We start from the raw sequence: 60,948 nt of genomic DNA, 5'->3' as shown, positions 1-60,948 counted from the left end.
GAGGCTCTGTCTCAAAAAATAAATAAATAAAATAAAAACAGTATCATTCTTATTTTCAGTGACTATGCAACATCAGTGACTGACTTGAGAATCAGATTTTTCTGTTCATCATTCATAAATAGTCTTCCCTCGGTATCCAAGGGCGATTGGCTCCAGGATCCCCTGAGGATACAAAATCCACAGATGCTAAAGTATCTGGTACAAAATGGTGTAGTATTTGCAGATAACCTATGCACATCCTCTTGTATACATTAACAAATTAACTGCCGTGTGAGTTGTATTTAACTCACACTAGTTTTGAGCCCGGGGCCTGGTGAAACATATGTAACTCATGTCTCTTCCCCTTGGGAGCCGTGAGAACTATTTTTCAAGTTACATATAACACACACATAGAGAACAATAGAAAATAACAAATTTTTCATTAAATTAGGAAGGGTATTTTGTTTTCAAAGTTTTTATTCTATTTTCGTAATAAAACACCATGGCCCCAAGCAAAAAATTTTTCTCTAGCGTGGCAGTCAATGTGTTAAATCATCTCTCGATTACTTCTAATACCTAATACAATGTAAATGCTATGTAAATAGTTGTCATGTATTGTCTTTTTATTTGTATTATTTTTTATTGTTTTTTTTCCCCACATATTTCCTAGCCATCATTGGTTGCATTAACAGATGCAAAGATCAGCAGATACAGAGGCCTGACTCTATTCAAATTACCTAAACCTCTATTTTTTTTTCCTATGAGGTGGATCCTTGCTCTGTCACCCAGGCTAGAGTGCAGTGATGAAGATGTCCTCCGGCCTCAGGCTCCTGAGTCGCTGGGGCTACAGGTAACCCACCACCACACCTGGCTATCTCTAGTTTTTTTCAAAACCCCCCCCCTTTTTAATGCAGCAAGTTAAACAAGAGAAATACATTTGTCACTGAGAGCTCTAATGCTCACAAACATTTGTTTGTAACTCAAGAGTCTATATAATATTTTAGTATAAGGAGCTCTAAGTTCAGACTGCAAACAACTGCATGAGCTCGGCTGAGTTTATGATTTCACAGGTGGGGAAAACTGACCCTGCTTCAGAGACAGCCAATCAATGTGTTCAATCAACATTTGAGCATCTCCAAGGCTGGAGACCTCCGTGTGATTTGAAAGAGTTCATTTTTCAGTAGTTGGGGTGCTAGAAAGTTCTTTATTATTTCACAACTGTACCCTTTGTAACTTGGATCTAATGATGTGTTTTTTTCTATAAGCTATTTACTCAACAATACCTTAACTATTTCAGCTTCTATGCCTAAATGTTTTAAGCCAATAACAAAAAAATAATAAGTCACCACAATAGCTACTGTTTATTAAGGGTCTCCCACAGGTCGGATACTGCAGTATCTCCTTGTACATACATTATCGGGATGTCTGGTATATGTTATCTGCCGGATGTGTAAGGGGCCTTTAGGAATGAAGATAATAATAGCTAATATTTTTTGAGTATTTACAGTGGGCCAGGTTCTGTTTTAGCACTTTAACTATATTTAAATTTCACAATTCCTAGATGTAGAGACCATGATTGTCCTCATTTTCCGGATGAAGCCAGTGAGCCAGCACCGTTGCTCCAGGTCACACAGCTAGTAAGTGACAGCTTTGACTCGTAACCACTGCACGAAGTGCCTCCGAGAAAATCCCAGGGAGATAAAAAGAGCACAGTGCTTGCCCTCCTGGGGCTTCCAGCCCGCAGCAGCAAGGGAGGCAGAGATCCACATCCTCACTGTGAGGTGAAGGAGTATGCAAAGCGATCGGGCAGCACGGGGGACAGGCTGTTCCCACCCAAGAACAGAGCCAACACCCACTTGGAAGAATCAGTAGGAGAAGATGAGTAACATTTAGGAGAGGGTGGGCGGGGAGAAGGGCACGCTGGACAAAGGGCAGGGTGTGACCAAAGGAACAGAGATGAGAGGCAGCGGAGTGTGCACAGAAAGAGTAGCAGTCTGGGATGCTAGAAGATGCTCTGAAGCAAACTGGCTGCAGGAAGTACAACCGAGTCCCAGCCACCCCCAGGTGCAGATGTGTTCCGGCAGCGTAAACAAGGTTTAGCACACATTGCATCACATTTTAAATGGAAACATGGAGGTTACTATTTAAAGAAAGCCTTTCTGGAAGAATATAATATTCACACCGTGAGAAATTCATATTGACACATTTTATGTTTTCTTAAAGTAGGTGAGCACCGTTACCATGGTCCTTCGTCACATCATTTCCTTGTCAGGGTATGTGTTTTAATCCCCGTGTGGATGTGTGTGCCTACTTGTCCTACTGCAATAACTTCCTTCCATGGAAGGGTTCAGCACCCGCGCACGGAGATCGCTTTCCAAGTCCAGCAAATGCATTAACAGATGCATAACCTACCCAGACGATCATCTTTGCTTATCTTTCATCCAAATGTTTTATAACTTGGATTCATCATCATTCTTGGGCAAAAACCAAATATTGCTGCTTATTTTTTAAACCCAGCGATATACAGCAGACAATCTAACCAGAGAACATCTAGCTTTATCTAGCTGGAAATGTTAATCTGCATAACTAAAGGAAGCCAGGTGGTCAGCGGCCCCCACATCCACACTGACATTTTACTCAACAATAACAAGTTGTATGTTAATTGGTTTCCATGGTTTGTTCATCTTGGCCGCTTTGCAGGTGGCAGAGGAGATGCAGCTTGTCTCCCTGCCTGTTAAGAAGTGAGCGATGTTACATTCACCCCCAACACGTTATACACTAGTACTTCATAAATATATGGCTCCTTGTCAAGAAAGGAAGTGTATCCTGGCAGGTTAAGAGACAATGATGGGCCCGACTTTACTATTTTGCCTGCTCTCTGTCCAACTACCCTTTGTTTTTCCTGCAAGAAACATTTCTCTCAAGTGCATGCAAGATACTGATGAATTCCTTTCTGATCTGAATTCAGTGAAGCCCAAAGAATACGCTCTAAGAAGTAAGTAGGTTTTTCCCTGGCCCACTGCGCAGGTGAACACAGGGCAGTCTGAGGTTGGTGCTGGGAGCATTCTAGACAAACTCTTGAGAATTAAAAACACAGAACCAAAGAGAGAAGATGAGCCTTAATTTACAAGTTGCGCCAGGAATCAAGGAGGGAGGAAGAGTTTTTATTGCAGAAGGCTCTGTCTCCTGTCTAGCCAGCAGGAATAGCAAGACGACCAGCCCCTTGATGGGAATTGTTTATACATTGCATGGTGCCGTTTTACTATTATTGACGTTGATAACATTTCACTGTTGTAGGAGATAGCTTGGCTTGTTTCTTTTTCTAGACATTTAGTCTGCATTTGATAATGTGTTGTTTCCTTATTCAGGGAAAAAGTCTTGCCTATTATGGGTTTGTTAGTAAATTCTAAGGAGTGTGTTGATAAATGTATCGGGTCAAGCTGGAAGAAGTGAGATTGTAGCCAAGCCTTTTTGCATGAGATATGGATGGACTTCAGATGGCTGTAATTTGCTTTCTGTGAATTTCCCCAAAATTATTCTCACCAGTAAAGGGACACATACCTTCCTGTCGGTAAGGGGCAGTAAATCAGATTGTTTTCCTTGAGGTAACCTCTCCCCTTCAAGAAAATGACTCATTGTTGATGTTGATAGAAACCACTAACAAGGAAAAATGTAAAAACTTACTCTTTCCAGAGCTAGATAAGCTAACATGGCAATTTCCACTCACATTTTGAATGCATGACTAATCTACTTTGTATTGGAAAACACTTAGTAGTAGCATAATATACATCATAATGATGAACAAAAGCTTTGATCTAATATTTTGTAATTCAAAATAGTGTAGGAGCTGAAGCAGTTGCCATTCTACACTGGATTAGTGTCCTGGTATTGAAAGAAATGGTGGGAAAACATAAATCCAATTAATTCAATAGCCATCTTCTTCAAGTCCCATTTTGAAACCAATTATGTTTTGCTACAACACTTGGTGACATTGATAGGGAACATTCTGACAAAACCAAGCCAAATGCACTGGCCAAGAAACTCCAGAAGGTGCAATGGCTGGCTCAGATTTCTAGTGGTGAGGTGGTGGCACATATTGTCATCATTAGTCACAGCCATGTTAACGCTGTATTTGCCTTACAAGTTGCTCTAATCATACACCAATCATGCTCCATCTGTAGGAGCTTAAAAATTGAAAATCGTTTTTAGTTAAAAAAAAAATTTTTCCCAAGATAATAGTTCAAGAAAAAATTGAATGGTTTTCATAAATGGGACACATGACTGTTACTTTATTGTAATAGTTTTAACTGATTTTCATTCTAATGTACCAAAAAATACTTGGCATTGCTGCTTTGACATTTTCCCTGAGATTTTTGAGCACAGCATGTGGTTCTGACCTTAGTTCTCAGCGTGGTTTTCCTGGCAGCCGTGCGGATGGGAAAATGATGAGAGTCCGTGGTTAGTGAGCACTTTTATGAGACAGGCGCCCTTCTGAGGCCTGGGCAGGAGCTGCCTCATTTAATCCTAACTCCCGCCCTATGAGGAGAGAGGAGTGTCATTATCATTTCTGTTTTATTAATGAGGAAACCAAACCACAGCCATGCAAAGTATCTCGCCTGAAGTATGTGGTAGAAATAGGATTTGAGCCCGTATCATCTGATTCCCGGAGTCTGCACTTTCAGTCATGGCCTAAAATAGGCAACAAGAGCAACAAGAAAAAACAAAAGCAGAACCCAGATGCAGACAGGAATGAAACACAGCTACATGTACCAATGTGGAGGAATCGTACAGAGATATCTTCTACAGCGCATGAGTTTACACCAATGCAAATTAAGGCTCCACATCGCTCTATATGGCTCCATGCATGTCGTACAAATGCTAAAGAGCACATAACGAAAACTCTGCATTCACTCCTGGGTTGCCTTGGAGGGGGTGGTGAGGGATGCAACTGGGGACACATTAGATTTCAAGTGACGGTCAAGTTTTATTTTTTAAGCTGGTGATGAGAACAGAGGCATTTGTTTTATTCTTTATGCTTTTTAACATATGAACTATTGCATAACAACATTTTTACACGCCACCCCCAATCCCAAGTGCAGAGATGGTAACAGGCGTGGGCTGTATAGAAGGAGCTCGGAGAGTGGGTGGGGGACAGGGAGTAAGGTAGAGAGAGGGTCGTTGAAATTCGTGCCCAGATGTTTGGTCTTGAAGAAGGGAATAGAAGCCATGGCTGTTGCAGATTCAGACTCAGTCTGGCAGGGGGTAGGATGGATTAAAGGGGGCAGACATCACAGGAAAGACTACAGTGATCTACGTCTGAAACGAGGCTCCGTTCCTCTCTTTCCACCATCCTTCCCCTTTGCTTTCTAGCAGTCCCACACCCAGCATCTTAATGGGAACAAAATCCGCCAGACACTTTTGTGTGCTTTGATTTTGCCACCCTCTTGGGTTCTCAGGTCTCATTTTATGCCCGTTTGCACTGCTGAAGTCCTCAGGTGAGTCTACTGGTCTCTGTGCACCTGGTTTTGTTGTCTTAAGCTTCATAATTCACAGAAACCTACATTCAATCACGTACAAAAACTGTATCCTACAAGATCACTGGCATCCTGCCGCCTGATTCATCATTTTTTTCTCGATTTTCTTTCTCTTTGAGTATATGGGATTCGCTGCCTTCGTCTTTCTTAACACTCGTCTATATCCAGTTCAAGAATGGTCCTGTCTGGGATGTCCTTTTATGTGGATGATTGGTCTTCCTTCTCCTTACCTGATCCCCTGGACTTTCCCCCAGGCACTCTGTCCCTTTCCTCATCGTCCTTTTCTTGTAAACGAATCAAGTTTTAGAGCCAGGACATGGACGTCATTCTAGGCTGGCAATCCTAAGGCCTGGGGTCTCCTGCTGGTTAGGCCAATAAGCAGCAGTGTGGCCTCACCGAGCCACATCACCTTGCCCAACAAGTTTCCTCGCCTGTGAAATGGCTCAATTCTGAAAATGAGCTTTAAAGAATTCTGATTCCTAGGCCCAGCAGTGGGCTATAGCCTGTCTACGCTGGCCTGCGAGAGCCAATTGTCCAATTGTCAAGCCAGTTGTTAAACAGTGTCACACAAATTTACAACTAAATATATTAAAAATAAAACTAATATTCAACATTCACCACTTCCTATTTTACTGTATTTTGCTATTATCTGCGCTCTGGAAGCTATTTTCATCTCCTGTATCTGTGTGGTGGAAGTTACTGTTTTGCTGCTGCACACGCCTTCTAACTTCAGGCTCAGGGCCAGCACCTTGGGAGCTAGAAGTCAGCCACGTGGGAGCATCTTCCCCAAGAAGTCAGCAATTGCTAACAGTTAGGGCTTTAGTCTTTTGACTACCTAGTCTAGACTTAAGAAATTGATGGACAAAATGGTAAGAGTACAAATTAAACTTAAAAGTATATAATGTCTATAAGTATTACATTATGAATAGCACAAAATGAGGAGGATATATTCTTCGGTACTCAAACTACCATCTGATTTGGCAAGAAAGCTGCACATATCATGGACCAACGAGTGCAGTTCTGACGTACATCTTTGTTTCACATCTGTATTACCATTAAGGCGGACAAGAAAAAAAAAATTCAACATTCACATCAGGACTATACTTGTTGGTCAACTGAAATCACAAATTGGCTACAGATATAGGAGTTTGGAACCAATGAATGGCAGCGTCCTGTGAGAATCAGCTGGGCACATGTGGAATTGATACCAAGGACTACTGTTCATTTCATTATTTTTGGTAAATTTGTGTATGTTATGGGCTGAACTGTGTTCCCCTCAAATTTATGTGTTGAAGTCCTAATTTTAGTATCTCAGAATGTGATTGTATTTGGAGACAGGGTCTTCAAAGAGATAATTAAGCTAAAATGAGATGAGTAAGGAGGGCCCTAAACCGATGACTGGGGTTCTTATAAGAGATGAGGACACAGACGTGCACAGAGGGAAGATCACATGAGAACAAATCCAGGAGGCATCTGGAAGAACAGAGGCCTCAGAAGAAACCAAGCCTGGAAGCACCTTGATTTCAGACATAGAGCCCCCAGACCCGTGAGAAAACGAATTCCTGCCATGCACCCATGCACCCAATCTGCTACTCCGTTATGCAGCCTAGCAAATGAACACAGCGTGCCGCGTGTTCTTTAAATCATATGATTTATCACAGTACCCACTTGGAGAGTGCTGTGAGTTGAATTGTGGTTCTCAAAAAAATATGTTGAAACCATAATCCCCTGTTTTCTGTGGATGTGATCTTATGTGGAAATAGGGTCTCTGCAGATATATTAAGATAAGCTGATACTAGATTGGGGTGGCTCCTAATCCTATGACTGGTGTCCTTCTAAGAGGGAAATCTGGACATGGAGACACACCGGGGAGACTGGAGTGACGTGCTTTCTGGCCAAAGAATGCCAAGGATCGCTGGCACCCTCAGAAGCCAGGGGAGAGGCACGGAACAGATGTCCACAGAGCCTCCGGAAGGAGCCGACTCTGCCAACCCCTTGGTTTTGAACTTCTAGTCTCCAGAACCGAGAGAGAATAAATTTCTGTTGTTTTAAGCCACCCGGTTTGTGGAAATTTCAGACAGCACTAGGAAACTAGAACAAAGAGCAATGGCCTAACACATTCACTAGAACAAAAAGCATACATTTATCATCTAGAATGGAAAAGAAAAGCCAACTGGCCTCAGGTCCTGGGACACGCTTGCCTTGAGAGGTAGCAGACCCGCCCAGCGCAACGCCGTGTGCAGCAGCAGCCGGTGGCTGAAGCTGTGACGTGGGACCATCACCGCCGGCACCTCGGCTTCTGCGTTTCCCTGCACTTTGTCCCTCTGGGACAGCATGTGGGGAGGGAGGGGAGGTCCCTGGTTCCCCAGCAGCCTGCAGGGCTTTCATTTCCTGTTTTCTCTATTCTCATCACATCTTTGAAATCTTCCCCGAGGAGCTACTTTTGCTCTCATTCTTAACACTTTCAGCTCCTTCTCCCTGGTTCCTACACCAAGTCCCCCAGCCGCCCTGGTGGCCCAGATGCTGAGCTTCCTACTCCCTTTGGCTTCACTGTCTGTCTCCTGCAATGGTTATTTCCCGTCTCCTGTCTGTGTGCCTCATTTTCCCTCCTGGAAGCCGGGCCAGGCTGAGGCTCCCGCCGGAGGAGGCAGACACTCAGCGGACTAGCACCAGTCGCTGGCCCTGGCCGAGCCTTTGTTTTCTGTTGCCAGTGGGGGACTGATCATCACTGGATTTCCAGTCTCTGAATGTTGCCTCTTTTCCCACCTGTCGGTCTAGAGGACATTTTACTCAAGGCCAGAACTGCTACTGGTGCTAGAGCTAGGGACAGCAAAGATGCTGACACTAAGGAAACTTTTTTAATAGAGAAGGTGATACAGTGGGCTCCGGTGACATTCTGGATTCACTGGTTATAAAATATCTGTGTTGTAGTAGATTAAAACACGCCCCCCTCCCCAAAAGATATCCATACCGCAATTCCTGGAACCCGTGAATGTTACCTTGAATGGAAACAGGGTCTCTGCAGACGTGATTAAATTAGGCTCTTAACATGTGGAGAGTATCCTGGATTATCTGGGTGGGCCCTATATGCACCACACGCATCCTTAGACAGGTCAGACAGACGCAGATGTGATGCATGTGTGCACACAGTGTGATGTGGCTACAAACAGAGGGGAGCCGCAGCCACCAAAAAGCTGTAAGAGGCACAGGACAGACTCTATCTACAGCCCCCAGAAGGCACACAGCACTGCCGCACCTGGACTTCAGCCAGGTGATACTGATTTTGGGCTTCTGGCCTCCAGCACAGAGAGAAAACAAATTTCTGTTGTTTTAAGCCACCAAATTTGTGGTGATCTGTTACGTAATCATGAGAAACAAATACACATGCTATTCTTGTTCTTTAAGTCTAAGATTAACAGACTGTTGACCAGACACAAGGGGGACTGCCAGGAGGCGTTTGCAGTGAGCCTGCTCAGGAGTTGGGATATGAAATCGACAGCACATTCATCTTTTTCCCACCACACGGAAATCTCTGGCACCAGATGGTTAGCTTGTGACGTGTGTGCTCTGTGTCTTCAACTATACGGCAAGGACTATTCTAGTTTTTAAAAATCTCCAGTGTAACACAGCAATCTGGTAGGTGCTTAATAAATATTTGCTGTTACTACTCATGATGATCATTTCAGGATTTGTTTCTGGCCCCGCATTCCAGAAGCTTCTGTTGCCTTCAACTTCATGGTGTAACTACATCATATTTTAAAATTTAAGGCCATAGACCAAGGTCTTTTTTCTTTTATTCCAACCCAGAAATTAACCGACTGTACATTTTAATATGCACATTTGATTGTCACTATGTGAGAAAGAAAATTTGTCTGCCAATTAGCACAGAATTGAGATGAGCTGTTTTTAATCTCTTGAAAATGAAAACCTGGAACAACCGCCGTGTGATCTGAAGTGGCAGGTGTGATTAATCCCTGGTTTATTCTACTCCTCCCTCCCAGGACAATCACAATGTATCTTGATTTGGACGGTGCCCATGTCCCAGCATCGCCTAGGTTTTTAACAGAAATTCATTAAGGGTGAGATTGGAAAAGGGCAACTGTCCGTTTGAGTTCATAAACAGAAAGGAAGCAAATGCAATTTAAAAATTAATGTAGTACACAAAATATGCCCAGCTAGACCAACCACAAATGCAATCAGTTTATAAAGCAAAATGCCAATTGGAAAAAAAACTAGAATTTAATCTTCTCAAATGAAGAATCAGGTATCCTTCTACATGTGCCCTTCAGGGTTTTACCTAAGGGATAGACAGTATCAGTACTGACATCTCTCTTGTTTCTGTCTCCTTCCATGCTTACAGTTCCAGACCTTTAAACTTTAGGCTACAGAGTTTGGGATACCCAGTCAGTGATGAGGAAGGGAATTTGAAAATCATTTAGTCTATTATAATAAATGCATCCAGTTTTTAAAATTATTACTGGTTTTTCTGACACAGAGGACCTCAAAATATCTTTTTGGGCATCTGAACTTACGTTTTTCAAAGTGTAATTCAATTCAGCAAATGTTCGTCGAGCTCTTTCTCTGAGATAGACATTAATGAATTAAGCCACGGCACGTTTCCCCCGCCCCAACACGGGAGACAGACAGGTACACAAGGACATACCTTTTAGTGTGTTACATTAAGCAAGAGTCTGGAACGATTCCTGGGGGAGACCATCCTTCAGCCTGGACTTCAAGGGTGACTCAGTATTCGCCAGGCAGTTGGGAAGGAGCATTTTCTAGGCAGAAAGAGAGGCGAACGCTGGCCCGGCCTGGTGCACGCTCTAGAATGGAGCAGAGAAAACAAGTGCAGGCTGGGAGGATGAGGCCAGAGGGGCGAGTTCTCTCGTGGAGGGCCTTTTAAACCATGCTCAGGAGTCTGGAATTAATCCTAAAGGTCAGAGCAGTCAAGCCTGGCTGGACATGAGAATCACCTGGGACATTATGAAAAACAATTCATGCCCAAGCCCCCCAGCCCTGACCGATTAAGTCATCCTTTGTAAGGGTAAAACCAGGGCTTCAGTATTTTTAAAAACACGTCCCAGGTGATGTGAATGCCCACCAGAGCTGAGAATCATAGCTCTAAAAAAGAGATCTGCAAAGTGTTTCTCAAAAGGGCCAGATAGTGAGTATTTTCAGCTTCGTGGGCCAACGGCCTCTCTTGCAACTACTCAACCCTGCTGTTTTGTGCGAAAGCAACACTGACGATACGTAAACGAGTGAGCGTGGCTGTATTCCAACAAAACTTTTCTGAAAAGATAGGCAGAGCCCTACCCTAGATGATGGGATGCCATTGAAGAATTTAAGGAATGATTTAAACTTTTTGTTTTGTTTATATGTGATTACATAAGTGATATATGAATCCATCTACATTGTAAAGAAATCTAAATAATAAGACAAAGCTCAAGGCCTTTTTTTTTTTTTTTAATTATTTATTTATTTTTTTGAGACAGAGTCTCGCTCTGTTGTCCCAGCTGGAGTGCAGTGGTGTAATCATAGCTCACAGCAACCTCAAACTCCTGGGCTCAATCCTCCTGCCTCAGCTTCCCGAGTAGCTGGGATTACAGGTGTGCCCCACCACACCCGGCTAACTTTTTCTATCTGTAGTAGAGATGGGGGTCTCACTGTTGCTCAAGCTGGTCTCAAACTCCTGAGTTCAAGCAATCCTCCCGCCTCGGCTTCCCAGAGTGCTAGGATTATAGACGTGAGCCACCGTGCCCGGCTCAAGGCCTTTTTATTCCCTTATTCAAATATCAGTCCTTTTCCTGCATAATAACTGTTAACAATGGGATATGCATTTTTCTGGAACTTTCTCCTTGCTTTTTTTATATATACATCTACTAGAAAGATATTCTTTTGTTTTGTAAATTAAAAATATATACTTATTGTTTTTAAACTTGCTTTTTCCCACATTATAATATGTTTTAGAGCATTTTCCACAGTAACAAATATATATCTATCTCTTTTTAGTTTTGGGATAGCGTTATGAAATATGAAAGCCCCATTGCTCATTTAGCTATTTCCTGAGAGAGGCTGAACTATTTGAAATTGCAATATTATACTGCTTTTTCCTATACAATGGCATTTTCAAATGGGTCAACCTTATAGTCTATGTCCAGTTGTTTTGCCATTGTAACCATGACTGCTACAAGCTTCTGGCACTGTGTGCTCCTGTGTGTTTTCCTGGGGCAGTTTCTGAGACATAGAATTGCTGGGTCCCTGGGCATATCAGTTAGGAAGGAGTCCTTTGGTTAAACCACAGACACTAACTCTGGCAAACTTCAGCATTAAGGGGAATTATTGGCAGACTACAGGGCAGCTCACCGGATGGAGAGGAAGGCCGAAGACCTGGTCCCTGGGAATTGGTGGAGCCCAAGCTTGGCTTTGAACCTTGTCTCAATTATAATACATCTAACATAATTATAGTGCAATATTTTTTAAAAAGGAAACTGATATTTATATAATACAATGCGTGTATAGTTCTGTCATTATAGCACACATGTAGATTTATGTAAGCTACACTCCAAGCAAGATACAGAACTAGTCCATGACCACAAAGATCTCCCTTGTGTTCCTTCTCTACAGCCATACACAACCCTCTTCCCCCACCATCACTAAGCCCTGGCAACCAGCAATAATTATACTTGTTCCAGGAAATAAATAAGTATGAAAGCTGCCCAATTTACTTTGTAAATTTGATTATAACTTTGATCCCAAAACTAGAAAAGGGGGGAAAAAAAGTAGCATAAAGATGAGAGCAGAAGGAATAAAACTGTCAAACTAAGAATGAGCACAGCAAGTTCAGCAAATTTGGCAGATACCAGAACAAATTATAAAAATCAATAGCATTTTTCCACACCAGCAGCAATCAAAATTAGAAAATATAATTGAAAATAAAATACCATGGAAAATAGCCAACTATACACTATTTAGGAATTGTCTTATGTATCTGCTTTAAGTTTACCAAGGGAAAAAATGTAAAATTATAAGTAGGGATACAAAAAAAAATTTGCATAAATTGCATGTTCTCCAATGATGGCTTAGTATAAAAATGACTTCAGGCCCCCCCCCATATAATCTATAAATCCAAAGCAATTTTTGTCAATGATCTAACTGGATGTTTTGGGTAACTCAATAAGCTTTTTCTGAAATTTGTATACATGATTAATAGTTGACAAATAACTAGCTCAACTTTGAAAAAAAAAAAAGACTAAAGGCAGAATACTTGATACACGACAAATCCATAATAATAAAAACCAGATGGTTCTGGGGCGAGAACCAGGGCCGGCTGCATGGGTATGCCACCCGTGTAGTCACACCAGGCTCTGCTCTTAAAGGAGCTTCATGCTTGGTTGAAGTGTGATTTGCTGTCATCATCTTAAAATTCTTAATAGTTTTTAAACAAGAGGATCTGCATTTTCATTTCACACTGGCCCTTCAGGTTATGTAGCTAGTCTCGTCTAGAACAAACAAAACAAAATAGAGAACTTAGAGGCAGATCTATGTATATACAAGACCTTGATATAAAAAGAAACTTGCTCCACAAACCCATGACGAAAGGCAGAGCTATTCAGAGATAGTTTTGGGATATTTGGCCCACTTTTTGGAGGAAAAAAAACTCAGATGAATGACTCGTGACTCAGATGAATTAAAGATCTAAATATGAAAGGTGAAACTATAAAGATAGAAGATAATGTTAGAAAATCTCTGTGACCTGTAAATGAGGAAAACACCAAAGCACAATCATAAATATTGCTGGATCTGATTACACCAAAAACATGGATTTCTGTTCATTGGAAGACACCTTAGATGAACTGACAGCTAACTGAGAGTAGCTATTTTCAGTGACTCAGACAGACAGGATCAATATGTATACACAATAATAAGGAGCTCTTGCGAATCAAAAAGAGAAAAATCCATGAAAAATGGGCAAAGGACACAAACAGTTTCAGAAGAGAAAACTTAAGGTGATGACTAACTAAAATATTCTGGCTCGTTTGTAAGTTAAAGAAATGGAAATTAAATCAACAATTAGATACCATTTTATATCCATGAACTGCTTCAAATTAGCAAGCTGGACAGTACGAAGGAGTGGTAGGAACCAGCATCCCCGGGGAACACAGACTGAGGCCGTCACTCTGGCGAGTGATCTGGTCGGGTTTATGCAGATGAAGCATTTGTGTGCCTTATGCTCCAGCAATTTCCCTCCCAGGTATGTATCTGAGCTCAATCGTCACGTTGCTCTGCACAGGGACACGTATGAGGGGTTGATCACAGTGTGTTTGTGTGGGTTGGAGTCGTCTATGTGTCGGTCACCCGGGGAAGAGCTAAATCAAAGGTGGTGATGGGTTATTATACTGTGGTGAGAAGCCCTGGACTAGGTGTGCACCTTACGGTCATAAAATAGTAACAACGTTGCACTGAGTGACGTATGTAGAAACACGATATTGGAAGCACAAAACCATTCATACAAATGACAAATACACACATACAAGACGAGAACACTCACAAATGAGAGGACTCACACAAACATATCGGGGAAGAATTTGGGAAAGGGAAAGGGAGAGATGAGTGATGATGCAAGGAAACAAACTTTGAAAGTGAAGGAGAAAGGACATAGACAAGCACAAACGATGGAGGGGCTTTGCAGGAGCAGAGCTGAGAGTGCCGTCAACTTCATCAGGCCACCTGTCTGTTCTAAGGTTAAAAAAAAAATTAACTCTCTCCAAAGTAACGTCTCACAAAACCAGATACAATTTTTTTCAAGACATGAGTATTTTCTCCTGGATGTGCGTGGGGGTGGGGGGAGAAAAGAAAAGCTACCAAATTTTATTACCTTTTTTCACTCTTCAGAAAGCATTGGGGTTTTTTTTTTGTTGTTTGTTTGTTTTTTGAGATAGAATCTGGCTCTGTCACCCGGGCTAGAGGGCTAGAGTGTGGTGGCGTCCGCCTAGCTCACAGCAACCTCAAACTCCTGGGCTCAAGCAATCCTCCTGCCTCAGCCTCCTGAGTAGCTGGGACTTGTAGTCTGGATAATTTTTCTATTTTTAGTAGAGATGGGGTCTCACTCTTGCTCAGGCTGGTGGTTTTTTTTTTTTTTTTTTTTTGAAAGAAACCAAACTCTCCATCTTTTTCAGCAAGTTGACAGACCATGTAATAGCACAGAAAGGCATAACACATCATTGTTCCCCCCTGCCACCATGACAGGGGCTGTGAGTGCAAGATGCAGGCGCAAGGAGTGGCACATAACTAGATCTGTCTCTCTTCCTTTTCCAGTCATATAAGTTTGAAAGGTTAAGAAGGTGGAGCCAAGTACCTATAAATTCATTTAAATGTGACACAAGGAAGTTAATTTTGCAAACTTCTTTTGCTTTGAAACGCAGTGTATGACTCCGCGGGGAAGCTTGGGAGCAATGTTCTTAACGGAAACATAGACAGGCTGGGATCTTACAGCGAGTGCCTCTCCGCCCACGCGCCCCAGGGGGGCTTCCGAGGGCAGTACTGCAAGCTTCGTGTACTGCAGGTGAGCATGGGGGACCCACACGCTTGCTCTTGAAGGATAAATGAATGGCATGACTTGGAACAATATTCAACTCCATGGATGGCTTTTCTTGATTAAAAAATCCAAAGAACTATAACCATGTTTTGCAAAAAGTTAAAACTAACTTTTAAATAGCTGGCAGAAACCTGCTGAGCATCTTCCGAGTGTGGGGCATTATAAGAGGCACTTGTGCACAAACTGCATAGGCCTTGAGTTACTCCTCCTACCACAGTGTATGGGGCAGGACCTCTGGGTGACCTTGGGGAATCCAAGGTCAAACCCTGGCCAGCAACTTCAACAGCAAATCCTACACTTGCTTTTTGAGTTCATCGGTAGCTCTCTTCTGTCCTCATCAGGCTCAAGTGCTGCTGGAGTCCAGCAGGACACTTCTGTCCCTGGGGTTTCTAGGGCACTCACCGTTCTCCCAGATCAAATCCTTACTCTGCATCCTTACTGTCGAGGAACCACATCATTGTACGGCAGAGTGTGGGTCACACCAAGGAGCTTAAAATGCAGTTCCTGAACACTATCACCATTAGTATTTTTTTTTTCCACTGGGGGGGCGGGGGCCGGGGGTAGGGGGAGGAAAAAGAAGACACCATCAGTTTTCGGAATACCAGAGGGAGGAAGTCCACACATTATCCTTAACCCCTTTTCCAGAAACAGAGCTCCAAACACAAGTTTGAGGTAATCCTAGCAGATGGGCCGTGACTTTTATGAAAATATTACTAAATCAGATGACCAAGGTTGCAGGGATCACTATCTTCAAAACATGTTAATCCTTTTACTGCTCAGGGAGGAAAAAAAACAACTAGGAATGGCACAGCTTCTTGTTAAACACAAAGATAGATTTTATGTGTGTCACACAACACTAAAAGAAAAAGACATTACTAGTTGGCTAATAAACAATTGTATAAAATAACAAGAAGAAACCCCAGCTCTCTGATAAGAATGCTCTGAATGATCTTACCATGGTTAACTGTGGAGATGGGGAGATTATCACCTAGCTCCATTTGTCCTGCTGAGGGATGGGGTAGTGATTGTTTGAGGGTTTAATCAGTGTGTACAAACGTCATTTTCAAAGCAGATTAACAGTTTTGATATCAAAGCAAAAGGTCAGGCCTACCCAATCCTGCAAGTTAATGTGTTTAGAAGAACCATCCCAGAAAATTTCATTTATAATTTGATGTTGTCTTTATTGGGACAGGCATTCTAATTATTGGCCTGATTCATTAATGAAATCTTTACTTGATTCACTGTGCCTTGCTACCATGAAATGGCAACTTGGAAATTGTATTGAAAATTGTAGGAGAGTCAACTCTTGATGTCTAATATGGAAGAGAGAGGCACTGGGCAGATTATCCAAAACCGGTGGCTGCTTTTTAAATAATCAGCTACATTAAGCCTTGGATATATTTTAAATTAAATGTGGGTGCATTTCATGCACCTGGCAATTCGCTTGAGCTACTCTGTAATGGAAAAGCCATCTCTTGAGACATTAGAAAGTGTTTCTTCTTGCAACACTCTGCTCTTCCCTCTCCGAGTCTGCTTAATTACCAGCGGCCTTACCTAGAAATGATCATGCCACACGCTGTGAACGCCGAAATGAAAGGACACTGTGGCATTGTGTTTCCCAGGATGGAGCCGACTACAGTGTGGGCGTGTGTGTCCCCGATTCTTGTGCTGAAGAGGACGTGACTGTGATGTCTCAGCTGGGTAGGTACAGACAGAACACCTGCTGGAACTATCGTCTCCGCACAAAGTTTGAAAAACCCCAGTTCCTTAGAACCAAGAAAGGCAATTCCTTCAGGGTTGAACCCACCTTTCATCTTGATCAAACCAATAAACTGAGGATAGGGGAGTTCGGGGGAGCTTGGGACGTGCTGGAATCGTAATGCAGTAGGCAGGAAGGAAGAGAAAGATAATGAGGAGGAGGTAGGAGCTGAATTTTATGGAATAAAAGTTGAAAGTTTAACAATCTTCTCACACTCACAGCTGCCTGGTTAGGCCTGCAGGAAGGATGGGGGTGGTATCTGGTTTCCATAGCGTGAGTGTTCTGTGCTCTGGCCCACATGTGGCAATCTGTCACCTGCCAAGCCTGCAAGGCCATTCTGAGCTAGGATCGTGTGAGGTCAGTGTGTTGTGAGGGATTAGCGTTAAGAGCCCAGCATTTGATCCTGGTTGACACCTCCCAGCTGTGTGATCCTGGGCCAATCACTTAATCACCCCAAGCTTCAGTCTCCTCCTCCGTCCAGTGAAGGATGGGCCCAGCCTGGCTCGATCACTCTGTGGCCTGGCCTTATAATCCCTCTGTCCTTACGTATGCAGAAGGAATACATTTTAGTCTCCATGGAAACTGGTTTGACTTCCTCTGAGTCTTTCAAAATTTTCCAAGCAAGAGCTTTAAAGCCTAAACTTTTGGCCACCAGTGTCCTTTTATTCTGGGCATCCAAATGAGAACGAATATGACACATTATTAAGAGTTCTCCTTTAAAGTGTTGATATTGCAGCTAGTTTCAATAACCTTAAACTGTCTTCCGAATTTGTGATGATCTTACAGCTTAGAGTACATTATCTAGCTAGTCAAGGATTTCATGGATTGCAAAAAAAAAACCCCAACAAATTGTTATAAATTAAATTCAAATTTCAATTCTTGTTGGACACACCATAAATATCCTAGAAACAAAGATAAATTTACAGTTATTATTAAATTAGCATTTTAAGAGAGTAGGTGACTTCCTAAGTCTAATGAGTTATAATTAATGGTCTTTATTATTTAAGAGATTGATCAATTAGCCTAGTTTTCAGACCCACGCTAAGCTTACTAGCAAGAGTTGGCATTAGGATAAAATAGAACATTAGAAATAATTACTGATAAAAAGATGCTTTGTGAAAGAAGACTTTGGAGAAGAACAAGGTGAAGCTTCTCTTTGAGGAAGCGGAAGCCTGGTTGGTGTGAGCTGAGCTGATGTGGGTGGGATGTCTTAGTGGAATTTCGTCTTCGCTGCCAAGCCGTTTCTCCAGCTTCAGTGCAGAGGCAGCGGGTAGAAATCGGAGGTCCTTGCCCAGGGGGAAGAGGTCCCCATCTGGAAAGGATTCGTCAGCTATTCCTTAAAACTTTTTGATGGAGTTGCCAATATATCCAATACGGATGTGGGAACAGCCAGCTCAGCGATGCCAGGCGGAAGCTGTTTGCACAGACCATACTCATCCCGAGCAGGGGAGAGGGGAGACCCCGCAGGAGACAGGCCAAGCAAAAACGACCGCAGTATTGCAGGGGAGGGAGAGGCACGGGCAGGTCCGAACATATTGCTTTTGGCCAAAGGGCAAAGTACGGCACAGTTGTTGCCATAGAATGTTGTAAAACTTCACCCAACAGACTTTACACAAATTCCTGAGAATAAAAATTGTAACACTAGAATGTTCAGAGTCGAGATGGAACTTGGGTGTGATGTTTATGAAACCCAGTTATAGGCTATTTCCCTGAAGGTCCAGATCCATGCATTTTGGTGTCACTTTTAATACATTCATTTCCCAGGGCTGCTGTAACAAATGACCACCACCTGGGTGACTTGAAACAACAGAAATTTTTTCTGTTCTGGAAATGGGCTGTGACTTTCATTAAAACATTACTAAATCGGTTCTGGAAACTAAAAGTCTAAAGTGAAGGTGTTGAAGAGATTGGTTCCTTCCGGAGGCCCTGAGGGAAGAGTCTGTCCCATGCCTCTCTCCTAGGTGGCGGTGGTTGCAGAAGTTCTCGGCACTCTTTGGCTCACAGACACATCATTCCAATCAATCTCTACCTCCGCCAACACGTGGTGTTCTTCCCTGTGTCTCTCTGTGTTCAAATTTCCCTCTTATAAGGACACCAATCAAACCGTATTTAGGGCCCACCCCAACCTCATATAACCTCATCTTAAATTGCTTCTATCTACAAAGACCCAATTTCCAAATAAGTTCACATTTACAGGTACCACGGGTTAGGACTTGAACCTTTTTAGAGGGACACATTCAACCCAGAACACCACCTAATACCTGCTTTCTAGTCTGGCTAGATTATCTGAGTTCCCTTAAACACAACAAGAAGTTGGGAGGATGGTGACTCCCAGCCACCTAGCCCAGGACTCAGAGTGTGCTTGACAAACGTCAGGCAAATCCCACTGAAGTTTGATTGTGAGGCAGGTGACCCACCTGATAAAAGGAACTGCACCAAGAGCTGAAACAGAAGGGGCTTGTTTTAAGGGTCTGATTAAAACTGAGTTGGCAAATTTTCTTCAGACACAACACTGAAGGGTGACATATTTCCATTCTCAGGGACTCGCTCGAAGCCTGTCCCATCAGAAACTTTATAGTATTTTATGATGATCACACTGTCCCGGTTTGCAGTGGCCAAAAGCAATGAGTTCTGAGCTGCTTAGAATCAGTATTTAACAGTCCTCGATAATAAGCTGTAAACCGTCTCTTTCCTGTGCTGTGTTAGGCTAATTTCACCTTGCTTTGCCCGTCAGCATTGCTAGGACTGAGCAGTAGGACAGAGGTGCTGGCTCTGCAAAGACAGACCCCCCACAGCTCTCTCTTACCGGTTCCCTAAGTGCTGATCCAGACAACTGGGCTCTTTCACCAGTAACTCCTTGAATTACCCACAGAATTGCCTTGTTGGCTAAAGATTCCAAAGGAACTCAAACCATTTCACGGAATACCATTTTCTGTTCTCAATTCAATTCAGAAAATATGTATGGAGCAATTTCGTATCTGCCTTTTGTATGAGACATCACATATATGTGCTGGGGGCGGGGGTTCAAACAACTGGGAGTCACTCATTTCAGGAGACCTACAATTTGGTCAGCAAACAGAGGACGTGTGCCTGCTCTTAGGAAACGGCGTCAGGAAAGACATGTTCATGCTCACTTTGAGCGCTAGGCATGGGCGTGTGTAACAAACCGGAGGCGCTTTGGACAGTGGGGGAGAGAAAAGAAGGGGGGAGTTTATAGAAAGGGTCCGAGCTGGCCTTGTGTTAGTGAAGAGGTTGGGGTGGGGTGAGAAATGGGTGAAAACAGATCCAACAGAGGTTTCCAATAAAAGTTTTGTTTCCCCCATGTAGACCTGGAATCTGGCACAGTGTAGACAGTTAGGGCTGATTGAATGTGTATGGGCTGCCAATTGGACTGACTTACTATGGCAGGATTTAGACCCAGGATGTGGTTGATACACACACACACACACACACACACACACAGAATACTTAATTCCTTTAAAATTAGAAATAGAACTTCCAAGGGGAGCAGACATGTGTTGGCTGGTCAACACATTCTTTTTCAGCGGAAGTGTTTATTTGGAAGAGTCAGATAAAATCCTAGCAGGAAGTAGCTCTGAGGAGCATCAGTTCAGGGCAAATGGAATCCGCTCACACAGAACTCTGCTGCCACGTGCCCTGTGGGGACCTGCTGGTAACCTAGGTCAAGCATCCCCGTTCTTGGCCAGGGATGGGGGCATGGATGACTCCTCCTTCTTGTTTCCACCCTTCGCATGTTACAATTCAGAATCACAATTAATCACATATGTTCATCTTTCAGCTGCCTTTCTGGACATTGCAGAAACCTTCAGGTCACCGATTCATGGGAACCATGAACATTGGAGGTGGAAGGGACATTAGAACATGTTGTGTCCAACCCATCCTTCCTTGTTACACAGATGAGGAAATGAGACCCAGAGAGGTGAAGTGACTTGCCCAGGGTCACACAGCAAGCTCGCTCAAACCCGAGCCTCTGAATCAGGCAATGTAGTGAGGTGAGATGAGGCAGCACGAGGAGCACCCAACATCTATTAAACTCCTACTGCATGCCAGGCACTCTTCCCAGTGCTTTCCAATTATTGTGTCATTCAGTTCTCACAACAACCCTATGATGTTGGAACTATTATTATCCCCATTTTACCAAGGCGGAAACTGTGTCCCCATAGTTTGCTGAGGTTTTGGAAGTCCCCTGGTCCTGGTTATCATAGAGGGCTCCCAGATTAGCAGCAGGAGCACCTGAGGATTTGTCAGAAGTGCAAAGTCTTAGGTCACACCCCAATCTCCTGGATCAGAAGCTTGTAGGTAGGGGAAGCAGAGAGTAATCCTTTTAACAGGCCCTCCAGGTAATTCTGAGGCTCGAGAGTTTGAGACAACTGTCCTAGTCTTACCAGAAAGATCTTTACAAACAATTTCTCCCAGTGCCTCATCAGCTATGCCCTAAGTTGATGCTTCTTAGCTTCAATTTCAGATGGCACCTTTCCCCAGGCTGTGGGCTTCCATCGTATTTTTCCAACTTATGTTGCACATCTCTCTCTCCGGGGGACTTGCTCACAAATGATTTGAGCCAGCAATGGCACATTTTTAAGCTTGTCATTCCTAGCGCTGTGTGCTGGGAAAGGATTTGAGAGCAGGCTGAAAATTCCAGAGACCTGGGTCCACTCCCAGCCGGGCTAAGAGTTCCTAGTTCTATGAGTTTCAGCATCTTTGCACCCAATTTTTCCCCTTCTGTAAATCAGATATATTCAAATATATCTGCTCTTTTTACTGTCAAAATTTCGTTTTGAAATCATAGTTATGAAAGCACTTGGGAAAATGTAAAGCATTATATTGCAAACTAAAGTATTGTAATCTCCTTTTCTTTCCTGGTAGATATTTTAAGATTCAGAAATACTTCATTTTTGGCCCCTTCCCTCTCTCTCTTTACAATAAATTCTTCCTCCTCGTCGGGTGGGAGTGTGGCCAGATGTGCTGCTGGAACGTTCCCCCTGGACACGTTTGCTGCCGTGTGTCTGTGAGTACGGGCATCGGAGGGACCTGGTTGAGACGCTATCTGTTGGTCCTGTTTTATCGACTTCCCCTCACCAGCTGCATTTAAACATATAATTTCATTCATTGAATGATGTCTGGCCAGTGCTGCCTGTTTGCAGGGTACTATGAATGTTTGTGTTCCCCTAAAATCATGTTGAAACATAACCCCCAGTGTGATAATATTAGGAGGCAGGGACTTTGAAAGGTGATTAGATCATGAAGGTGGAGCCCTCATGAATGGAATCAGTGTCCCCTTATAAGGGACCCCAGAGAGCTCCCCAGCTCTTTCTACCATGTGAGGACACAGCTAGAAGCCACCGTCTGTGAACCAGGAAGTGGGCCCTCACCAGACACTGAATCTGCCAGCGCCTTGATCCGGGACTTCCCAGCCTCTGGAACTATGAGAAACAAATTTCTGTTGTTTATAAGCCACCCAGGCTACGGTATTTTGTTATAGCAGCCAAACAAGAAAATGTGAAAGCGTTCAAGGGGAAAGCTGGCCACACTCAAACATGACTGGGTTTCGGAACCACTGAGAAACGGGTTCTGTCCCCAAATATTCCTGTTCCTAGCTGTCAGGTGACCACTGGAAACTAGTTCTTTTATTTGAGGCATTGCCTCTCCTACAGGTGCTACAGCATCTTGCTCATTACTTCTTGTTTACATCTTGGATCGTCCTTTAGGGTAAATTAAGTAGGAATAGAATTGCTGAGTCATAACTCTTGCATCATTGAACAGTTCGTTTATCCTGCCCCTTAGTAGGAAATGAAATGTCCATGTCCGTTTCCCGACCCTCTCACCAGCATCATAAAGCCACTAGCTTTATTAAAATTGGAACCCATTTGATAGGGGAATAAATTGGTTTAATTTACATCTTTAAAAAACTGGTATCAAGAGGTTTTTACTTTCCTGAGTTTATCTGCCACTTGTATTTTTCTTTTGTAAATTCATACTCCTCACCCCCTTTTCCATGTGGGTCTTAGCTGGTTTCTTATTGATTTTTAAAGTTTATGATACATATAAAGGATGTTATATATAATATCATAGTCATATCAACTGCAAAGTCATGTCCTCTTCCTCAGTATTTTGGTTACTTTTTGTTTGTTTGTAATTTTTAAAATAATTATAGTAAGGAGTTAAATGAAATCCATTAATATTTCCCTTTGTAGTTTTTTCATTATTTTTATTCTTAGAATGTCATTCTCCACCCTTAAAATTGATAAGTATTTAACCCGCATAAATAGTAAGCGATTTTGTTTTGCACAGGGCTGTTTGCTCTGCGTCTTGTTTTGGTGTCGTGTGAGATAAGGCTTGGCTGTGTGTGTCCTCTCCCCGCAGGTTCATCACCTTGCTGGGTCTCTCCCTGCCTCTGGTTGGGACTGTGTACGTGGCAGCCAGGGGCTTGGGGTCAGACCGCAGGACATCGCCGGAACATGGGGCTCCTTCGGCCAGTTACGGGAGTCTGCCTTTGAGAGAGGCCGGGAGCCGGGAACAAAGAAACAGCGTCCGCTGGACACACTGCCCGGCCCATCTCTCACTGTCAGAAGCCCCGAGCGGAGGAAAAAGTAGGCGTTTTAATGAAACTAAGACCACCCAAGAGAGGTGACTTAGAGTGTGCAGTTGGAACATAATTCTTGCAGTGCTGGATTCTAGTGAATGCCCAGCGACTTCTAAATGTCAGCGTGGGGGCCGGATCTCTGCTCTTTACAATTCAGTCTTTGTTTCCCATCAGTGCGTTCAGGCCAGGCAAGGTCACCAAAAATGCTGCTTTCTTTCCTGGGTACAATTATCCAGTGTGTGATTGTGCTAATCAAAGACTAGGTTAGAACAGAACTTGGGGGTTCACTGTAGTCATTCTCTAAGGGACAATTCCAGGATCACAACATCTATTTTCAGTGTCATATTTGCACACATGACCCACGGAAGATTTGTGTCATCACCGAGGTAAATGATTTACGTATAGACTGGAGCCAGGGGGGCAGTGTGCAACACAAGCTCATTCACACAGCGGAGTGTGTCTGAGCCAGAAATAGACAACCCGGCACAGGGCAGCGAGGGGCTGCGTTTCAGTGAGTCACCCCGTGTCGTGTTCAGTAAAAAGTGAAGAGAATGACCTTCATTTCTACCTGCCTGTTTGGCCCGGCAAATATTAATAGAATCTCTCTCTCTTTCACAAAAACAGCCTGGTCATGCGAATGCCTTTAGAACATGCGGAATAACTTTTGGCAGATGCCCGTTAGGCCCACACAAATGTCCTTCCTTACTCCAACTAGGGGGATAAAAATAAAACCAAACTTCAGTGAACGGACCAGCAGAGTCTGAATATATGACAACGTGGCCAGTGTGGGAGACGCCCAGTGTGGAAGGCACAGCCCTGATTTTCTCAGATCCCATCTGGGTCTTGAGGCAAAACAAAAACAGCCAGGACACCAACAAAAAGCCCCAAAAACAGCTGAAACAAAAAACCGCATTTATGTAAACGTACATGTAATCTAAGGAGGGGCTGAGAAGGCCTAGAGCTCGTGGTGCAACCTCCTTCCCCAAGTCAGAGGCTCCCTGAGAGCCCATCCGCTCTGGGAAGTGCCGACTGTCAGCTTCCTAGCAGGAGTCCGCCCCTGCCACCCTGTCATTTCCGTCCGGGGGGCCCTGCTTTTGCCATCTAAGGCCCCAGAGAATAGAACTGCCCTCCTGTTTCTATGACAGCTCCATCTGATATTCGGGACAGTCACGACGGCCTCGCCAAGTCTCAGAATCCCTCAACTACTTCTCACGTGATGTGGGTCTGGACCCCTGTCCGTCCCCTGGCGGCGCTGACGACAGTTCCGCAGTCCGCGTGGCGGAGCGAGCAGGTGCTCAGCGACCCCCAACACACCTGCCGCGGTGGCTAACTCGGGCCCTGGTCAGACTGGCCTTCATGAACCTCAGTTTCCACATGTGTAAATCAGGCCACCTGATGGGATTTATTGGAGGAATTAAATGAGATGACGTGTACTTACCTCCTCCTAGATTCATTCCTCCTTTTTGCGTTCTCTTCAGTTAAGCCGGGAGAGGGAGAAAGGGCCAGGGCTTTAACTTGCCAACGCCTCTTGCTCAGCCGGGCTGACTTCCCGAGAAAGCAGCAGCTGGAGGCCACGAACGTGCCACGGGCTCCTCACTCTGATTGAAGGGGGGACTACGGCCTCGAAATTCACCATTGCGTTCATCTGGGGCCGGTGCACAGAGCCCTGCACTTTAGGGCTAGATCACAGGATTTAGGGCAGACACACCTGGTAGGGTGTCAGGAACTGAAACTTTAGCTTCCTCGCCCCAAACGAGCCCCACTATGAGCGAGACACTCCGGGTGTGTTAGGTTAGACTGGTTTCCTGTTACAGGAGCCCTTTGCTATTTAGATGGGAAAAATACGAGCGAATGTGTGAGGACGTTTCCATGAAGTAAATATGTAGCTGTGGATTTCAGCCCCCGGACGTCAGGGCTCCTACCTCGTGGTCTGTCGCCTCAGGTGGCCTTGCAGTGCTAGTGACTGAGAAACGCCACAGGGGCTGCAAATTCTTCTAAAACGCTGTCACAGCCAGCGGGGCTCCCACGTGGGCATGCATCAGGACCACCTGCAGGGCGGGTGACAGCATAAATTGCTGGGCCCTAACCCAAAGATTCCCATTCCGTAGGGCTGCAGTGGGGCCTGGGAATGTGCATTTCTAACAAGCTCCCAGGTGATGCTGAACCTGCTGGCCCGGGGACCCCCACTTTGAGAACCAGTGACCACATGCGTTATTTCATCCAATCCCGCCATGCCTCTATGGTTCGTAATACTTTCCATTTACAAATGTCTTCCTACAGACCAGTTATTTCAGAGGACTTACAAACCACTGATGGATAAGTTCACTTTTGAGGGGACTACAGATGGAAAAAAATAATAACAAAATGTATGGAGTGCTTGCTTGCCATGGTGGGCATTGGGCCAGACATTTGACATTGTTCTAGAATCCTCACAACAACCCTGCCAAAAATCGTGCCTATTCTAAAAGTGAGAAAACCGAGGCTCAGAGAGGTTAAAGAACTTGGCCAACCCTGGCAGAGCCCAGGTCCTGTATCTCTCTGTCGCAGCCTGTGGCTTCTCAGGAAACCGGGGGCGGGGGCGGGGGCGGGGGGAGGTAGCCAGGTGGTATCAGGTGTAGGAACCCGCTGGCTGTGCTGCGCTCACTGCCAGCTCCTGGTGAGTGACAATCCTTCTGAATGAAACGGGTGAGTGTTGTGGCTTCAGGCAGAGACACAAGCACAATGAGTGACTTACGTGCAAGAAACTCCTGTTTACGGCTGGAGCTTCCAAATGTTAGGTAATTAAGTTCTTCAATTGAAGAGAGTGGTTCAAATTGCCAGAGCTTGGTGGTAAGTTTTAATTCTGCGAGGGCCTGTTAGGGCACCCGGTGTTTACGGCACTGGGCTCTGTCCAGGGGAAAACAGGAATCTCGTAGAGGCAGCTTGAGCTTTGGAGCTGCCCTTTCACAATTCCAGCCATTTAACTGGCTCTCAGGATAGGTCAAATTCAATTTAAAAAACAATAAAGGGAATAAATTCAGTGGATACTATTGACCATTCTTAAAGCGATAGGGCTTAAAAAGAAGCAGTAGCTGCATTCTCATGAGCACGTACTGTGGGTTGGCCTCTACTCGAAGTGATTTATTAATGTAAGTATTATCCCATTTGCTCTACATGATAGTCCTGTGATGATAAGATCTCCTTTGATTTCCATTTTGCGGATGGGGAAACAGACACAGAGAAGTTAATTCACTTGCCAGAGGTCACAGAGCTAATAAACAACAGCCAGATTCAGAAGCAGGAGTGTCTCTTAGGCCTGCCCCCTACCCTTAGCTGCTGTGCCACTTGCCCCTCCGTTTTTGTGCCTGTACCTTGGCCTACGTTTGGGTCGTTATTCATGAGTAACTTGTCCTTGGAAGTGCACCAAAGATGTTGTTCCAAGTGACATGCTGGCTCTGCGGATCATGTGGTTTCCCACTGACATCTATGTTCTCCTTCCCCTCAACACTTCCTCAAACAGGATCAGGCTCAGGGGTTGGCGTCCCTGGGGCCTGAGCTTGGGCAGTGCATTCTGTGCAAGGCCTGTGGGGTACCGAACTCAGGTCAGGTCTGTTAGGGAAGGTCAAGGTTCAAAGGGAAGGGAGACCAAGGATGAAAGTCCACAGATAGACCAAGACCCAACCGTGGAGCCCCTACCTGAACAGTCCAGGGTCAGAGCCAGAGAGCTTCCGGGTGACTGCCAAGATCCCTCTCGCTCTTGCTGTGGGGTAGTGCGTGGATAGGTCTGGCTGTCGGGGTGGACGGTAACCCCTCTGCTCTTGCCTAGGGTTTCTAGGAGCTGTGGCTCATGCTCTGCAGTGCTTTTCTTGGCAGAAGAATGTGCCGGCCATCTGGACCACAAAGACACCAGGCGGCACCTGCCCTGCACTGAATGGCATCCGTGTCTTGAGTCTCCTCTGGATCATCTCGGGACACACCAGTCAGATGACCGCATGGCTGTCTTTGGGTGAGGAGGGCTGACGAGCCTTTACTCTAGGAACAGTTAGGGAAGAGAGACTCTCTGGTGTGCTGGGATCTTGTTGGGCAGGAGGCCGGGAGGCTGGCAGCCTCGCCCACGAGCAGCCTTCCTTCTGCTTTGGAGACACAGCACGTGGCCGCCCATAAGTGAGATTTCCAGGCCAGTGTCCAGTGGCTCCTTTAACTCCTCCTAGGTATAAATCAGCCACCTGGCTGCCAGGTGGATACCTGGTATTGTATTTTCATCACCCAAAGAGCTGGGTTTTCCCTCCTGTTGTGATTAGTGAAGCCAGGAATGAACATATTTTTTCTTCCTGAAAAATAGGCAAGCAGAAATACACATGGTGCCCTAGTATCAAATCAGAGTTTCTTGGCCTTGCCCCTGTTGCTACCCTCCTGAAGCACTCTCATCAGGAACAGCGGTACCCTCCAAATTCTGACCACACACAGGCATCAGAATTGAGGGGAGGGGCCAGTCCAGGGCCACTGGAAGAATCCCCCCAGGTGATCTGCACCAGTCCACGAACAGTCCAAGGGGCCGCAGCCACTGTGGGAGCACAAAGGAGCTCAAAGCCTTTGAATGACAGTTAGGGCCTTGGGCACCACCTTTTGTTCCCAGTCTAAGTTCTCCGTTTAAGTGAATTACAGTGATTCTTAAAGCCCTTCCAACACAACTGAAAATTGAAGGTGTTCCTCTTGCTTTTTCTGAAAAGAGACATCACATGATTTTCTTCCATTAAACAAAAAGACACCTTTTTTTTTTTTTTTTTTTAACATTTGTTGCAGATAATGTACTTGAATGGGAAACCAGAGTGCTTAAAAACCCGCTGTACCTTTCTTCTCGGAGCGGCCCATTCTATCTCGGGGTTGATACATTTTTCCTGATCAGGTAATAAGGTCAAGCTATGTTTCTCTGCTGTTGTGCTAATAAGTGAAGTGTGAGAAGAGAGGAGTTGAGGACGGACTCTGGGTTTCGGTTTCAGTAACTGTGTAGATGGCAGTGGCATCGTTGAGAAGGAAAAGACTGCAGGAGAAGCAGGGTCCGCAGGGACAATCGAGCTTTCTGTTTTAGACAGGTTAAGAGGAAGGGGCCTTTTAGACATCAGCATGGAGAGGTCAGGTGAGCAGCTGGCTGCGCAAGTTGGGAGATCGGTGGAAACATCAAGTCGGGTTGTAAGTTTGAGAGTCCTTGGGCTATAGGAGGCATTTAAAGCCACAGCACTGGATCTGATCACTTTGGGAGGAGACAGAATGACAGATGGGGACTGAATACTAGGACCTCCAGCATTTCAACCTTAGAAGCTGGGAAGAGGAGGAGCTCACAGAGGGGTCTGAGAGTGAGTGACCAGTGACATGGAGGCTCAACTAAGACACTGTGGGGACCAAGAAGCCAAGAGAAGAAAGTCCCTCAAGGAGGAAGAGTGTGGTCAGTGTGGCCCAATGTTCCGGGAGTTGACTATGCAAAGAAGCGATGATCGTTGGATTTGGCAACCAGAGGGCTTTTGTGACACTGGCAGGAACAGGGTCAGTGGAGTGGTGGACACCGAAGCCCGCCCGAAGGAGTGGGGTGAGGATGGGAGGACGTAGAGACGCTGACTGCGCACAGCTCTCCTGAGACCTTCTGCAGTTCAAGGGAGAAAAGGAGCGGGGCTGTGTGGGTATGGGGGGCAGAGGGAGGTCGTCTGAAGACAGGGGAATCAAGGCATATCAATAGTGTGTTGGGAACAGCTGAACAGAAAGGGACAAATTGACAGATGCTGGAGATGCTGTTTTTGGCTAAACAATAACAATGGGAACAGAGCAATGTTTTAATAAGTATGCCCATTTTATAACACATTTAACAATTTCATGAAATTCAAAAGTGTATGAACCACTGGGTGAGGCGAGAATTAGTTCCCACGATGGGCGGGGCAATAGTGAGGGATTACTAATCACCATCCGCTTTCTGCGGCACTTACCTCCCTAGCGTCCTGGTGGCATGCTCCCTCTTCTCCTTCAAGCAATTGTCACCTTCATAGCAAAGACTTCCTTGTTGCCTCTATTTAAAATGCATCCACCCAGCATTCTCTGCTTCATTTTTCCTGATTTACTTATTTTTTCTCTTTAACTACTATAGATACCACTTTTTTTTTTTTTTTTTTTGAGACAGAGTCTTTCTCTGTCACCCAGGCTAAAGTGCTGTGGTGTCAGCCTAGCTCACTGCAAACTCAAACTACCGGGCTAAAGTGATCCTCCTGCCTCAGCCTCCTGAGTAGCTGGGACTACAGGTGTGCACCACTACCCCTGGCTAATTTTTTTCTATTTTTAGTAGAAACCCCTCAGCCCCCCGGAGTGCTAGGATTACAGGCATGAGCCACCACGCGGCCTAGAAGCCACTTTTGATTGATTGATTCATTGATTGATTATCCCTCCCCTGGAATGTAAGGCAGGAATTTTGTTTTCTGTTTGATGTACTGTTATGTCACCAGAGCCTAAAGCCCTGATAGCTATAGAGTACCACTCATTAAACCATTGTTGAGATGAATGAGTTCTTAATTGTTTTATCTCAAGACACTGGTGTGATAGTTTCTTGTGGTAATGCAGAGAAAATTGGGAGGAGGAGCTGAGACCCATCCATGAGAGCAACAGCTCATGCCAGGAAGTGACCAAAATGACAACAGAGTGTAGCCCAGACAGGCATGAGTCAGAGTCCCCAGTCTGCAGCAAACCCAGCAGCGATATGAGAACCACTGGACATCAGACTTCCCAAGAGGGCATGGCTGGGTGCAGCCGCAGGAGCCCTGGAGGCTTGGGGAGGTCTGCCCATGGGTGGCGATCAAAGACCAAAACTCTGTTCCCTGAAGAGGGGACTAGCAAGAACAAGGCAAAAAAGACACCACCCTGTCTCAAAAAAAAAAGAATGACTAGTTGGTGACAATTTTGCAATCCTTCCCCACCTCTTGGGCTGGCTTCATCCATCTCTAGTGTGCGATTGTCTCTGCCGCAGTCTGTTCAGGACTCCGGATCTCAGCCCCTTGTAACTGGTTATCTTGCACAGGGCCTGTTTTCCTGCCAGTCCTGGTTATCCTCTCTTTACGAACTTGAAGCCTGGGCGTTGCATGCCGGCACACACAGCCAGACCCAGGCTTTGCTCAGCAACCACACTGGCAGAGGGGGAGTAGGTCACTCTGAAAAGAAAAGACTGCCCCGATTCCTCCTTTCCTGAAATTAAGAGGAGGCCGGAATCAGAATTGGCTGCCCTACTTCCACTCCTTAGCACTCTCTTTTAGATGTCTCTATAAATTTTGTTCCTATTATAATGAGTCCAGCTTGCTGCTTTTCAAAGGAAAATCTGGCAGGCAGAGAATAAAGACATTCTCCAACCCTCCCTGATCCCTTCCAAGTTCTGCCCAGCACACACAGCTTTGTTTTGCAATAGGAAATACATCTGCTCCTTAGGGAGACACCCACAAGGATCACTGGGATAAATGTCACAAGGTTGGGAAACTCACAAACGTGCTCACCATCGAGTTAGAATTACAAGGCATATCCTCAGTTTCTTTAGCAGAACATTCTGGGTAATGAATTCCTCAGGATATGTTGGCTAAGAATTCTGTGATCTTGGGCAACTCAATAATCTTTGAGTCTTACTTTCCCTGTTAGGGAAGGAGGAATGAATATATCTTCCCTTTTACCTAGTAGGGCTGTTTATTCATCTATTCAATCATTTCCTCAACAAACATTTATTGCAAAGAAGTTTGGTATGGCTGGAGAAGCAAAAGCAATCTCATTAGCAAAAGTACTTTGAAAATGATGTGCTACGACAGAAATGGAAGACCTTGACGTTATTATTTCAAAAGACCAATGTGGTAGTCATTAGTATTGTTCACCAAATATTTCTGTCTCTCTACCTTCCAGGCACTTGGCAACTTTCCACTTCCTGGCCCCACTGTGGTCGAATGGGCCAATCAGTAGATCTGACCAAGTCGTACCTGGTATTGCCATTATGCTAAGTGCTTTAAACTCTTATGCTAAGAGCTTTAAACATGTCACTTTTAGACTAGAGCATTTAATTGCTGGTTTTAGGCCCTCTAGAACTCTGTTGTCCTCTTCCATGGTCACTAGTGAACTTTCAGATGGTGGCAGCTCCATCAGCCTGGGTCCCACAGATGATTCTGAGCCCCAAGTACCTGGCCCTGGGCGTGTAGCATGAGCCAGAGCAACACTATCATTTTTAGACTTGGAGGTGCTTTGTTACTGCAGCAGAATTTATTCCACCTTGATTGAAACCGAATTAATCAATCAATGAACTGTATGACTGATAAGTAATTCCTGTGACTATTCTTTTTCTCTTAGTGGTTGGTTAAGTGCAAGGTCATTTTTAAAGATGCATCAGAATTCAGACAAAGGAATAACCTCCAAGGTCATACTCAGATACTTTTTCAGTCGCCTGATAAGGTAGGTTTATTTATATAACTTCTCAATGTTCCTTATTGCTATGTAATGATCTATTATTTTTGGTTTTTAACCCCCTTTTGAAAGAATTTCCAAAAGAAAAATAAACTAAAAGAAATAGTTTTCTTCCTTATGCAGTTGATTTTTGCTGGTTTAATATGGTTCAAATTCTATTAGGACAAATCCCATGAACACTGGTGTCTTCCACTGGCCAAAACATCCTTATTCCTCAGCTGATGGGCAGCAGATCTTAATAAATATACTGTCAGATTTTCATGAAATCTATATTTAACAGGAGAATTTGCATGCAAATGAGTAATAATTGGATGCTGTAAATCAGAGCACTAATAGTAATGATAAAAATAAAATAAGACACGCCCGGGAGAGGAGCTTGGTTGAAGCTTGGGCCAGTGGTGGTTCTGCCAGAGCGAGGGAGGAAGGACGATGGTCCCGTTAGGAATGTGTGCGTGGCTGAAGCAGACGGATCCCAACATTGGGGCGGAACACGGAATCAGCGAGAGCAGAGTGGTAGTGACCGCCGAAGTCAAAGGAGAAAAGGCAACTTCAGCTCATGTCATCCAACCTTTTGGTTTATACATTTTCTAAATCCCGGTTATTGGCCGAGCTGGAAGCCAGCCCTCGTTACTTCTCCGGTCCAAACCTATCTTGTTACACCGCACTGTTGCGAACTAGGGAGCAGAGTGTAGAAACCGTCTTCGGGGAGAGTGAAATGGAGTCGCAAGCAGACTCTGTGGTTGGACTGCTGAGCCTGCATTCTGGCTCACTCACTTGCCAGCTGTGTGACCTTGAGTAAGTGTCTCAACCTTTCTGTGCCTGAGTTTTCTCATCTCTAAAATAGGGAGAATGATGGCACTTACTTCGTAAGACTCTTGTGAGGATTACACGAGATAAATGCATGTAAAGAACTCAGAAAAGTGCTTGACACACAGCAAGCCCTCAATAAGCAGAAGCTGTCATGATTACTGTCATTTACACCTTTTAACTTTTCCTTCAAATAGGTTAAGAATGAGAGTGAGCTTAGGGATAGACTTTTGTTGATTTCTTTTCACTGTGGTCTTTGTGGTTTCCTCCAAGCTTTACCAAATTTAGCCTTCCTCCTGGGAAGGGCTGAACGCTCATTTTTTTAGTGTATTTTGGGTGTGTGGCAGTGGGCTAAGCAGCTGTCCTGTGCTGAGGGTTTCTGGAGGAGAGGGACTGGCATACAGGCCCAGGTTCGTGGTGATCAGTGCTAAGTTGGGCTAGTTAGGGGCTGGGGCCCGGGATCTAACGGCATGGCGGGTTCTGCTTGGGAAACCTGCTTTAGAGTGAACATCTGGGGCTGGGGACTGAAGAGGGAGGCGTGTTTTTCAGGGCAGATGGCGCAGTGGTGGGGACAGAGGAGCATGGGGTGTGAGTGGGGTGCTGGGAGGCCTCGCGGGGCAAGGATCCTAGTGAGTAAATTACTGCAGTCTCTGGGCAGGACGACAGGGTTTGGACTGGCAATTTAGTTGTTGGAACAGAGAGAGGAGAAAGCAAGGACTCTGGAATTTTCTGGCTTGAGCGATGTGGCTGATGGTGTTGGCATTCTTGAACTAGGGGACGCTGGGAGAGTGGCAGGTTGGAGTGCGAGCTCGGAACAGAATGCGTCCAACCTGGGACAAAACTTTGTTGAAAATGGAGGGAAGTGACACCAACCCCGGGTTCAACTCACCCTCCCTAAGGCAACCCCAGTGAAAAGGGAGTCACGCTCCTGACTGTTTTGACTTCTCACGCATGCTGGCATAACCACTTGGCTATGAGTTATCACTTGCCTGCTCACCTGCAAGAGGACTGGGAGTAGGACCGACCACTTGTTCACTCGCTTGTTCTGTACCCATCGGAGGCCCACTAGGTGCCAGGCACTGTCCTAAGCCTGAGGACTCAGTGTCTGAATAAGCCAAAGCCATGCAAAAGTGCCTTCTTTTGTGCAGGTTCCATTCTAGTGAAGAGAGGCAGACAATAAACAAATAAATATGCAACCTGAAGTTGCAGCATGCAGATAAACATGTGATAGGCCAGTGTGGATGAGTGTTGCAAAAGGATAATTTGGGGAAGGAAGCGAGGCGGGGGCTTCCTGGGGAAGGGTAGTCAGCCAAGGTGACTTTGGGCCAGGACCTTGGAGGGAGTAAAGGAATGTTCCAAGCAAAGAAAATGCTGTGCGGGAAGAACGGTCCACTCAGGGAGAACCAAAGTGCAGTCTCTTTTAGGGCACCTCATCTCCCCGCCCCCAAGTGACCACTGAAGGGACTGAAGGGGACCCTGGTGGAGAGTCACCCTCTCTCTCCCGCTCTTTCCCACCAGGCTGCAGCCCCTGCACATGTATTCAGTGTGCCTGCTGGTGGCACTGTTCTCGCTCGTTCCGTGGGGACCTGTCTGGGAAGTGCCCAAATTCCACTGGGATAACTGCCGGCAAGCCTGGTGGACAAATCTGCTGCTGCTGAATAACTTTGTGTCGGTTCGGAATGCGGTGAGTCCCGCGCGGGTGGCTGTGAAAGGGCAGATGGTGTAAACCTGGCGTCTCACCGGTGAACTTTCCAAGGGCCAACCTGAGTCCGCTCCCCTTTCTTCTGGCATATTCTCTGGAGTAACAGTGATGCTGTGGGAGGGTGGGTTGTGGGCAGGAGACCAGCCTCCCGTCACGGGGCGGGTGTGGCCACACCAGTCTACGCGGGGGGGCAGCTCCCGTGAGCAGCAGAGCGCCGGGAGCGTGGCAATGGCCGGCGAGGGGCCAGCCGTCCTGGTGTGTGTCCCTGGGGAGCAGAGCCTGCTCCGGCATGGTTTCTGGGCCATCCCACATCGCCCCACGGGGAGAGGACGCTTTCTTCACCTGCGCACAGGGAGCCTGCCCTGGGATGGGGCCTTGCACCGCACCCTCACCATGTTGAACTCTACTCAATTTCAAGCCAGACCTGGCAGAGTTGGTTTGGAGCAACAAGATCCCAAATATGTATGTGATGTGGCTTCCCCCAAAGACCCAATTTCCTAATGGACTTGGAGCAAATGAAATAGCTTTAATTAAATCATGTCACCGATTCTACATGTCTTAAAATCGAGGCTGAAAAGAGAATCGCTAAAGCTTGGCAGGGCCCTAATTATTGGATATAACCACTCACCAACTAGACAGTGGCCTTCAGGTGGCAAACGCGTCCTCAGGCTTGTGTCATCTGCAGGTAGGGCCACCTCTCCAAGGGCCTGTCTGTGACAGGGCTCCACATGGATAGTCTGGGCTCTTTTCCCCGATGCACACTGGCTTGGGCCACTTGTCACCAGCCCACCTTAGATCCTTGAAAGCAGAGGTGCCAGGACCCTCAAGCCCTGGAGAGAATTGCCCCCAGGAACTTCTTCACATTGAAGAAAAAATACAGGTAACCACCTCATCGTGCACAAGCATGGACAGTCTGTGGCTTTGGCAGGACGATCCCATGTCAGTCATTCATGGGGACTCTGGGGTTCCCCACCAAGCCCGTCTGAAGCCAGGCCTTGGTTCTAAACGAACACACTCCTTCCACCTAGAGTTGGGGAAGGGGCAAGGAAAGGAAAAGAGAACAACATTGACCCTGTGAGTTCCAATGGCATCCTAACGATAATGCCCTCTTATGTTCTTATAACATGGCAGAGTTCACTTTCCATAGCTGTATGGATATTAGCTATGACTGTTTTTTCTTTTTTTTGAAACAAAAGCGAAAACTTGTCTGAATCTCCATTTTTAAAATTTTTTATTTTTTGAGACAGGATCTCTGTCACTCCAGGGCTAGAATGCAATGTTGTCATCATAGCTCACTGCAACCTCAAACTCCTGGCCTCAAGCAATCCTCCTGCCTCAGCCTCCCAAGTAGCTGGAACTACAGGCTTGTGCCACCACGCCTGCCTTTTTCTATTTTCTTAGAGACCCTGTCTCTAAGTAGAGACAGGGTCTTGCTTTTGCTCAGGCTGGTCTTGAACTCCTGGCCTCAAGCAATCCTCCCACCTGGGCCTCCTAAAGTGCTAGGATTACAGGTGTGAGCCACCGCCTTGAATCTCCAGTTTTAAAAATGGTGATAACAAACCTGCCATCCAGGTGGTTACGAGGACTGAAGAGTTGAGGGGTGGGAAATATGTCCAACTCAAATTTCCTTTGTCTTCCCATGGAAATGCCCCCACCCACCTGCTAAAATCCTTCCTCCTACTCCAGGCAGGCAGCGCGGAGCAGACACGGTAAATGAAGGATGAAGTAATCTCTGCTTCTTTCTTTCAGTGCAACGGCTGGACGTGGTACCTTGCCAATGACTTCCAGTTCCATCTCACAACACCGGTGATCATCTTCGTCCACGGAAAGTGAGTCCAACTGGGACAAGTTCTTCTCCTCATGTGGCCTCTTTCACAAAACTCTTAGAAAGGGCCCCAGTTCTGTGGCAGAACAGGTTTTTAAAATTTTGTGAAACTAACTTTTCAGAAAAGGAAACACCAAATGCTCTACTGTTCACCTTCTTCCAAATTCTCTTCCTACATTCATCATACATAAGTCAGGATGTGTTTTGCAGAATTATCATCACTGTGTACATGTAATATCTAATGCCCAGCTTTTTCTACTTCACTGTTTTTATAAACATTTCCACATATTGACATAACCCGCATACCTGTCAGTTTTAGGATTTATATCCCATTTTTATGGTTGGGCATCTAGGTTGTATCCAATTTTTCATGATTATAAATGACTTTGCAATGAATGTCTTCGAACACACTACTTTTTCTCAGTTATTTCCTTGGGGGCAGATTGCCGAGTGGAATTCCTAGGTCAAAGGGTAGGAACGATTTTGTGGTGCTTGTTACACAGTGTGAGATTGCTCTGCGGAAAGAGCAACATGATTTATAGCAGCCTCAGCAATATATCAGTGTACCTGCTCTCCTACACTGGATATTTATCACCTTAATTTCTGTTAGTTTTTGAAACACTTTAAGGCTTCAATAGTTCCAGGAAAGACTTATAGTTTGTAGATTATTCATGCCATATTTTAAGAGATTTATTATTCTTTTCTGCTAAAATATATGTTCAGTTGAAGAAATATTGGAAAACATTAGGTTTCAGTGAAGAGAAAACAATCACCCCAGTCCCATGTTGTCACTCAGGGCGAGGTGAATTCATTGCTAATATTTTGGTGCTTATCCTTCTGGTATATTTTCTGTCCAGCTTTTTATTCATGAAAACATTCTGCAAATGCACTTAAGTAATTTTTTTTTAATAGTTTTATGACACATGCATTTCCCTATATTATTTTTAAGGTAAACATAATTTTGATGTTTGCATAACATGCCGTTCCATGAATGAACTGTAATTTGCTTACACTTTACTCTATTGTTAAATACTTGGATTATTTCCAATTTTAAGCTTTTATAACTCATGGTCTGATAAATATTTTCGTGGTAACCATTTGTCTCCAACTTCAACATTTCTTTGGAGTGCATATCCTTGAGAGAAATTACTAGGTCAAAGGGCATGAATGTCTTTTGGGCTCTTGAATGATAATGATAAATTACTTTACTTAAAGAGTGTATCAATATTCAGCCCTCAAGCCATCTAATTTAACTGTTGCCAGTAGAGAATATTAATAATAAAATGCAAACTTTGTTATTCAGATATATAAATTTTTTTTTCATTTTTCACATCTCACTCGGAAGCCTGCAGAGCTCATTCCAAATGTATGTTGACCAGCTTTGTCTCTTTTCATAGCTACTTGTTCGCGCCTTTTGCAGGGCAGACAGTTAAATCTCAGTCTGAGCCATTGATGTTGTTCATTCCAGCCTCAAGCAAACATTCAAGTGTCTGGAGCAAAGGAAAAACATCCTAATTTTAATGTAATCCAAGAATTGAACATTTTTTTTAAAGGCAAATCTGCTTTTTTATATCTATATCTCAAACACACAAAGCTTTCTCAATTCAGCTGTTAAATATTTTTGGACTATTAAAAAAAATTGTTCCCCGACTTCCCTTCCGCTAAGCAGAGGTGGTTTCCTGGTACAGTGAAGTTTGATTCAGAAGACATGGGTTCAAATCATGACTGGTAAATTACTAGGGGCCCCAGGGTGAGTTGCTGGTCTCTCATCTTCGTTTTCCATGTCTACAAAATGGGGATAATAACATCTTGCATCAGCTTGGAGGATAAATGAGATCTTACTTATGGCAACTAGCATGGTGCTTGCTTCTCAGTAATGAGTAACCCACGTGCCAACTTGGTTTCCTGTCCTTTGCGATTCTGACGTAATTGCCTTGGTCCCCAGCCACCGTCCACAAGCAGTGGGGGCCCCTTGCCCCTCCAGCCTCTGCAGGGATGGGGGAAGGGGGGCTGGATAACCCGCTGTGAGCTTCTGCTCAGCTAGGCCAGTTCAGGAGCCGGCCAGCTCGCATCACCTCTGTGCCGTCCTTGCTTCACAAAGAGTCCCTCACATGTACATGGTCCTCTTTCCTTCATTTCCTCTCTATCCACCCTTTCCAGAAGGTACTGGTGTGGGGTGGATGTTGATGACGGCTGCCTGGATGGCAGGGGTTTTGCTTCTGCTCAGCCCCGTTCCTGCTCACGCACCCTCCTTCTCTACTTCTGAATTCCACCTCTGCCGAGGGGCGGGGTGACATGCAGACTGGGAACCAGTGCCCAGGGCCTGGGATGGCAGGTGGGTACCTGTAGGTACAATGCTGGGCAGGGGGGGAGGCCTATGTTCCCCCTACATCCCCCAGAACAACAGCATCCTAATCTAATGTCCTAGTTTAGTAGGGGGAGAAATATAATTTATAGCAAAATAGAACTAACTGATAAAAGCGTATGAGATGGACTATGCAGAGTATAAAATCTCATAATCACGGTTCCCTTTATTTGGGGAAGCAAGATTAAAAAAAAGAAAACTTAGAACATCGTCTCTTAGACAGACCTACCACCCGTGTCTACTTTATTTACAACCACGTCTCCCCAGGAGGAAACCGTGGAGCGTGGTGGGAATCAGGAATTAGTGTGCACCCCTCACCCCAACAGGTCATCAGGCAAGGAGGGTCGGGAGTAGAAAAAGGTGCCCTAGGGATGCTGAGCAAGCGTCCCCCCTGTGGAACCCCTAGAGAGGGCAGGCTGGTGACCCTGCCCACCCAGGTCCTGTTGCCAGGGAAGGGGTTCTCCAAGGAAGAGCTGAGAGGTACTCACACCCATTGGGGCTCACTTGGGGTGGATGCCCCCTGCCCGTGAGGCAGCCAAACCCTAAGAGCTCCCTTGGGGGAGGAGGAGTGGCTGGGACCGGACCGTGGCCAGTGCCTGCAGGTACCAGCCCGTGGTCCTGGCAGAGGAGAAAGGGCGGGCTCTGCAGGTTCCCGCAGAGACAGCACTTGGAGCCGATGCTCTGACTGCTGGTGTGAGTATTTAGTGAGGAAAGGGCAAGAGAAATGCGGTGGGGAGTCCTGGCCAGGATGCTGGCGGCTGACAGAGGCCTCAGAGGCAGCCTGGGGTCTTTCAGACCAGATGGAGACTCTGCTATTCCTTCCTCCTCTTGGGCTAAACTCCTGAACGGGCCTTTCAGAGAGACGAGCAGTCCTGAGAGGACAGCGTGGTGGTCAGTGCTTGGAGCTCTGATCCTTCCTCCCTCCTGTTTTCCCGGGAGCCAGAAAATACAGCCACTGACCCGAGGTGGCTAAGGGGACTGTGTGCTGTGGCCAGATGTCCTGATTAGTGACCCGGGGGCTCGGAAGGACACAGGACTAACAGGAGGGAAGGCGGGGCCTGTGTCTTCTTTGACATTCCCTCTCCCTGTCTGGTTGTTTTAGTAACTTGAAGTATGAACATGCTAGCGTCACCATTGGACTGGGTGGCTTAACCAACAGCAATTTATTTCCTTACAGTTCTGGAAACTAGAAGTCCAAAATCAATTTGTTGGCAGGGTTGATTTCTTATGAGGCCTCGCTCCTTGGCTTGCAGATGGCCATCTTCTCCCTGAGCCTTTTTTTTTTTTTTTTTTTTTTTTGAGACAGGGTCTCCCTCTGTCACCCAGGTTAGAGTGCAGTGGTGTCATCATAGCTCACTGCAACCTCCAACTCCTGGGCTGGAGCAATCTCCTGCCTCAGCCTCCTGAGTAGCTGGGACTATACGTGCGCACCACCACATCTGGCTAATTTTTCTATTTTTTGTAGAGAGAGGGTCTCACTCTTCCTCAGGCTAGTCTCAAACTCCTGAACTCAAGCAATCCTCCTGCCTCAGCCTCCCAGAGTGCTAGGATTATAGGCATAAGCCACCACATCCAGCCACCCTAAGTCTTCACATATTCTTCCTACTGTGTTCAAATTTCCTCTTCTTATAAGCCCTCCAGTCATATTAGATTAGGGCCCAGCCCAATGACCTCATTTAACCTTAATTATCTCTTTAAAGACCCTATCTTCAAATCTAGTCACATTCATAGGTACTGGAGGTTAGACATCAAATACATGACTTTGATGGGAACACAGTTCAGCTCATAATATTCTATGTCAGGAAACATTATTAGTTTAGCTGAAATGGTGGTTAGCTAGTGGAGACTCGTGGAGTCTGTGGTGGAGACTACTAAATCCCAAAAGTAGGTGCCAGGGATTGGGCTCAAGTCCCCTGGAGAGTTAATCACATATTTACTTGGGTGGATGCGAGTTTTTGTTGGATGGCCCAACTGGGTGGTTTACCACCCACCTGGGACAATGAGTTCTTAGTACCTCCCCACTCCAGACCTGGCTGGGAACCCAACAGAGTGTCCTTGTGACCAAGGAGCCTGGCCCCTACATCAACATCTTTCCTAGAGGCTGTCATGGGAGGTAGATTTCAATCTCTCAGCTGAAAACCAACACTGTCCAAGCTTGTGACTATGCAACTACATTTAGCTTCTAAATGGAGGGAGGTATAAAAGGTAGGGCTTTTTTCCTTCAGAGAATGTACTTGAATAGAATGCCAATGGAATCAGGTCTTTTTAGAGCTCAGTAATTCAAGGAGAACAGAGCTAGAGGGTCTGGCAAAAGTCACAGTAAATATACAGTATTCTTACCATACCCTCCTTCCCTGCCCACACTCATAGCAGACACTACCAGTCAATCACAGCACCATGGAGTTAGGATTCATCCTCCTTTCCAAGCATTAAACTAAAATCAGCACACTGGATGAAAATCACTTTCTCCCTATATCAGTGTGGTGATAAGTGGATAGAATCTATCTCATCCCTTGGTCACGAAGAACCTTGGCAACTTCAAGCAGTGGAATAGGACTGTCAAAGGCATCATCTGGGTAGGGTTGTGGCTGGATGATCTTATGCCTGTGTTTGACATTTCTTCTACACCACTGCAAATCCTCTTAGTCCCAACCCTCACGATTCTGAGCAGGTCCAACCAGACAGTGCCTCGCTCTGAGCCTGTATTCTCAAATCTCTGCTGCCCCAGAACCTCTGCAGGCCCTTTCTGGCCTCACACATGCACGATCCCAAAGTGTGGAGGAATTAATTTGTGTGGGGTCACCCTTGACCCATGGGGGACAGAAGACAGTGGGAAAAGGCTTCCCTCTTTCATCCCCCAGGACGGTTTTGAGCTTCATTTCATAGGGCTCTATAGAACATTCTGGAAGAATTGAGCATTGGCTACCTTGATGGCACATCCTTACTGGATCTCTCATTTCTACTCCCACATGAACTACCAGCTTCCAGATTTGGGGGTGGGGTGGGGAACACCTGGGCACCCCTCCTACTCTGTCCACCCTGCCCTGTGCTTGGAGTGGGTGCCATGTTCACCCTGTGTCCTACCCTGCTTTGACAGTCCTCTTTCCTAAATCAACCACCACTTGTGTCCATATTGTGTTTCACAGGTGGCAAGGGACCAAGGGACATCCCAAGCATGGTCTCATTTTGAGCTGCACAGTAAGCTTAAGGGTGGGGCAGGCAAGGATGCTATTGCTGTTCTTGTGTAGATGTGGAAACTCAAGTTCAAGGTCCTGCCCTGGTCACACAGCTAATAAATGGTCAAGAGCCAAGACCAAACGCTACCTCAGTTCTCAGCCCCAGCCGGGCTCTCCATCCCCCGTCACCCTCTCCAAAGCAGGGCGGCAGAAAGTTCCTCTGATTGTCACGATTTCCAGCCATTTGTGTCCATAAATATTGCGTGAAAGACACTGAAGGATGCCCCTCTCCATGTCCTCTTTTATTTGTAGAAATAAACACATCCTCATCCTCCTCGGGGCCGTGCTGTTCTTGGGATCTTTCACCGCCACTGCTCTGCTCACGTTGGCTTATAAACTTCCTGTGGTGGCTCCCACAGAAGCCAGGTAAGTCTGGCTCCCCGGCCTGACCCCTCCCTGGCCAGGACCTCCCAGGAGGGCTGCTGAATGCCAGGCCGTTTGTCCTGTGCCCATCAGCTCGTGGAAAAACTAGGTGGGAAATTTTCTGTCTGGATGGGAAAGTTGATTGCATTTTTTCTTCCAAACTTCCGAAACTTTCAACTTGCACTGGTGGTGGTGGCGGGGTCCCCTCTGAGCTCACGCTGCCCATAGAAATGCTTCCCAGAGGAAAGGAGCGCCCCCGTGTGGCTGCATCGTTTCTCCTCCGGTGGCAAATCGCTGCGTGGAAGCTCCATTGCTGGGTGGAGAAACTGAAACTTAGGGGTTACCTCTTCAAGGTCGCATCGCTGGTAGGTGGCATAGGAGTGACTGAACCTGGGACCTTACCCACATGCTATTTGGCCTCCCCAGTGAGGTATGGATGGCTATTCTCAGTGTAGCAGTCAGAGTGACACAAACATTTGCTCAAATTCCTCCAGTGGCTGGCTGGCCTCCCCCATCACCTCCTACTTGCTGACTCTGGACCAGCCACACTGGACCAACACGCCAAGCGTACTCCCCCTCAGGGCCTTGGCACTTGCTAGTCCCGCAACTGAGAGGGAACAGCCTTTCTGTTAGAATCTAAGATGTCGGCAGGGCTTTCTTCTTCGTGGCTTTCAGGTGTCTGTGAAATGTCACCTTCTCAGAGCAGCCTTCGCTGACCTCTTGAAATAAAATAGCCCAGAACAGTGCCTGGCACAGAAGTGCTCAATAGAGTTTGTGAGTGGGTGGAAGGTGTGAATAAATGGATGCGTCAGTGACTACACCCTAAGCCTCCTAACCAGGAGAGCGCCATGCCCTCCCCATGTCATGCCAGCTGCCTATGTATGCGCGTGCCCGGGTGATCAGGAGGAGGCTCAGCGTGTCTTGCCCAGCGGTTTTCAACCCTGGCTACATGCTAGAGTCACCTGGGAAGCTTCCAGATTCCACTCATACTTCCAGCCCCTCCTTGGACCCGAATCTCTAGGGGTGGGGCCCAGGCAACTGACTTCCGTAGGAGCATCCTAACCTGCCTCTAGGATCCACCTTTGTCCTCGGGAGCCTTGGGCTTACTCTGGGTGCCACATTTTTAGAGCTATCCTGACACAGCAGCCGTTAGAAACAATTTCATATTTAAAATGAACACGGTCATCACATTTCCTTGGGATCCAGGATGGAGGGGCCCCAGGGAATTCGGAACTTGAACAAGCCAGCTGCCACCTAAGGCAGGATCATGAGGTCACTGTTTGCGGATCGTTACTGAGGAAATGGACAAATGTGCACCAAATCTACCTCTGGATTTGCTGATTACCCCAGTGGACATTTCAGGGATTCCCTTTTCCATATCCAGATCAAACATAACCTTTTTCCTTATTTTCTTGTGTTTTTCAGTGAAAACGCCGCTGCATTGTATTTCTTGGAATACTATACCAAGCCCTACTGCCGATTCGGGCCGTTCCTTGTGGGTGTGTTTCTAAGCATTTTCATGCACCAAAACCACCAGGAAAACATTCTGAAAACCAAGGTATGGTTTCCCCGAGCCTTACTGTGTGATTGGGACTGGTGTGGCCCATCTGGACGGAGTCATCAGATTGCTGGGTGTTGAGCTGCAGTGTGTTCCTCATGGCTCTTCATACCAAAGAACAAGAAGGACTTTCTCTCTTGCCAGAGCTTAATTCTCTGCTTTCTTCACTCAGCTCCCCTGGTGGAGCTACAGGTTTGGAACCCAATGGGGTTCCACCCATAGGAGGCTTGGTAAAAAAAACTACCAGTGTGGGAAAATACACCTAGTGAGATTACAATTGCAAGACCCTCTTCTGGAAGAAGATAGTGAGTTGGATTTTGAACAGCACATGCTCCGTGGTGTCTATAGACAGGATTCCTGGTCAGATTTGATGGTTCCACCCGCAAATCCCGACATGCGGTGTCCTTGCCTGCCTGTCTTTCCTGGTGGCGCATCCTACTTGTTTCACTCCCAGCCCACAGTGCAGGCCCTGCTTCCTCCAGCTTAGGTGCTGTGTTATTTTCTAGCTTCTAAAGCTCCAAGTTTGGTCTACCCAACCCTTCTACACCATTTCTCCAGCTCCGCTCTTCCTGGTCCTGACCCTGGCCCTTGGGGTCGTCCCCAAATGCTCTCTCTTCGTCTTGGGTTTTCCTTTTTTCTCATACAATGCCCGGGATGCATCTCCAGAGACTGCAGGCCCGTTTAGGCCAAGGACTTAGTGAAGGGATGAGAAGGATCATAGGCTGAAAGAGAGGAGATCCCCTGAGGGTAACCTTTCCTCCGCCCCGGCCAGAAACTCGGCCAGGGGTCTCAGAGCCAAGATGGTGGACTGACACGATGTCGGTTCAGTGCAGTGTAGACAGCACCACACCAGCTTGAGCACCAGAGCACAGAGAAGCAAGAGAGCTCCTTGGAGGTCAGGTCTGGCTCTAAAAAGCTCAAGTAAGGTGATATAAGATCTAAGACCTTGACCTGAGCTAAATATTGGGATTTAACTCATGGAGCTATTCTTTGAATTGAAAACTTCTCCTTTCTCCCATTCCTTCCCCTGTTCCATGTCCCTGGTGAGTAGGGTGCTGCCCGGGCAGGGCGTGTGTGCTGTAGGCCCTCACATTTGGGGATGGGGACGTAAAATTCATCAAGGAGCCTTATTTGGTCAAGGGACAGAATGGGAGATTAGGAGTGGCAGGAGTGGGTTAGAGCATTACTTTATTTATTGATTTTATTTTAACTGTCATTTTGAAAGAATTATAGAGTCCCGGGAAGTTGCAAAACCCTTTCCCCGGCTCCGCCACTGGTAACATGTGACATAACTATAGTACTTGATCACAACAAGGAAACTGACATTGGCACACTCCACAGCCCTTGGATCCGCCAGTTTTACATGCACTCCTTTGTGCATGCATGTGTGTGTGCGTGCGTGTGTGGTTCTGTACAATTTTGTCTTGTGTACAGATTTGTGTAACCACCACAATCAAGGTACACAACTGTCTGTCACCACAAAGGTCTCCCTCTTGCCACCCCTTTCTAGTTACAACCTTCTATTTTCATCAAATCTGAGCAGTGACTGAGGTTTACAAATAAAGACCTGAAGTGACAGTAATGACACTGAAAAGGAGGAAATCACACAATGGCTCAGGTGGGCTGGGCGGGACTCACCTCTCTTTTCCCCGCAGGTGCAGGCCGTGCTGGGGTGGACTTGCTCCCTGTCCACTCTGTTTGCCGTGGTCGCTCTGGCGTACGCGGTGGACGACACCTCTGCTTCCCCCTCAGTGGCCGCAGCCCTCTACCAGGCCCTCCACCGGACCCTGTGGGCGGCGGCCGTGGGCTGGGTCCTTTTCGCCTGCTGGGGAGGCTACGGAGGTATGATGTCCCTCGAGGCTTTGACCTTGGGATCGCAGGCTGTTCCTGCAAAGGTGACATAACACATAAGTATACCGGAGGGGCTTCTATTTGCTGGAGTGGTAGATGAGTGACCTATGGTGACTCAAAACATTGACTCAAAACATCCCACATAGCCTGTTGTAGATTGCAGGTGCTGAAAGAAACAGTTGCCGCCTCTCCAATGAAGCTAGTTTAGAAGTTGGAAGAGGACTCAGGCAATGTAATGTCATGAGAAGACAAACAAACATACCAGTGCTGGGGGGGAAGACATCTGGTCACACCACCTTGGGCCCAGTTTCCCCATCGGAAGGTACCAGACTAAGCAGTTGCCAAGATCCCTTTGCAAAACTGGGGAAACTGTTTCTGTTGTGTCAGCTTCCAACACGCAGGGAGCCCGGCAGATCCAGAGCTTGAACGGAGAGAAAGGAATCTTCTCCAGATTAGAAATGTGCATTCGAGTCGCCTGACGCTTTCTTCCCTTTCTCCTCTATTTGGCGTGAGGTGGGAACTGGGTGCTCGGGGGCCAGCAGGTGGCAGGGCAAGGGCTGCCAGGAAGCATCCGGAAAAGGTCCTGGCCCCAAGCTCCCCGGAAGCCCGAAGCAGGAGAAGCGGACCCGGGTGGAGACAGGACAGCTTTAGACTCCAGGGAATTAATCAGGCTAATTAAATTCAGCCCGTGGAGCAAAACCAGCTGGCCTCAGCAAAGTAGTTGGAAATCATAGTTTAAAGAGACAAGTAATTAAGAGATTAATAATTCCTGCTTATTGAGCGCGTGCTGTATACCAGGCCTGTGGAAAACCTCACCCACAGGATCCGGGCAACACTGAGCCCCCTGTGAGGTAGAACTATAATATCAGCTCTGTTTCTCAATGAGAACAACCGCGCCTGGAGATGAGGCGGCACAGCTGGCGAGTGGCTGAGCCGGAAAATGAACCCAGGAACAAGCGTGAGGTCTGACCCCCGTGCTCTGCATTTCTGAGGCTAGGCCCCCTCCCAGATGTTGATTAAAATCGTTCTTAAATTTTATCAGTATTTTAATATAACGATGAGGCATTTGTTCCTCAATATTTTAATTTGGAAAGCTTTCCCTTATATGGAAAAGTGAAGTTAAAGAGGAAATGGGCTGCATTCCCTCTGACTGATGGGAAAGTCTGGGTCACATTTCTCCTAATGCCCTCTTGCCATCCTGTGACAATGTCCCTGAACTGTCATAGAGCCTCATAAACGACTACTCCCCCTGGCCCAGCAGAGGCAATTTATAATGTTGTGGTGAACATCGCAGTATTCCTGTCTAACGTGAGAAGGGCTGGTGTTACCAAGAATAACTGACTCACGTAATGATGACTTAGGTTCCGATCAATATCGCCCCTTTCCCCATCCCTCCCCGATTTGTGATGTTAAGAGATAACTCTGGGTGCTGTACGGGGACTGTAGGGTGGCAAGAACGAGAGCAGAGGCCACCAGATCCGCTGGGAGACCACTACATCTACCGCAGAGTTTCACGGAGGAGATGAGGGAAGATTCATGAGGGGGTTAGTGGAGGGAGTGAGCGATGGTCCGATGTGAGGCATGTTTTTAAGACAGACTGACAGCACTCTCTGGTGTGCAAGGGAAGGAAAGGAATCTGGAATGGCTGCAAAGATCTTGTCCTGAGCAACTGAGCAAACCGTGATGCACCATTGAGCACTTGAAATGAGGCTTGTACAAAGGAGAAATAGAAGTTTTCTTTTTTATGTGGCTTAAAACAACAGAAATGTATTCTGTCACAGTTCTGGAGGCTACATGTCCAAATCAAGGTGTTATCAGGGTTGGTCCCTTCTGGATGTTCTAAGGGAGAATCTGTCCCATCCTCTCTCTCCAAGCCTCCAGTAGCTGCTGGCAAGCCTTGGTTTTCCTTGGCTGGTGGCTTTGTCACTCCATTCTCTGCCTCTGCCATCATGTGGCCTTCTTCCCTGGGTCCCTCCTCTGTGTCTGTCTCCTTTTCTGTCTCTTATAAGGACACTCATCATTGGGTTTAGGGCACATCTAATCCAGGATGGTCTCATCTCTAGATCTCTCACTTCATTACATCTGCAAAGACCCTTATTCCAATTAAGGTTACATTCTGAGGTTCTGCGTGGACATACCTTTTAGAGGACCACTATGCAACCCACTAGAGAGAGCGATTAATGCTATTCAGAGAGGACTTTTTCATTATATTTAATTTTAATTGATTTAGATAGCCACGACTGACTAGTGGCTATTGTCTGGGACAGCGCAGTTCTAGAACATATACCAAGTTACAGAATATTTGTCCTGAAGGGACCTAGAAGGTGATCAAATGCAAGTGTCTCACAGACAGATGAAAAGTCTGAGGCCTGGCAACGTCAAATGCCTCATCCCCAACCCCAGCGGCTCCCGAGGCCACATCTTGAACCAGAACCCAGCCCTGTGCAAGGATTTTCTACCTTGTTTTACATGCGAAATATTTTGTGCTCGGGGGTGAAACCATGCTAAGGAAGTGATCCTGACTAATAAACTCAAGATTAGCATCCCTCTCATATTAGTGATATCATATTCTTGCAACAAGAAGGCTTTATTTTTTGGTACATTCTCTTAAAAATTTTATTGCATAAAGACTTTCTTAGGAAAAATTCCCAGACTTAGGTGCACCAAAGAGAGCAGTGACGACAGGGTGTCTTCAACGGCCCAGAGAGAGGGCCTCGAGGCTTCCTGAATCAATGTCTGCTCCTTCCAGGTCTGGTGAACTGGATGCTTTCTTGGGACATCTGGAGTTTCCTGGCCAGCATTAGTTACGCTTGCTACCTGGTGCACCCGATTCTGATCATCCTCTACAATGGGCTCCAGGAAACACTTATTCACTACACCGACACCAACATGGTGAGCCAGCACGCAGCCAGCTGTGCCAGCACCACAGCTTGTTCTCTTCTTGAGCAACAAAGCAGCCTCTTTGCTTCTTTGCAAGACTTTCCTTCTTTCCTTTTTTTTTTTTTTTTTGTTAGAGCCTTGTTGTTCTTTGTTTTATTTGTGGGAGAAAGAAGGAGGGCTACAGCACAGGATAACATCTTTATTTATTTTATTTTTAGTGTTTAGCACAGATTGTCCTACAGATGCATTTCATATGGCCAGGATGGGGCACCATAGGATCTGAACACAACAGCAATTCTGGAGTAACACTGTGTTCACTTGCCCTCCCTTCTCTCCAGTTCTATCTGTTCTCCGGACACTGTTTGCTGACGTTCATCACTGGGCTGGCCCTGACACTGTTCATTGAGAAGCCGTGTCAGGAACTGAAGAGGCGCCTGCTAGACCACGAGTGTTCTGGTTAAAACCCAAAAGAATGGATAGCCCTTTGTTGGTGGTGGCCTTGTTTATGTAATGAATGCTTGTATGAATCTCATTTTGTGAAAGTTTAATATATACAAGTTCTCTGTATTTAATATATTATATAAAAGAGTTCTGAGTGTTTACTGCATAAAAGAGTTCTATGATAATGTTTTTAGCAGCACAATAATCAACTTCTGTTGTACCTTTTTAGCAAAAAAAATCTGGATTTTTTTGGTCTTGACCTGTATTTGATTTTCTATATCAATGATCACAGGAAATAATCAAATGTAATGAATTTAATGTAATTCGGGTTATATGGAGATTGCTTGGGTTATAATGCTCACTTTTCTCTGTAAAATCACAGTATGTAGATCCCTACAACATAATTGTTTATGTTTTTTATGGAATCTTTGTAGACTTCTAACTTTATCCTAGAACCTCAGGGTGGCATGACCCATTTGCATGCACAATTCGTGGGTCTGTCATGATAGGCCTTTCAAACATTATCTTCTTTTCTACGACATGGTCCCTTGTTTGGGTTGAACTGTATCCTTCCAAAAAATTATGTTGAAGTCCTAACTGCCAGTGCTTCGGATATGGCCTTGTTTGGAGGTAGAGTCTTTAGAGAGGTAATTAAGTTAAAATGAGGTCATTGGGGATGGAGACCCTAATCCAATACCATGAGTTTCCTTATAAAAAGGGGGAATTTGGACCCAGAGACAGACAAGCACACAGAGACGCTGATATGAAGACAGGCAGGGAGAAGACAGTCATCTACAAGCCAAGGACATCAAAGATTGCTGGCAAACACCAGAAGCTGGAAGAATTGAGGACGGAATCTCTCCTAGAGCCATCCAAGACAGCACAGCCCTGCTGGACACCTCGATTTTGGACTTCTAACTTCCAGAACTGTGAGAAAACACATTTCTGTTGTTTTAAGCCACCCAGTTTGTGGTACAGCAGCCCTAGGGAACTAGTACAGTGCCCCAGCAAAAACTCCTCACAGAGAAGGAGGAGACCTTAGCTAGCGGCTTCTACCTGGCTTCTACCCCAATCCCAACCCCTCAATTCTCAGCAATGAGGCTTAGAGGTGAGAAGAGACTTGTAAGGCCAAGTTTTTTTTCTAGGTATATAACTTCACATTAACCATCCACACTTATGGATGTCTGCCGTCACCTATCATAAAGCTCTTTGTGGCCGGGCTCGGTGGCTCACGCCTGTAATCCTAGCACTCTAGGAGGCCGAGGCGGGAGGATCACTTGAGGTCAGGAGTTCGAGACCAGCCTGAGCAAGAGTGAGACCCCGTCTCTACTAAAAATAGAAAGAAATGATCTGGACAGCTAAAAATATATAGAAAAAATTAGCCGGGCATGGTGGCGCATGCCTGTAGTCTCAAATATTCGGGAGGCTGAGGCAGTAGGATCACTTGAGCCCAGGAGTTTGAGGTTGCTGTGAGCTAGGCTGACACCACGGCACTCTAGCCTGGGCAACAGAGCGAGACTGTGTCTCAAAAAAAAAAAAAAAAAGAAGCTCTTTGTTTACTTGATCATTGAAGTATTTATCAACAGTTATGGGCTACAAGGTGCTAATTAGCATGGAGTGTGCCACGCCTACATATGTGCTTTGCTGTCTCATGGATCGGAAGGGGTGACCACTGTGGGGTGGGGAGGGCTGAAAACTTCAAATCCTCTGATGGCAATTGGCAGGTAACCTTGGCCTTTGCCAGCCAGCCGTGGGGAACAAGCCTCATCTCCCTGAGGTCTGGTCTCTCTGCAGGCAGAAGCTGACCTGAGGGAAGGAGGCTCCCAGTCTCACCTGGTACCTTCAGTCTCTCCTGCATAAAGCAGCCTCGTTGGTTTTTTAGTAAAGCTGACGTTCATCGAGTTCCTCGGGAGCCCCCTGGTGGCTGTTTCGACAGCTGAGCCCTCTAACTTAATTAGGCCTCAGAGGAGCATGGAGGACGAGTGGCATTTTCAGGGTCACACCACAACGTGGCTGGACTCGGGTGGGAAATGGCTCACCTGCCAACATTGTTCTGCGGTCAAATTGCCAAATGCTTCCAATTATGGGTCTAGAAATCTGGGATCCATGGAAATAGCGTTTCAATGATTAACAGAGCCTTGGAAAGATTTTTTATTTAAAAAAAAAAAAACAAAACCCTTCCGCTATTGCAATTTTATGAAACATAAGGTGGGGTTAGAGAAATCCAATTTTATTCTGGGTTTTGTTTCAACCCAGAATTACCTGGAAGTTATAGAATGGGTGGACCTTCTTTGCATCCTGAAACAAATTGTAAAAAAGTGTTGTGACATTTAGAAGACTGGAAATTTGAACACTCATGAGGTGTTTGATGATATTGAAGACTGCCTAAATTTTTATGGGATAATGGTATTGCAATGATACATATATTTATTTATAAAGAGCCCTTATTTTTTAGAGGCATACTATAATATTGATGGATGAAATGATACAAAATCTGGTATTTGCCTCAAAATAATATTGGAAGGGAGTGGCCTAATATTGTTGAAACCAGATTGACCATGTGGTTAATTTTTGAAGCTGGGTGATAAGTACATGGGACCTCATTATACTATTTTCTCTATTTTGTGTATGTTTGAAATTCATATAGTAATAGAAAGAAAAATGTATGGAAACAGCATTTTCAGAGTAAAGTAAGTAGCAATTGATGAGTGTCTCCTCTAATTCTTCTAAATTCTGAAATCCATGTTTTATCCCCACATACAAATCTGTGGGTAAAAATAGGTCACATCAATAATAATCACCATAGCAGATTGAAAGGAACTCCAACCCCTCACCCTTAAATTCCTCTGGATTTCTTGGTTTGGGGGGATTTCAGGGCTGTCTCGCTTGTCTTGTGAACAACTGGACTCTGCTCCTTCCTTTTTCCTGTATCTGGTTCCCCACAGACCTGCCCCGCCCCTGCCCTGCTACCAGCTGCCGGCGGGGCCAGTGCCCCCAACACCTGCTGATGTCCACTCCCCAAACCGTGCCACCCACTGATGCATGGGCTGGGGCTGGCTTGTTGCTCAGACCTCTGTGTCCCTCAGTGCACACATGCTCTCCACAAATGCCACAAACAGAGAAGTCCCCTCTGTCCCCACTCCTGCCACCTGTGCTTTCTCATTCAGCCTTTGAAGCAGGGCTGGTGGTGGTCACCACATTTGTACCAAAACTCTCCTTACAGCTTTCACTCATTCTCATACAGCCCATCTCCCTTGGAAGCAGCATGAGTCTACGTGTGCTGGGTGGGGGGCGACCTGAGTGACAGTTGCTTTCCCTCTGCATTTGTCCTTTTCACCACTATGCCTCCAGCCCTGAGCACCACGACTGGCACATAGTAGGTGTTAAATAAACGTTAGTGGACACAGTGATGGAAACGGCCCCTTCTTCCTTTAGATGATCCCTTTCCAGGAGGCTTCTCACATGGATGGGCAGGCCCCTCTCAACAGGTCTCAGGCATGCTCAATTGTGTAAGAATCCGTCCCCACGTGGCTTAGTCTCCCTCCCATGAAGCTCAAAGTTGAGAGGCCCCAGGGCACTTGAAGAGGCAGGAAGCCGTTAGAACTTTAGTTCCTAGAGCTCAGGCAGGATTTAAGTCCACGTAGGCCACCAGCCCACATTTACGCCCCCTCCTCTCTTGCTAAACAAACCCTGACCTTCTTCTAGCATCAATGTGCTCAGACTGAGGGTAAGAGTCATATTTGGTAGAAACCAGTTATGTTCCTCCTCTTTGCCTCTGCCAGTGATTGGTCCAGGTATGGCCATGTGACCCAGTTCTGACCAGTGAGACATCAGGAGAAGTGCACTGAGGCCTTCTGGGAAAGATGGGCTTGGCTACAGAGAGGGGTGGGCACCAAGGAGAAAGTCCCTCTCCTCTTCGCCATCTTCAGTCTTGTCAGATGACAAGATCTGGAGACGCAGCAGCATCTTGTGCATATGAGGGTGGGCAAGGCTGACGCACCAGGGCTGACGGAGCAGCATCTCTGGGTGGGGGAGGCCAGACACACTGCGGGCGTGGGTGCTACACCCAAATCAGAAGAATGAAAAAAGGAAATGAAGACTGCATCCTGGAGGCTGCCAGAACCCCGCCACACAAGCTGTGACTGTCTAGGCAGGTTAGAAGTTGCTTCTTTGACGATTCTGAGTGGCCCAAGGCTAAAGCCCTAAAAATATTGACATAAGAGGCTCTTCCAGAAACCTCCCAGCCAGATCTCTTCCAGTAAAGCTCAAAGTTGACAAGCTCAAACCGTGAGGTCAGAGTGGGGTGACCAACTCGGCCCAGCTTGCCTGGGACTTTCTCAGTTTTGACGCAGAAACTCCCACGTCCTGGGACACCCCTCAGCGCTGGGCAGACAGGGATGGGTGGTCATCCTAACTCAAAGTTCCCAGTCAGCTTTTTAGTCCCTCACTCTTACTTACATGCAGAACAACCATGGGTTATCACAAACCTGACATCTGAAAGGGTTAAGACTAAGAGGAATTCACAGAACAAAGGAATTTGGAGAGAGGAGATTATGCAAGGAGAAGAAAACTTAAAATTATCACTGTCCTTGCAAAGATAAGAGAAGATATTGCCCTCAATAAAACAGAAACAGGATGCTAAGACAGAGAGGTGATTCTGTTTTCTTTCATTTAGTCATTCAGTCAACTAGGAATGTATTAATTAATTAATATATGCCTCTCAGTAACAATCCTATTTTATATAATATTTACTTTTTGTTAGGCAAGAAACATAAAATCATGTCTAATTCTGTACCTTTTGTTCCTACATCATTAGCAGATGCTATTTTTTCATTTTTGTTTTATTATTAATGTATAATTTCCATACAAAGTTCATCTTTTAAAAAGTGTACCTTTGTGAGTTTTGACAATTGCAGACGATTGTGTAACCACTACCATAGCAAGCTGTGGAGCAGTTCCACCAAGCCCGAACATTCCTGGGGCCCCGTTATAACAAACCCCTATCCTTACCCGAGACAACCACCAATCTGTTTTCAATCCCTATAGTTTTGCCTTTTCCAGATGTATTTATTTTTAAATGTTTAATTTTAAAAAATATTTAAAAAGTAAATAAAAGCATAAAATATTTAAAACATTCAAACAAGTCTGGAGAATGCAACCTCACATATCCACTATCAGAATTAAATACAAGCTAACATTTTGCCATTTTTCCTTTAGATGTGCTTCTTTTTGTTTAAAAAAGAAAACATTGTAAACTCAATCATAGCCCTTCCTGCATCCCAGTTACTTCCTCTGTTTTATCTAAGTTTCACCCATTTTTTTACTAATATGCATGTGCCTATCTAAATGGTATGTACCACTCTTTGTTTTTAGGTTTTCTATAATTGGATCCATACTGCACTATCCTTTCAAAATATGATTTCCTCATTAAACGTAGTTTATATAGCTAGTCCATTAATTTTTAATGCTAATGGTATTCTATTGTATGCATGTGTATCTTAAATGCTTATCCATTCACTAGTGGGTAGACAGACATTTGGTTTGTTTCCAGTTTTTCACTATCACAAATAGAACTGTAACAAACTCATTGTGCATGTTTCTTTGTAGAGATGTAGCAGTTTTCCAGGGTATATACTCAGGACAGCAATGGCAGAATCAACCTTACATGATAATGTAATGCTAGACAGTTTGCCAAAATGATTTTGGCAATTTACACCTCCACTGGTGATGTGTGAGAGTAGATACTATTGCTTCAGCGCCTCTCCAACACTTGGTACTATCAACCTGTTAATTTACTGCCTCCCTGATGAGTTAAGGTAGTATGTGACCATTTCAATTTACATTTCCCTGTCTATCAATGAGGCTGAGCAGTTTCCACGTGTGTGTTAGCCATTCGGAGTTTCCTCTTCACAGACTGCCGTATCTTTTGCCCATTGTTCTATTGGATGTTTGTCTTTTAATTATTGATTCTCAGATATCTCTTATGTATGCTAAAAACAAATCCTTTTCGATTATTTGTGTTGTAAATACTTTCTTCTAGTCTATGGCAACTTGATTTGATATTTTTCATTTAAAAGTTTTACATTTTAATGTAGGCCAAATTATTGATCCTTTCTTTTTGGTTTGTCCTTTTTTGGGTCTTGTTTGTGAAATCCATAGAAATATTCTTTTATATTTTTTCTATGGGGGGAAAAAGACTCCAGTGAAAATTCCTGATGTCATGCTGCGGTCCTTTGAGTTCTTTGCAAGGCGAATTTGTGAGGCTAGAGCAGTTCTCGATGGGGAAGAGGGAGAGGGGAGGTTTTTTCCTCCCCAGGGGAGATTTGGCAACATCTAAAAAACATTTTTTATTGTTCTTTAGTGGATAGAGGCCATAGTTCATGGACGCTGAGAAACATCCCACAGTGCACAGGATAGCGCAACCCCTTCCCCCAAAGAAGTGCCCAATAAAAAATGTCAATAGTGCCCAGGTTGAGAACCCTGGAGTGAATGATGGTAATCATTGCTAAGTCCACACAAGCCAGGGATATTCGCGTGCAAAGCCCCCAGATGAGAAGGATTTAGCATTGTGCCTGGGCTGTCAGCACTTAGACAAGCAACACTGGGCCATACTGTGTTGAACTTGGCAAACATACTGCAGCCAAGTGTGACAAGTCTATTGGAGGAAACTTGACTGAGTCACCAAACAGTCTAATATTTGCTTTAATCACAAGAGCAGGAGGAGGAGGAGGGGGAGGGGGAGAGGGAGGGGGAGGGGGAGGGGTACTTTAAATCCGGCTACACCTCCATGCTAATGAACCCATGAAGGGTTTGTATTATGTGCTGTTTCCAAAGGCACACCATATTTTCTGGTCCCAAGCAAATTATCAGTTAATTTTGTTCATTAAAAAATTCATGTTATCTTTACTGATATAGAGTAAGTGTGCCTCTGTTTCCTCTTCTGTAAAAGGACAGAATTTGACCAGATTAGAGAATGCTGGTCTATGCAGGCTGGCTGCAACAGCACCTGAAGAGCTTTTAAAAAATCCAGGTCCTCAGAATATACTCCTGGAGATTTCCAGGGTGGAGCGGGACTTAGGAATCTGTACTTTTTTCAGAACTTCCCAAAGGATTCTAATGAGTAACTGTGTTTCTGAGCCACTGGACTCAATGAGTGATGGGATTTGTTCTACATCTCGGAATCTGAATTGATGGCATTCGTGTGCAAATAGCAATTTCTCCAAGATATGCACAGTCTTTGGCCCAAAGTGAGCTTTCTAATGCCCAAAGGGAGACCCTGATAGGCTCACTTTGGGAGCCATAGTTAGCCTTTCAAGGCACCAGGCATCCTTTGGCCAAAGGTATCTTCCATAGCGGGTTCGTGCAGGAATTTGGAGCACTTGCTTTCTGAGAGCAGCCTCCACTCACTGATGGACAGATGGACACAGGCCAGCGCTCACTCATTCACTCATTTGTTCCTTTGTATGTTCAACAAATATTTGTTCGTGCTGTGCGCCAGGTACTGTGCTACGCACTGGGAATACAGTGTTGAGAAACACAGATGCAATTTCTGCTCTCTTTGACCTTATACTGCCCTGGGTGAGGCTAATGATAATCAGACCAAAAATGCCTATTTCCAACTCAGGTAAGAACTATGAAAGCCTGAACCCAACTGGGAGGCCAGAGATGGAATTTCTGAGAAACTAGACTTAAATTGAGATTTGAAAGACAATCAGAGCCAATATTTATTGAAGGCTCATTGCGTGCCAGGTGCTGTTCTCAGCACTTTACAGAAACCAAGACATTTAACCCTAACACAGTGCTCTGAGGTAAGTGCTATGGTTATCCTGTTTACACAAGAAACTGAGGCACAGAGATAAGTCACTTGCTCAAGGCTGCATGGCCAGGTGGGGGCGCCGGGATGTAAACCCAAGCAGTTTTATGCCAGAGCTCTCAGCCACTGTGTCCTGGTGGCTTTCAGGATGAGTGGTGTTAACCAGGCAGGGAGTTTATGAAAAATTCTTCTTCCCAGAAGTTGGACTGTGAAGGGGAGGAGAGAGACAGCGGGATGTCGAAGTGGGATGTGGGTTTGAAGATGGGAAAGACACAGCACGTTCATACTCCATGAGGATTCTGTGAGGAATTTTTGTTTCCTCAATACTTTAAGGAAAACGAGGACCAAGGAAGTTTAAGGGAGGCCTCATAACCAGACCTCGGGGACCCAGGGCTCTTCCAAATGTGCTTTCTTCCCAGCATCCCTGGGTCTCCCTATATCTCCCTGGGGGCTCCCCTTGCTCCCCACCCCCCCCCAGATTCTGCAAACCTGCTGAGGGGCTTCAGGGATCTGGGCCAGAAGCCACAGAGGAACTTTGAGGAGATTGGCACCAATGGGATGGACTTGTGAACACTGAGCTGGTGACGTCTTCCTTGCAGCCTCATAAATCCTGAGACGTGTAGGAACCCTTCCTGGGAAATGTCTTATTTTACAGAGAATGCACCAGAGACAAACGTGCTTCAAGTCACACAGCAAATCAGTGTCCATGAGCAACAGAGCCCAAGGCCTACCAGGGATTTTCTTTAACTCTGAATAGATTCCCTGCTCCCCTCGCTGGGCTGGAAGGGAATCATACCCCTTCTCCTTTCATAAAACCCCTGTGAGGGGCAGCAGGCGTCCGTTAGGGGGCCAGATAGCCTACCCTTCAGTACTCACTATTGGGCGTTTTGGAGAAGTACTATCTAGCTGTTAATTAAATTTAAAAAATTCAAAATATTGTGCTCCCTGTGACCTGATGTGTGGCTGGTGAAGCTAAGCAGTCCCAGCTACAGAAATCTGATTTCTCAGTTGCTCTTTGGTTCAAAGCAAGTAAGCAAGTTGTATCGACTATGAAGAGAATAAAGAGGTTGAGTGTCTCGAGGCCTAAGCAAACATCAGCAGGACTGCACTGAGGGGTAGGAGGCACGGTGGTGACAGAGGGGCCAGGGCAGGTGGGGACACCAGCAGCAGTGCCTGCCTGAGTGTCTGCAGAAAGCTAAAAAATATTAGCAAGAAGACCGTCATTGTGTTACAGTTTTGCAAACCTCTTCAGTGGCTGGCTTAATAGAAGACATATCTAATCTTACAACCACTACCGCTGTCTGTCTGTTGTGATGCCACACATCGTGTAGCTTCTGGAAAACTCCAGGGTACACTCATGAGGGAATGAGAGGGGGGAAAGCACGTGTCTTAGTTTTATTATGAAAACAGGGCTGACCTTGCGGATCCCCTGGAAGGCTCTCAGGGACTCCTGGGGGTGGTACTCAGACCACATTGTGAGAATCACTGCTGTAGGCCGATATGCCAATTAATTAATGTAATGAATGCTCTGGTTTATGTTCTACCTAAAAGAGGAGCTCTGAGATGAAGATCGACACCAACCGCTTTCGGGCAGAAACTTGATCTTTCACAACAATGAAGGATGTGTAAGATACACATGAAAGTCTAGGGGAGCATGGGAAAAAAAAAGGAAAAACAGAGATAAGACAATTGGAATAACTTTAACTAAGACTCAAAAAGAAAAATGAAACACTCACTATATAATATGGACAATCCCATGGGTGCAGAAAGAAGGTAGCCTGCGGATAAGCCAAAGTGGCCGCGTAAGGAGTTCTTTGCCAGAAAACATGGAAATAGAAGCAAGAAGGCAGGCAGGCAAGAGAGGGCAGGGAACACCAGCTCAGGCCTTTGCAATGAGCAGAAGAAAGGGGTTTTTGCTATTTTGTTTTGTTTTAAGTAGAATCAGAATTTGGAACGGGAAGGGACTTTAGAGATTATGTATCCAAAGACGTTGTTTTAGGTGCAGCAACTGAGTTGTAACCTGTCCAAGTTGGCTCACCTGCTCTTCCTGCTGCCCACATGGGCAGGACAGTGGAGGGAAACAAAGCCCTCTCTCTCTATCTCTGTTTCTCCTCTGTCTCTCTCCCTCTGCATCTCTGTGCTCCGATGAGTACAACACATACACATACATTTATGTACATATACCTGTTTTCTTTCTTACTTTCCAAATTTCCTCTTAACAAAGTCTAGAAAATCAATATCACTTGACACGCTGATTTCTCTTACCTCTTATAAACTCCAGACATTGATGAAGCACCAGCCATAGCAATAGTGTCAGACGTGTGGGGACAGCTGTGTAGTGGCCCACTGCCGTCACCGTTGCTCCTTTGGTAGAAGAAGCCAAGTCCTGGGCTCTGCAAAGAGGTGAACAGAATCCAGAAGAGAGCTTTAGCTGCATGTGTTCAGGCGCCCACAAGAGGGCAGCACCAGAGAGACCAGCGTGGGGCCTTCTTGAACACACCAGAAGCTTCCTAGGAAAACTGTAGACTTGTTCAACTGAATCAGAAGAGTCAAAGAGCATTTATGGTTTCCTTGTAAATGGCCTGCCTACTAGGAAACTTAAATGCCCAAATCCAAATAAGGTTTTCACTTAATCCCTTAGGAACTATACCTATTATGAATATTTCTAATCTGATATATCTAGTACTTTCAACAGAAAACAATTTGTATCTTTTCGGTGATTTTCACTGCCTTCCTTCTGAGGAACTTGAAATTAACCTTAATTTATTCTTTTATTTTTAAGATAAGCACTTCCTGTCAGACATGACCTCAAACTTCCAGGGTCTTTAACAGTCTGTGCATCAGACAATGGCCCACTGGGCCCTCCCCACCCTCTACCCTGCCCTTGGCTAAGGGGCAGCGCTGGCTCCTGGGTGACAGAGATCCCTTTGGCAGTCTCTGACACTCCTGGGTCAGCGGACGGCTTGGAGAACTACTCAGCTCCAGGCGCCAGGACCTCTGATCAAGCCACCCCCCAACCTCCCCGCCCAGGCCAGAGATATCATGAACCTCAGAGCAAACGTGGAACCTGCATCTGCTTCGGGAGTGACAAAAAGTCAGAGTGCCTTCTGGGACAGCTTTGGGACTAGATGCTCGACTTAGTGCCCCATGGCATTGCTCAGCTCTCAGGCTGACTGCCATAGCCCCTTCTGGAAGCTTCACTGGTGCATCTTTGGGTTCTGAATGGAGTGCTACAACACTGGTGATGTCTCCTTGGAGCCACAGTAAGACAAAAGTGCAGAGTGATTCGCTGACCCTGGCTGGGACAAAGTCCAGGGAGCCATCTAACGGGGGGGTTTCAAAGCAGGTCATTCTCCCTAGTGTGGTCCCCCAGTACCAGCAGCAGTACCACCCGGGAGCCCGTTAGAAGTGCCAGTTCTCAGCTCCCACCCTAGACCTCTTCCATCAGAACCTCTGGGCGTGGGGACCCAGCAATCAGTGTTTCCAAAGGCCCTCCAGATAATTCCGGTGCATGCTCAAGTTCGAGAACCAGTAATTGCAGTATTTAATGGAGTTGTTTATGGTTGCAAAGCCAGGTGAAGCTTGAAGTAAATTAGAAAGGAAATGAGAGCAAGAATATAGAAAAAGAGTATAAATAGAGAAGAAAAAATTCACAAGCAAGCGCAGAGTGAATGAGCTTCCCTTACCCCTGCCTGGGTGTGAGAAATGATAGTTGCACCTGCTTTGGGAGTATTATCAGCAACTAAATATCTATCTAGAGCTTTCGACACTGCTGTCAAATTTATTTAGCTAAAAGAAACTCTTGTGGTAGTGACCTTTTATTCAGCTAATATTACTCCCCTCAACACCTCCAAAGCACACAGTGAAATTGGAGGGCTGATGAAAATCTTTCAAGTCTACTAAATACTAAAGCCTTCCCAAACACTGTGTACTTTCCAGAGAGAGTTTCTTTTTATTGGAATTTCAGATTATTGAAAGGTTATCTGTCTCCTGTTCCTAAAGGGATTAAAATAAAACAAAAGAAATGAGAACATATTGTGATGTGTGATGTGTGCTTTCCTTACTCAACTGGCTGTGTTTGTCTGACTGCAGATATGGGCAGCCGGGGGGAAGATCCCAAAGTTCTTCCAGAAAATGTTCCCAGGAACTCGGGAGGCTGAAACTGATGCAGGTGGCTGGCTGGCAGCTCTC

General features: G+C 45.6%; 1 protein-coding gene across 1 annotated transcript; it reads left to right on the top strand.

Annotated features, from left to right (window-relative positions):
* Positions 1-2,700: 2,700 nt before the first annotated feature.
* LOC138383160 (O-acyltransferase like protein-like) lies at positions 2,701-57,327 on the top strand. Its single transcript, XM_069467837.1, has 17 exons — positions 2,701-2,974; positions 14,936-15,075; positions 16,731-16,809; positions 21,755-21,896; positions 23,252-23,478; positions 27,277-27,456; positions 28,254-28,356; positions 31,803-31,904; positions 34,242-34,407; positions 36,175-36,254; positions 42,104-42,217; positions 43,640-43,772; positions 45,428-45,614; positions 48,373-48,515; positions 48,842-48,959; positions 50,827-50,967; positions 57,236-57,327. The coding sequence occupies exons 1-17, from the start codon at positions 2,824-2,826 to the stop codon at positions 57,325-57,327; spliced, it is 2,298 nt and encodes a 765-aa protein (XP_069323938.1). The 5' UTR covers positions 2,701-2,823.
* Positions 57,328-60,948: the final 3,621 nt, after the last annotated feature.

Source organism: Eulemur rufifrons, chromosome 5 (genome assembly GCF_041146395.1).
Source record: "Eulemur rufifrons isolate Redbay chromosome 5, OSU_ERuf_1, whole genome shotgun sequence".
NCBI classification, from domain to species: Eukaryota; Metazoa; Chordata; class Mammalia; order Primates; family Lemuridae; genus Eulemur; species Eulemur rufifrons.
Note: the sequence above shows the minus strand (reverse complement) of the source record. Positions and strands in the feature narration are given on the sequence as shown.

Coding starts and splice junctions, on each gene's coding strand:
- LOC138383160 (XM_069467837.1), top strand. CDS start 2,824: ATGATGGGCCCGACTTTACTATTTTGCCTGCTCTCTGTCCAACTACCC. Junction 31,905..34,241: donor TTTTTCAGTCGCCTGATAAG/GTAGGTTTATTT, acceptor CTTTCCCACCAG/GCTGCAGCCCCTGCACATGT. Junction 43,773..45,427: donor AAAACATTCTGAAAACCAAG/GTATGGTTTCCC, acceptor TTTTCCCCGCAG/GTGCAGGCCGTGCTGGGGTG.